The sequence below is a fragment of the Enhydra lutris genome, unplaced genomic scaffold, assembly GCF_002288905.1.
Source record: "Enhydra lutris kenyoni isolate GAN:26980312 unplaced genomic scaffold, ASM228890v2 scaffoldscaffold109, whole genome shotgun sequence".
Classification (NCBI taxonomy): domain Eukaryota; kingdom Metazoa; phylum Chordata; class Mammalia; order Carnivora; family Mustelidae; genus Enhydra; species Enhydra lutris.
In genome coordinates this window covers 588,196-657,818 of record NW_019154193.1, presented here as the reverse complement: position 1 = coordinate 657,818, position 69,623 = coordinate 588,196, and the positions used below count along the sequence as shown (strand labels likewise).

Below are 69,623 nucleotides of genomic sequence, written 5' to 3'. Positions count from 1 at the left end.
TCTCGGAGCTGCTCATGCAGGTGTGGACCTAACTGGCAGCTGTGAACACATGCATTTCCAGGCCATCTGGCTTTTCTACCTGCCCCTCCTCCTCCCCGGGAAGGAAAACGCACCACCCGGTCGCACAGCCACAGTCGCTCCTTGGAGGCGCCTTGTAAATGCCCAGCGGCCTTTTGCAGGCCACATTCGGAATCAGTTTGGATGGTCTGACTCAGCGGGTCCAGCCAAAGCCTTGGACACAGCCTCCTGAGGCGGTGGCAGTCACCTGAGGGATCCCTGCCCCTGCCCCCTACCTGTCTCACTCCTGCTCGCCCTAGGGTCCCCTGAGTAAGGTAAGACTGCCTTCGAGAAGCATTCCCTTGACCCCGATTAAATCACGTCCCCCTGAAATAACCTCTCAGTGCAGCCTTCACTTTTCCTCCAGGATCACTGCCAGATGGACAGCAAATCCGGCCAGGGGTGTCATTTTAGGGTTCCTATCTATAACCACCCCCCAGAGACTACAAGGTGTCCCAGGCACACTGGAGGGACAGGGAGGGTCCGGGGGTGGGTAAGGGGCCAGCAGGTATGGCAGGGAAAGGTGGGAGGTAGAAGGTAAGGCAGGTCTCTCTAGGCTGGGGTGGGAGCCAGGAGAGGCTGGGGCAGCCCGCTGGACATATGGGAAGGGAAAGATCTAGTTTCCCGAGCTACCTTTAATAAAGCCCTTTCTTCCTGAAGGGATTGAGTGAATTTGTTTAGACAAGATCAGGTATATTCCAGTGTCCAGATCTTTTCAATGAGTCTGAGCTTGAAATCCTTTAAGCCTGGGTTTTGGGCCCATTCCCATAGCAAACCCACACAGTCCCTCAGGGTCTCAGAGCCAAATTTGAAGCCGTGCCCTTCAAGACTGTTTTGAGTTCTTTTATTTTGAAGGCTTCCGTGTTTCATTTGAAGTCTTGAAAATGCTTAGAATTCCATATTTCCCTCAGAACCCTCACCCACAATAGTGGTATATAAAAATGGTGCCTTTCCCCATAAAGATCTTCGAGTGAGTTTAACACGCCGGGCAGGTTCATCATCTCATCATGGAGATAGGCCCCATGGTGCTGAGAACCCTGACCCCTCAGAGGACAGGAGCCCAGCCGGAGAAGCACCAGGCCAAAAGGGTGAATCACAGATTGCCCAACAGCTGGCATTGGGGAACAGAAAATCAGGTGGTGCATTCGTAACTGACCTCAGAGCCCCTCTCAACACATTTCTGGAAAGGTTCTCCCTGGAGCGGTTCGAGCACGGCAATAGGGGAAACCAACACTGGGCTCCAAGAATGTATGCTGGCCTTCTACTCCCAGACTGAGTCAGCCAGGAATCCACAAGAATGTCATCGTCCATGGCCACAGGCCCGGAGGATTCTCCTCCTGCTTCCTGCAGTCTGCAAGACAATGGAAACTTGTTTCCCGGCAGAGAGCAGGCAAGGAGAGCCAGGGGATTTGGCAAACCTGGATCAGACCTGGCATCGATCATCTTCTAGGTTCCGTTCACAAGTTAAATCAACACACGGCTCATCCTCCCCTTTTAGGCCCTGAGCGTGTCCTGCAACGGCAGAGAGGCAACGAGGTTTCTGCTGCTAGAAACCCCTTGTGAGTGGTTTTGACACATGGTACCCCTCATCATCACCACGTCCTTTGAAATGGAAAGTCCTCCTGCCACAAAACCCAAAGCTGGAAGATCCATTTCCTAGAGTTGTGTCAATGCTAGTAGTTTCAAGTGACCTTGTTACTTGAAACTACTTTACCCCCCCACCACCTGCCAAAACAGGTGTTTGGTACAGAGAATACCAAAGCACAAATAAAAAATCTCTTGGCATCATAGTAAACATGTTTTACTGAAATTAACATCCTTTCAGTATTTTGTTGGGGTGCTGATGTATTGATGTATCAGTTAGGATTAAATCAAGCTGCAGGGATATAGATCTGAAAAATATTATGTTGGACAAGATTAAAGAAAAAAAAAAGCTTACTTATTTCTCACACACACAAAAGACGTCCAGAGGTAGAAAGTCCAAAGATGTTAGAGTCATAAAATGATCAGAGACCCAGGTGCCTTTCCACTCTGACATCCCGGAGTGGATGGCATTTGTCCTCATGATTTAATACTGCTGTCAGAGTTCCAGCCATCACAGCTGTGTTCCAGGTGGCAGGATTAAGGAAGACTTGCCCTGTCCCTTTGAAGTCTTTCCAGAAAACCTATGAAACACTTAAGTTTATTTCATCAGGCCGAATTTAGTCCCATGGCTATCCCTAGTTGCAAGGAGACTGGGAAATGTAGTCTTTTAGGCAAAGAGCGGTTAAGACTGGCCACAAATTGGGGCTATGTTACAAAAAGGAAGGGAAGAATCAACATTGTGTGGGCCCCTAGAAGCCTCCGTGACAATGTATATTCTTCTGCATCTTAAAGCTTAAGTCCCTGGGGCGCCTGGTGGCTCAGTGGGTTAAAGCCTCTGCCTTTGGCTCAGGTCATGATCCCAGGGTCCTGGGATTGAGCCCCGCATTGGGCTCTCTGCTCAGTGGGGAGCCTGCTTCTCCCTCTCTCTCTGCCTGCTTGTGATCTCTGTCTGTCAAATAAATAAATAAAATCTTAAAAAAAAAAAAGCTTAAGTCCCTGAATAGGTTCAAAAACTTAGTTTTACTTGGTTCAAAAATAAAAAAATATGAAAAGATGGAACAATGAAAACTCCTCCAACTACTCAGTCTCTCCTCCTCTCTCCGTGCAAATGCGCACGGATAACCATGTTATCAGTTATTTTGTGTTCCTTTCTGGAATGCCATGTGTGTAAAGGCAAATGGAAATAGTATTGTATCTCCCCACCCACGCCCCACCCCTGCTTTTAACCCGAAAAGTGCATGCTGTGTGCATTGTTCTGTATCTCACTTTTTCTTTTCCCTTCCCATAGTGTCTGGAGACATTTCCCTGTAAATACGTGGAGAGTATTTCTCACTCTCTTTCTGCTGTCTGGTCCTCCATTGTACTGGGGCAGCATAAATCATTTACCTAGTCCCCACTCGGCCCTATGATCTATCCTCCAAACAGAGGCACTTTTGAAAGTGAAAATGGGGGTCTCTGTGATTCGTTATATAGAACCAAAGGTGTACACTCTCCCAGACAAACTGGGACATAGGGACCCCCCATAGGTGATGAAAAACATCGGGGTTGTCTCCAGTCTCTTGCAACTGATTACAACAATGCTGTGATTATTCATATATACGTGTACAGATAGGTTCATCTGCGTTAAGTTTCAAACGTGTAATTTGTAGGGTCAAAGGGTACACGCATTTGTGCTTTGGATAGAAACTGCCAAATTGCCTCTGTAGGAACTGGGCTGGCTTCTCCCATCAGGAACAGAGGAGGTGTCTCCTTAACCCAGGCTGGCGCACAGAGCAGGTTATGTAAGAGATCTCGGGATTTTTGCCCATCTGATAGAGGAGAAGTGATATCAGAATTTCATTTTAATTTGCATTTTATTATGAACGAGCCTGGCTGTGCTTTGAAATCCTGTTCGCGTTTCTTTCAATTCGCTTATCCTTTGCCCCCAAGTCTCACTGAGTGTTTAGAAATCTTATCTTGGAGCTTTTTGTATGTTAAAGAACAATGTTTGCGATTTGAGATGCAAATAGTTTCCCCCAGCTGGCCAGTTGTCTTTGGTGCTTTATTTTTGCCAGGCAGAGTTTTAAAATTTTTTATCTTTTCTTTTGTGCCTTTCGGTTTTAAGTCAAAGCTTGAAAGTTCTTCCCTGGCACAAGGTTATAAAGGAGTGCTCCCACTGGGGCCCCTGGGTGGCTCGCTGGGTTAAGCCTCTGCCTTCAGCTCAGGTCATGATCTCAGGGTCTTGGATCGAGCCCCACATTGGGCTCTCTGCTTGGCAGGGAGTCTGCTCCCCCACCCCGCCGCCTGCCTCTCTGCCTACTTGTGCTCTGTCAAATAAATAAATAAAATCTTTAAAAAAAAAAAAAGCAATCTTATCAATAGCCTAACTCCTAGAAACCCATAGACTCAGGTTCCTGGAATCCTAACATCACCCTCACCTCTAAGGGTTGTGGGGAACAAAGGCAGAAGGGAATGTAGATAAAATTACATATCCTTATAACCTGCAGCCCGCTGACCAATACTTGAGATAGGCAGAGTATAATATTCCTCCAGGAACTCCAAACCGCCTTTTTTTTCTTTAAGATTTATTTTTTATTTTTATTTTTTTTCAAAAGAGAGAGAGAGAAGGGGGTAGGAACAGGGGTGGAGGCAGAGGGAGACAGAGGATCTCAAGCAGACTCCCTATTGAACCCTGAGCCTGACAAGGGGCTCGATCTCTGGACACTGAGATCATGACCTTAGTGGAAATCAAGAGTCGGACGTTTTACTGACTGAGCCACGCAGCCCCAGCCCCAACTGTCTTCTTGTCAATACCTTGTGAGAGAAAAAACACCTTAGCTTGGGGGCACCTGGGTGGCTCAGTGGGTTAAAGCCTCTGCCTTCAGCTCAGGTCATGGTCCCGGGGTCCTGGGATCGAGCCCCGTGTCGGGCTCTCTGCTTGGCGGGGAGCCTGCTTCCTCCTCTCTCTCTGCCTGCCTCTCTGCCTGCTTGTGATCTCTCTGTCAAATAAATAAATAAAATCTTTAAAAAAAAAAAAAAAAGCAAGTTTGAGAAACCAGTCCCACGTAACAAAGTCCAAATATAAGGGTGGGTCAGGCCAGGTGGAGGTATTCAATCAGTGGGGGCGCCTACTGTCTCCTAGCTACCAAGGAGTATGGGTCCCCGCCCTTTGGGAGCCTTTTGGCACCAATCCTAACCAAAGTGTGATAGGCTGGTTCAAATGTCTACTAGGGTAAATTGTAATTCAGTTGGTCGCCTAGCATCACCGTGGAGTTTCCTGTATGTGTTACAATCTTATTGGCCACCTGTGTGTGGCCAGGCCCAACCACACGGCCTGTGCTCTATAAAAGTTAGTCTGGAAAGCAGGGAGGGGTCATCGCCCTCTCTGTAAGAGGTGCACCCCTGGCCAGCCAGTCTGATTCCTGATGCTTGGTGCGAAATAAAGCTTTGCTTGACCTTCGCTTTGTTATCAGTCTCGCTCCTTTAATCACGGACCCATTATTGGGGTACCCAATTTTGGGGGGACCCAACAGTCCTTACCTCCTCCCAGCTCCAAAGTACATAATCAGTCACACCGCACACCCCCAGTGCGCTCTTTCTGCCCACAGGTCCTTGTCCCCGTGCTTTAATAAAACCACCGTCTTTTGCACTAAAGACGTCTTTCTTGGCCTTCGGCTCCAACATCAACACTTCAAACCACGTCACTTGTAATCTCCTTTGCAAAAGTATAAAAACCAGGTAGATTTGCATGTAAAGCGTGGGAGGCAGGAGAACTCACTACCTTATCATTTAAGATAGCTGGGTGTGTTTGGCTCTGAATAAGCAGTAGCCCGGTGTTTGTTTTCTTTACTTCAGTGCTTTTCAGCCTCACATTTTTGAGCAACCCTGGATTCATCTGCAAATGTTCCCCAGGGCTCCTCTGTGCCAGGCAGAATGCCAGGTGCTGCAAATACAAGAGTGAGTAAGGCAGACTCAGCTGGGGTCCTTTTGGAGTCACCTTTTGGTAGGGGAGGCAGATGAGAAACAGAAGAATGTACAAGATAACATGTATTGATAAGCACCAGGAAGAAAAGCCGTGCAGAGGGAAAGAAATCTAGCACCCCACTGGGGGCATGTGCTCTCCTAGGAAGGTTCTCGGCAAAAAGGTTCTTTGAGTAGGTGACAACATTTGAACAAATACCGGAAAGAGAGGCGAGGGAGCCATATGAAAATGGTGGGAAGAGTTTTGATGGGCTAGGGGGAACAGCAGATGCAAAGGTCCCATGGCAGGAATGTGCTAGCTGTGTTGGCTGGGGTGGGGGTGGCAGGGCAGAGCTGTGTGTGTGTGTGTGTGTGTGTGTGTGTGTGTGTGTGTTGGGGACATAGCAGGAAGGCCAGTGTGAGCAGCAAAATGTGTAAGATGGCTGGCTGGAAGAGATAGGTAAGAACCTCCCAGGCCTTATCAGAAGTAATTGGAGGGGGGCGCCTGGGTGGCTCAGTGGGTTAAAGCCTCTGCCTTCAGCTCAGGTCATGATCCCAGACCTGACCTCTGCCTGCCTGTCTGCCTACTTGTGATCTCTATCAAATAAATAAATAAAATCTTAAAAAAAAAAAAAAAGTAATTGGAGAGCTCTGAACAGAAGTGTAAAAAAATAAAAGGAAATAAAAGAATAAAATAAACCTGGCCGGGAGGTCCCTGCAGCTCAAGTGAGAGGCGAGGAAGCTTAAGCAGGATGATAGCGGAAGCAGAGAGACCCGGAATCGGGCAGGGCAGATGCACTGGAATCAGATGTGGCCACTGAGAGAAAGAGAGGAATCAAGGATGATCCACGGAGGTGGGAACTCAGCCCTTGACCACCCCTGGCACCGGATGCTGAACTGGAGACTTGGGAGAAATTGGGAGGCAGGTGGTTGGGAAAATAGGGTCAACAGGGAATATAGGGGTCCCGAGCCCAGGAGAAAAAAGAAAACTGTGGTTGCGTGGTTTCGGGGGTCCTCCGATGCACAACAGCCGGAGGAGCTGGAGGATTCGCTGGGTGAGCTGCTGCGGGTAGAGGACCGAGAGCCCCAAGGGTTGGGGGATTGGGGTGGGGGCGGGGCCTGGCATCTCCTAAGCTGGAGCCGCTAGGAAGTGACCACGTGACCGACGCTGCCCGGTGGGTTGGCAGGATGCGCCTGCGCACTGGCGCCGGCATGGCCGGGGCACTGGCTGTGACAGGCCCCACGCCGCTGGTGGCGGTTCCAGACTGAGGGTGAGCGGGAAGGACACCGGGGCCAGCGGATATCCTTCTTTGGAGCGGAAAAGAGAAAACGTGAGATGGGTAGAAGGGCACGGTGGGGTCAGGGAGGGTTGTGCCCTTTTTTTTTTTTCTTAATTTAGACAGAAGGAGACCACACATCTCGCTGCTCTTGGGGGACAAGTCCGGAGCAAGGGAGAATGTGGGGGTGCAGGGGGAACGGGGGCGGTGGCAGCGGCAGCTTCTTGGGCAGCGGGGCCCCAAGGGGCAAGGCTGTGCCTGGGCGCAGGGCAGGCGGGAAGATCCCGCAGGAGGCCCAGGCAGTGGGCGGGAGCCAAGCTGTGGGGACACACGTGGTTATTCCACAGCTGGTGCCGGGAGGGCAGGTGGAGGTAGGGGCTGGTTGGCAGAGGAAAGGTCTGGAAACCTGCACGCAGTGGTGGGAGCAGAGGTTCTGGAGCCCGGTGGTGTGACTGAGGTGAGCGCACCAGGATGGCGGTGGCCCCAGTGGCCCAAGTGGCTGGGAGACAAAGAGGGGCGCGAAGGAGGCAGAGCCCATCTGGGAAGTGGTCAGAGTGGTCCGGAGGTAAGCAAGTGACCGCAGTAAGAAGGGGTGGAGAGTGCTATGGTCAGAAGCTCACTTTTCCAAGGGAAATGCTTCCTTCTTGGGAAGGGGAGGGGAGGAATATCCCTGGGCAGTACAGAGGGGAACTTGGTCAGCTCGGGTCCTCTGGGATGCAGGAGAAGGGAGAGGAAATTCGCCCCCTTCCAGCGAGAGCTGCAGGGCAGCAAGTGGGGGTGGGGAGCTGGTGCCTCAGAGAAGAGGTCAATTTTCTGGCATTTTTTGGTGATACCATGAATTCCCAGGGGCCTGGGGAAAATTTGACGGTCAGAGAGTGGTGGACGTTCGGTTCAGTTGACAGAATGTTTTGAGCCATGTGGAGATCACAACAGTGTGGACCATGAGATGGGAATGTACCCCAAATCTGGAGAGTCAGGAGCACTTTCCAGATAGGAGTCTGGAGTGGAACCCCCAGGCAAGCCCAGGAGCCCTGGGTGGATCCCAAGAGGAGCCTGGGCTGTAACATCCATCACCAAAGAAGATACTGAACCATCTGCCCACACCCTTCCAGCAGCATTACTCACTGCAGCTGGAAGACAGGCAGTCCAGCCACGCCACGGAATATTACTCAGCCCCGAAAAAGGAAGGCACTCCCGACACACGTTCCAACAGGGATAAACCTGGATGACATTATGCAAAGTGAAATAAGCCAGTCAACAGAGGACAAGGACTGTTTGATTCCACAGATAAGAGACACCTGGAGTCATCCGATTCCTCGAGACAGAAAATCAAAGGGTGGTTGCCAGGGCTGGGGGGAGGGGATGGGGAATTAGGGTTGGGACATTATCAATTGGGGAAGATGAAGAAGTCCTGCAGATGGAGGATGGTGATGGTTGCGCAACATGCCGAATGGATTTAATGACCCTGGGCTCTGCACTCAGAAATGATTCACATGGGGGCCACCAGTTTAAGTGTCTACCTTCGGCTCAGGTCATGATTCTGGGGTCCTGGGATGGAGCCCCATATCGGGCTCCCTGTTTGCCGGGAAACCTGCTTCTCCCTCTCCCACTCCCCCTGCTTGTTTTCCCTCTCTCTCCAATGAATGAATAAAAAATATTTAATAAAAAAAAAAGAAATGGTAAATTTTTTTTTTAAGTCAGTTTGGGGAACCCAAGTCCACTTCATAGCACTGTGGCCACACATGAGATCAGAATCTGTCTCCTGCCCCCAGGTCTCCATGAGGGGCTCTGGCCAGGGAAGAGGCATAAGGGCAGGAGATGAGCACCCCCAGGGAAACCCTGGGTGGGGGGCTGCTGGTGGGTGCCTCTCAGAAAGGACCTTTGCTTACTCAGTGCCACACTTGGATCTCACCTGGAGGCATCTCAATTCCCAAGGGTGGTGATTTGCATCGGGTGGAGCAGAGCCCCATGGGCAGTGAGCTTAGCTTGGGGCTCAGCAACAAGCCCACATTCTCACAAACAGCAGGCCCCAGCACTCTGGTTATTTTCCTGACCTCAGTCTCAAGAGCCAAATCTCAAAACTATCATTAAAATGTCCAGATTTTTTCATTCAGGGAAAATAGTGTCTGCCAAACTCCATAATATTCACCTGGAGTGTTCAGCTACAGGCCGGCCAGACAGCGCCTGCTGGGAACCTGACAGAGGAGTCTGAGCTCCCAGAGAATAGGGTCGAGAACAAGCTGATTAACAATAATGGAGGACACGCCCTGCCAGATATCAAAACATGCCATAAAGATGCCAAACTTTTGTTTTTAAACATTTTATTTATTTGAGAGAGAGCACACTAGGTGGGGGAGAGGTAGAGGGTGAAGCAGATTCCCCACTGAGCGTGGAGCCGGATATGGGACTGGATCCAGGGACCCGGGGATCATGACCTGAGCCCAAGGCAGACACTTAAACCACAGAGCCACCCAGGCGCCCCAAGATGCAGTACTTTTAAAGAGTGTAATACCACTGAGGGAGGAGGGGGGAAAATAGATTTCATAAATCAGAGCAGTCCAGAACCTACTTAAGGACATCCCTTAAGTACTTGAAGTACCTAAGTACTTAGGACGGGGGACATGGGATCTGAGCCAAAAGGTCTTTCCACCCATAGGGAGAAGACAGAAGAGGACCCCGCACCTCAGTGGGGGTGGGCACCTTGCAGCTGGGGTAGGGGAGGGAAAAAAAAGAAAATTAGATTCTTAGCAAATTAGATTCTTACTAGGACCAAAAACCCAGAACCCATAAATGGAGAAACAGACTGACCCCCTTTAACCACACAAAATGAAAAACTTCTGAGTGTCTGGGTGGCTCAATCGGTTAAGCATCTGCCTTCAGCTCAGGTCATGATTCCAGAGTCCTGGGATCAAGCCCCACATCAGGCTCCCTGCTCAGCGGGGACCCTGCTTCTCCCTCTTCCTCTGCCTGCTGCTACTCCTACGTGTGCACACTCTCTCTCTGTCAAATAAATAAAATGTTTTTTTTTAATAAGACAAAAGGTGTCATTACCAAAATTTAAAAAGAGACTGGGAAGAAAAATTCACAGTGCATAGCAGGCAATACATAATATTCACTACATAATAATTGATGTACAAAGAACCCCTAAAAATGGATAAGACAAACTGTCCAGTTGAAAAAACCAGATCTGCAGGCAGTTCATAGAAGAAAGTGCAGAATATTAGTAAAAATCGGGGCACCTGGGTGGCTCAGTGGGTAAAGCCTCTGCCTTCGGCTCGGGTCATGGTCTCAGGGTCCTGGGATCGAGCCCCACATCAGGCTCCCTGCTCGGTGGGGAGCCTGCTTCCCCTCCTCCTCGGCCTGCCTCTCTGCCTACTTGTGATCTCTCTCTCTCTGTCAAATAAATAAATAAAATCTTAAAAAATATATATTAGTAAAAATCACAAGGAAACGACGTCACTAGAAGGCGAAAAATTGTAAAACAAAGCAGTGATGATATATCCATTTACTTATCAGACTGGAAGAAATAAAAAATATTGATAATGTTTGATTTGGGCAAAATTACACAGATGGATACTCATACACTGTTGGCAAAGGCTAAATGAGTAGTGTCTGAAGAGTGATGCAGCAGTGTTAATATGTTAAGTGCTAAACATAAAAATGTTAATTACATGAACCTTTGTTTTTTTTAAGATTTTATTTATTTATTTGACAGACAGAGATCACAAGTAGGCAGAGTTGGGGTGGGGGGAGGCAGGCTCCCTGGCGAGCAGAGATCCTGATGCGGGGCTTGATCCCAGGACCCTGGGACCGTGACCTGAGCCGAAGGCAGAGGCTTTAACCCACTGAGCCACCCAGGCACCCCTACATGAACGTTTTTAAAAAAGATTTTATTTAACTATTTGAGAGAGAGAGAAAGAGAGGGAGGGAGAGAGAATCTGAAGCAGACTGCACTGAGCACAGAGCCCAGTGCTGGCCTAGATCTTGGGACCCTGAAATCACCACATGAGCCGATGCCGAGAGTCTGATGCTTAACCAGCTGAGCCACCCAGATGCCCCTCTATGACCCTCTTAATACAGTGTTCCCAGTTGTGGAAATTTACCCCACTGCTGCTCAGGAAGAGCTATAGATAAGGGTAATGGCAAAAATTACGTGAATAAACTAGGAATTTCCATGAACAGAAGAGTGATTAAAAAAAATAAATTGTGTGGGGCACCTGGGTGGCTCCGTTGGTTAAGCATCTTGACTTCAGCTCAGGTCACAATCCCAGGGTCTTGGGATCGAGTCCTGCATGGGTGGGGAGCCTGCTTCTCTCTCTCCCTCTGCCCCTCTCCCTGCTCATGCTCACTCTCTCTCCCTTCAGTCAATCAATATGGAACAATAGGTACTACAAGGACAAGGATACATTGTTCTCAGAGGAATGTCCATAAGATACGGTGTTGAAAACAGGCTTCTTAAAGTGTGGGTCTACTTTTGCTCTTCAGAAATCTGTGTGTATGTAAGTGCATATGCTCCATTTCACTAATCCCAGGTCCCATGTCTTTTTCACGTTGTAACAGGATATGTCATCACTGGTATCTCTGATTGTGTCATACATGGCACATGTATGTGTGTTTGTATATGCACACAAAAACATCTGGAACAATACTCAAGACCCAGCCGGGGGAAGGTAGAATTCGGGAGGTTGGGAGAGGCACTTTTACCATCTGAAACACTTCTGTAAGTTTACCTCTGTGCTGAGAGCTTGTGTCATTTTTGCAATCTATGAAACCAAAACATTAACAGACCCAGCAGACGTGGCTGGGGCCAGCACCACTAGATTTTATCCTGAGCCTACAGTTTTACCTTCCCACCCTGCACAACCTTTATGCTTAAGGGGTGGCAAGTCTGCTTCCATTATCTTCTCCTCTTCCCCCAAACCTGAGCTGTCACCTCAGATGCCAGAAGAGCGGAGGGGGAGCCGAGGAGAGGCTGGAGCAGGTGCTGACTCCCCTACTGTGTTCTCTCGTGCTTCCTGCGATTTTCTGTGCTGGGCTCTGATTACCAGGAGGTGGGAGGGGCAAGAAACCTTAGAGGTCATTGGATGTAATCTTGTCATCTCGTGACTGAGGAAAGGAAGGCGCAGAGAGATGAAGCGGTGATCGCCGTCCTCCCACAGAGCTGGCTGGCCCCAGTCTAAGCTCTGGGGTCCCAGCCTGCCTTCTCTTCCAGGAAGTTCTGTCTGAACGGCTGAGCCAAGAACTAAGATTTCCTTGACCCAAAACATCTCTGTAGCTCTGAATTCCATAGGATGCTTTGCTGTAGTTTCCAGAAAAACATGGGCCAACGGTGGCTAATTCCTTAGGGACAGTTCTAGTTATAAGAACAGTTCTAAGAACAAGAAAGCCAGAGAGAGTTGCTCTTGGGGTCAGCGGGGACGTTTAAAGAGGTGTTTGGGGACCCACGCTGTTTCATCCATCTTTCTCCCATCACCTTCATTGTGTTGGTTTTCACCTCGTATCTGTTACCTCATGTTTGCAACGTGGCTGCCAAAGCTCAAGAAACACATTGGTCTCCAAAGCAGGAAGGGAAGGAAGCGGTGCAAAGGGCACGGCCTACTCGTCTTGCATCCTATTGGCTAGAGTTAGTCATGTGACCACTCCTTAGTCCAATTGCTGGCAGAGGGGAAAGGGATCGTCTGATTGGCTTAGACCGGTCACACTTCTCCTCTGAGGCGTGGCCGTTTCTGCCAGACCGCGGATCTGCTGGCGACCCAGAAAGGGGGATTATTGCGGCGGGGTTAGGGAGCAGCGCCGCAGCCAGCTCTTAATTCTTGGTAGCGACGGTACTGAGCGCTTGGCTTGAGGTAATGCCCACCCTTCTCCTGGGAGCATGAAGTAACTAACGGTTATAAATGGAGAATGAATAGCTCAAATATGCAGCGAAGAAACGATTAATGGATTCTAAAATTTTCTGAGCACTTTCAGCCTCCTCCCACCATGTGCTTCGCAAACCACACTGGTGAAAAATGACATTTTCCACCTGAGGTCTTTGAAGTGAGCTACAGACACAAGTGCCTCATTTCAGATAAAGGAATTGCAGAAATCCCCAGAGACGGGATACAGGCTTGCAGCTTAAGCATTCGGTGGAAAATAGAACAAGCTTCCCAGAAGAGAGATTGAAGAGGCAGGAGGCTCACAGGTGACAGGAGGGAGACGCGGTCAGCCTGCCTGGGGCCAGGATGGTGACTGTCAGCCTTATTCCTGGTCCTCCATCCCCTGAAGGAAAGGTGATTAGGCTGGAAGGGTACCCAGTGCGCTGGTGCTGCACCCAGAGGAGAATGAGCAGAATTCTGCACAATTTGGGGGCCACGCAGGCAGGAAAGAAAAGAGGAGGGAAGTAGGGTGTCCAGATTCAATTTCCGTGTTATCTCACCAGACATCTTATCCCTGGAGCCCAGTGCTTCAACCGCCCAGCTTTCCTAAGGGCCTGAGCCGGAAGTCACCCCGGGGGCAGCTCTTCGTCTTGTTCCAGAAGTCCTCCCCAGCATCCTTTCTGTGTAACCGGAGATCTGATCTCCTTAAAGTCCCCTGATACCAGAAAGAAACCACAGGTCTAAGAAAACCTTCAGTGGCCTTTTCCTTACTGAGGATCTGCAGGGAGATCTGTCTCTGCGTGGAGCAGATGTGGGCATTGCCAGGAGGGCAGCCAGAATGCACAGGGACCTGGTTTAAGAGACAGCTCTGCCACTCACCGGCTATGTGTGGTGGCACTGGGCAAGGCACCGGGTCACTCAGCCTCAGCCACTCACCTGTATGCGTAGCAGCAAGTTACAAGCTATGGGTCTTGTTTTCGTGTATCTTCTTTGGAGAAGTGTCCGTTCAAATTCTTTGCCTGTTTTAAAAAATTGGGTTATTTGTCATTTTGTTGTTGAGTCGGAGAAGTCCTAGACTCTTGCAAATCAGATACATGATTTGCAAATATTTCTCCCAATTTGAGGACTGTCTTTTCACTGTCTTCATGATGCCCTTTGATGTACAAAAGTTTTAAATTTTGATAAAGTCCTGTTTATTTTTTATTTGGTTGCTTGGGCTTTTGGTGTCATATCTAAGAAATTGTTGCCTAATCCAAGGTCACTAGATATATTTCTGTGTTTTCTTCTAAATATTTTTATAGGTTTTGCTCTTATGTTTAGCCTTTGGATCCATTCCTTTATGTGGGGTATGAAGTAAGGGTGCAACTTCATTCTTTTGCATGTGGCTATCCAGTTGTCCCAGCACCATTTGTTAAAAAGGCCTTTCTTTCCCCCGTTTAAGTGCCATGGGACCTTTGCTGAATATCAACTGACCATAAATGTAAGGGCTTATTTCTGGACTCTCAGTTCTATTCCAGCAATCTATATGTCTGCCTTTGTGCCAGAACCACATGGTCTTGATTACTGTGGGTTTGCAGTAAGATTTGAAATCAGAAAATATCAGTTCTCCAACTTTGCCTTTTTTTTTTTTTTCCCAAAGATTGTTTTGGCTATTCCAGGTCCCTTGCATTTCCATATAAATTTTAGGATTAGCCTGTCAGTTTTTGCAAGGAAATCAGCAAGTATTTTGAAAGAGATTGTATCGAACATATAGATCAATTTGAGTAGTACTGCCATCTTAATCAGATTTTGTAAGTCTTCAGATCTATGAACATGGGATGTCTTTCCATTTACTTAGGCGTTCATCAGTTTCTTTCAGTAATGTTTTATAGTTTTCGTTGTAAAGTCTTACACTTCTTTAGTTAATTTTATTCCTATGAATTTTATTCTTTTTTATGCTACTGTAAATGGAATTGTGTTCTTTTTCTTAAGATTTATCTATTTATTTTTAGAGAGAGAGAGCAGGAGCAGGGGGTGGGCAACAGAGGGAGAGAATCTTTCAAGCAGCTCCCTGCTGAGTTGGGAGCCTGACTCAGGGCTTGATCCCACAACCCAGGAGATCATGACCTGAGCCAAAACCAAGAGTCAGACACACTTAACCGCCTGAACCACCCAGACACCCCAGTGGAATTGTGTTCCTTTTTTTTTTTTTTAAGATTTTATTTATTTTTTTATTTGACAGGCAGAGATCACAAGTAGGCAGAGAGGCAGGCAGAGAGAGAGGAGGAAGCAGGCTCCCTGCTGAGTAGAGAGCCCAATGCCGGGCTCAATCCCAGGACCCCGGGATCATGATCTGAGCTGAAGGCAGAGGCTTTAACCCACTGAGGCACCCAGGAGCCCCTGGAATTGTGTTCTTAGTTTCATTTTTGGGATTGTTCATTGCTATCAAATGAAAATACAGTTGGCTTTATATTTTTAATAAAATATCAACCTTGTGTACTACAATGTTGCTAAACTCATTTATACGTTCCAATAGTTGTTTTTGTTTTTTGTTTTTGTGGATCCCTTAGAGTTTCTATATTCAAGATAATGGCATTTGCGAATTGAGATATTTTTACTTCTTCCTTTTCAGTCTGGGTGCCTCTTATTTCTATTTATTTATTTTTTAAGTAAGTCACCCAAGTCACCCAAGATCAAGAGACATGATCTACTGACCGGGCCAGCCAGGTGCTCCCCCCTCCCTTATTACTCTTTTTTATTTTTCTTTTTGCTTCACTGTCCTGCCTAGAACCACCAAACCAATGCTGAATTGAAGTGGCAGGAATGAACATCCTGGTCTTGCTCCTGATCTTAGAGGGAAATCTTCCAATCTTTTACCATTAAATATGCTATTGGCTATGAGTTTTCCAGAGATGGCTTTTATTATTTTGTTTATTTATTTATTGAAAGAGAGGGCATGGGAGCATGAGTGGAGAGTGAGGGCATAGGAGAGGGAGAGAGAGAATCTCAAGCAGATACGCTGCTGAGTACAGAGCCAACACAGGGCTCAGTCTCACAACTCTGAGATAACGATCTAAGCCAATACCAAGAGTTGGCCACTCAACTGTCTGAGCCACTGGGCACCCCTAGATGGCTTTTGGTAGATGGAAGATGTTTTCTTCTATTTTTATTTTTTCATTCTGTTGATTGTTTCTTATCATGAAAGGTGTTAGATTTGCTTTTTCTGTATTTATCAATACGATCATGTGATTTTTATCCTTTATTTTATTAGTAAGGTGTATTACACAGATTGATTTAGTATGTTAAACCAACCTTGCATTCCTTGGATAAATCTACTTATTCATGATGTATAATCCTTGCTATGTTGCTGGATTCAGTTGTGACTTGAGAATTTTTGTATCTATATCCATAAGGCCAATTGGTTTGTAGTTTTCTTGTTATCCCTTTCTCTGGGGTAGTATCATCTCATAGAATGAGATGGGGTGAATTTTGTGAAACTCCTTTATAAAAGTTTGTCAGGGGACGCCTGGGTGGCTCAGTTGGTTAAGCAGCTGCCTTCGGCTCAGGTCATGATCCCAGCGTCCTGGGATCGAGTCCCACATCAGGCTCCTTGCTCGGCGGGGAGCCTGCTTCTCCCTCTGCCTCTGCCTGCCATTCTGTCTGCCTGTGCTCGCTCTCTCTCCCTCTCTCCTGACAAATAAATAAAATCTTAAAAAAAAAAAAAGTTTGTCAGGATTTGTATCATTCTTCTTTAAATGTTTCATAGCACTTGCTAATGAAGCCATCTGTGCCTGGACTTTTCTTTGCGGAAAGTTTTTTTCATTACCAATTCAGTCTATTTACTTGTTATAGATTTAGTCATATTTTTAATTTCTTCTTGAGTTGATTTTGGTGGTTTGCATTTTTTTAAGGATTTGTCTATTTCATGTAGGTTATCTTTTTTTTTTTAAAGATTTTATTTATTTATTTGACAGACAGAGATCACAAGTAGGCAGAGCGGCAGGCAGAGAGAGAGAGAGGAGGAAGCAGGCTCCCCGCTGAGCAGAGAGCCGAATGTGGGGCTCGATCTCAGGACCCTGGGATCATGACCTGAGCCGAAGGCAGAGGCTTTAACCCACTGAGCCACCCAGGCGCCCCTCATGTAGATTATCTTATTTGTTCATATATAATTGTTTACAGTATTACTGCATACTCCCCTTTATTTTTGTATAGTTGGTAGTAATGTCTTTTTTTTCATTCCTAACAGTAGTAAATTTATCTCTCCACACACCCCTCCATGGATTTCCCGTGCTCATGAGAGTTTTAGAGTAGTATGTGATCCAAGACTTTGCCCTGTGATAATCGACAGGGACATTAGCTCCCTTATGGTTTTCAGTGTCATTGTGTGAGCAAGCGATGCTTGCAGTAGTGGCAGCCTTTTTGTGACCATGAGGCAATAAACCAAAGATGAAACATGGCAAAGCCAAAAGGCAGAGATAGTCTGGGTCTTTGACAACATCTCTAGGTACTGCACCTACTCTGGGGCCTTTCCAGATGGCACCTGATTCTCTTCTGGCATCTTGGGCAAGATGGAGTAGGAGTGGGAGATAAGAGAATGGGTGTTGACCTCAGTTCACAGAGGGTCACTTGGTTCACAAAATGTGTCCTTCCACTTTGACCAATTAAAGACATATTTGGGTATCTAGGACTCTACTCCTAATTTATCCAAATGCTCCCATCACTGCAGTAGTTTCCAAGGAGTCTAGAAGCTACAAGTGGTCACCTGGCAGATGGTTCCTCCTGCCCCCTTTTTAGCCCAACCCCTGTGAGGTAGGTATTATTATGGCATCTTATACCTTAGAAACTGTGGCTTAGGTTAATTAACTTGCCCAAGGTCAACCTCAGAGTTGGAAATCAAACCTGGGTTCTCTGCTGCTGAGACAAGGGCTCTGTTCACCCTGGTTGCCTTAGAATTTAAACCTTGTGACTCCCTCAGACTCCACCTTTTCTCTTGTTTTCTCAACAATTGACTTTGCCATTACTGCAACCCTCAAGGACCAGTCCCCGAGTGAGTTCCAGACTGGGGTTAATGGAGTCAGGATAATTCAATACATTTCCTGTGAACTTGGTGAAGAGAAGGGGGGTGGAGTGAAAGGCGCTGTGCTGGGTGGGGGCTGGGTAGGGAGAGGACAGAGAAGAGGGAGGCTCCGAGGGAGGCTCCGCGCCCCTGGGTGTCTGGAGGTGGACACCAGTCACATGCAACACGGCAGGTTGCAACGCAGGTGGGGCTGGGACACAGCCGTGCATGGCGTGGGCACCCTTCCTGCTTGGGTGATTTGGGGAAAGTTTCCTGAAGGATGCTGGGCTCTAAAAAAGGGAACTGGGGATTCCAGGCACAGAAAATGCTGGAGCTGAGCCCAGGGCCTGGAAGCTGGAGGCAGCGTGGACGGGAAGCACTCATAGCGATTGGCTGGCGTCTGTCCTGCTGTCTCCTCTCCCTTTGCCAGCTCTCCAGCTACTGTGGCCAGATAACGCCCCGATCCATCATCCCTCTGCTCAGACCGCCCCCCCCAAGTGGGGGGCTGGTGCCCCATACCTCCAGGAGAACAACCCAGCACTCCTTCCTCGCTGCTGAAGCCTTCCCTGCTCGGGTCGTCTTCCTTTCTCTATTCTCCCGAGCGTGGCTGTCCCCGAGCCAGCCCCTCGTCCCCACCCCTGACTCCTTCACCCTCCCCCACCCCCACTTGGATAAATAAGTCCCTTGATCTCTCCAAGGTTCCGGTTCACCATCTATGCAGTAACAGTAGTTTGTGTCAAGTGCTCCGGGAACAGGGGTGGTGGAGAAGGTGGTATCAGATTTCCGACAGCCAGGGTATGGCATTTGCACGTTATGTTAATATTTTAACATAAAATCAAGGTTTTTGTGCTTTTGTTTTTTGTTTTTTGTTTTCATTATAGAAGTAATAAAACCCCTGGAAAACAGAGGGAAAAAAGAATCCCTTATAATAACCTCTCTCATCCAAGACATCTGTGACTACTTTGGGAAAATGCGTTGCCCAGTACTGAGATGGACAGCACTGGTTATGACTGTTGGAGGCTGAGGGCCTTTGCTCTTGTTCCTATAGCTGTGCTGAGATATAATTCACATACCATACAGTCCACCCACTTAAAGTGCACAGCTCGATGGTTTTTCAGTATATTCACAGAGCTGTGCCGCCATCACCACATTTAGAATATTTTCATCACCCCGAAAAGAATTCCTCCTCCCTTTATCAGTTACCTCCATGAAGTGACTAATGGAGGTGACTGGCTTATGATTATTTTGCAAGCATCTTTTCTGTTTCCTGACCATCTTTTTTAACTACCTTGTCTGGTGACTGCTGGCAAAGGGTCAGGGAATGGCAAGGCCAGGTATGTTCTAGAATGATGGTGTTGGTGGGACCCAGGGCAGAGGTGAGGGAGGGATGATGGGAACCACCTGTAAGGAGAAACCGGCTGGAGACAGGGCTTTGGGAAGAGGAGAAGGAAAGCTCTGGAAGCAGAATGGGTAACACGACCGATTTGGATGTGGGGAAGGATGGAGGAGGGTGTGGGCACCCTTCCTAGAGTGGGTGAAGGTGGGTGGTGAGGTCAATAACTGAGTCCCAGAAGAAGGAGAGGGCACAGGTTTGGGGGCAGAGACGAAGAGGAGTTTGATTTTGGACTTGCTGGATTTGGAGAGTTCAATATTCTGCAGTGGGGTGCTCAGGCCTGGCACTCAGGTGGCACTTGGGGCCGGGGTAGGCTTGGGAGGTAAGGGTGTAAGGACCATGGGTGACACCTTGGGAGGCTGAGTTCAGCCAGGGTGGACGTGAAGGGCAAAGAGAGGGCCTGGGGAACCCTGACATGGGGGTGGGGTGGATGAAGGACGCGGAGCATGCCACAAGGTAGAAGGTAGAGCTGTCGCGGCCTGTATAGAGGCCGAGAGCGCAGAGGAACAGGTGAAGCTAGGAGCCTGGCGGGTGCAGGGGAGGAGCGGCGCAGAGCTGCACTGGTCCAGAGCCATCCTTGCCGTCGGGGTTTCGCGACCTGAAGGGACGGGTCAGGTGGGAACGTCCGAGTTCAGGCTCCTCGTCCCCCCCCCCCCCCCCCCCCCGCTGTGGCATGTCGTCCACTTTGCAAGGCGAGCTCTGCCTGACCGGTGGGATGCCCAGGGTTCGGGACCAGGAGGCCCAAAAGCTTCAGGTCCTCAACGCGCCGAGCTGTTGGTGGAACGGCTGGGGCGTGGTTGGGGGGACTGGCGAGTGCCCGGGGCAGAGTCGGGTCCCAGTCTCCTGGGCGATCCGGGCTCGGCTGGCGCCGCGCGGGTTGGCAGACAGTGCAACTGCTGGGGACACACCCACGGAGTTGGAGCCCAAGGGAAAGTTGGGGAACTTGACTTTGCCGGACAGCGCCACCACACGACGCTTTGGGGACCACGGCCCTTGCCCCCGCGGGCGCTGCCGAGCCCCGTGTGGCCCCGCGCGGGCGCAGAGGGGTCCACCGCCTGGGAGAAGGGGCGGTGCTCCGCCGAGGGGGTCCGAGACGGGCGGGGGCGCCGGCCAATGGGCGTCGCCGCCTCCCCGCGGTCCCGCCCCCGGAATCCCGGGTCCGGGCGCGCTAGCCTGGCAGGTCAGACGCGAGTGGCGGCCGCGCCCGGCGGGGCCCACGCGGCTGCCCCGCGCCCAGCGAGGCCCGAGTAGGCGACACAGGGGCTGGGTCGGCCCGGCCATGCCGCTGGAGACAGAGGACGCGCTGTACGTGGCGCTGGAGCTGGCCATCGCCGCGCTGTCGGTGGCTGGCAACGTGCTGGTGTGCGCCGCGGTGGGCACGTCGAGCGCGCTGCAGACGCCCACCAACTACTTCCTGGTGTCGCTGGCCGCGGCCGACGTGGCCGTGGGGCTGTTCGCCATCCCCTTTGCCATCACCATCAGCCTGGGCTTCTGCACCGACTTCCACAGCTGCCTCTTCCTCGCCTGCTTCGTGCTCGTGCTCACGCAGAGTTCCATCTTCAGCCTCTTAGCCGTGGCCGTCGACAGGTACCTGGCCATCCGCGTCCCGCTCAGGTGAGGCGCGCGGCGTCCCCGACCCCGGGGCTCCGTCGAAGCCCCGCAGAGGAGCTCCAGCTCCAGGCCCAGGTTGCTGGGCGGCACGCGCGGGGCGCTCCGAGCTCCGGTTCCTAGCCTGGAGGACGCCGGGCATTCCCAGAGACACGTGCGCCCGGGCTTCCCAGACCCTCTTGGTGCCCGGGGCCGGCTCCCCCGGATGCTCCCCCGGATACGCACGTGGTTTTAAGGGGCTCTGCGTAGGGACGGCTCTAGGAGTTCTGCGGAGTGTGGTCTCTGGTCGCCGGCCCGCGGAGGAAACTTTGGGGAAAGCGCCATCCCCAGCGGGCAGGCGGGGGCCAGGGCGCAGGAGGTTCGGTGATGCTATCTCCTCCTCTGTGGCGAAAACGGTTTCCTCCCCCGCGCCGCCCGCGGCCGAGGCTCGCGTCCAGAGCAGCGGCGGAACGCGCTCCCTGAATGCTGGGGGTCGGGAGGCCGGGGAGGTCCCAGGACGCTGGGACTTCGCATTGTCACAATGGACACTACTCAGGACCCAACTTCAGAATGTACTTGCCACAAAACGAGGGACAGGCCGACCCGGGAGAAGGGTGGGGCGGGAGGAGGACCCAGCTAACGCTAGGGAACGTTAGAAACATCCATGCCTTCATGCTGAACGGTGACCCAAATCACCTCCGGATACTCTTTTTTTTTTTTTTTTTTTTTTTAAAGATTTTACTTATTTATTTGACAGCGATCACAAATAGGCAGAAAGGCAGGCAGAGAGAGAGGAAGGGAAGCAGGCTCCCCGCTGAGCAGAGAGCCTGATGCGGGCTGGATCCCAGGACTCTGGGATCATGACCTGAGCCGAAGGCAGAGGCTTTAACCCACTGAGCCACCCAGGCGCCCCTGGATACTCTTTTTTAAAGAGTCAGAGTGCTGCCGGGTTGGCCAGTGGGCACAGCCTCCGATCCCCATGCCTGTTGTGTGCCCTTGTTTACCCTCCACTGCCCTGTCCCAGCAGGCTGGGGAAGTGCCAGCAGGATTTCAGAAAACCTGAGGATTTATGGGTGGTCTCTTCTGCCCAGTGAGAAGATGTAGATGGGGGGGAGCAGTCAGCGAGGGGTAGGGGTGTTGGAGGGGAGGGTGAGAAGCCCCCCTGTTGTAGCTGATGATGGAATTCAGTCAAACACTTGAGAGCAGGAGTATCCGGGAACCTCAGGGCCGACTGATATTATTTACTGCCTATCCTGCCTGGGCCCTTTCGGCATTTCTGAGTTGGGTGAGCTTTGGGTTTCTTTGGTTTTGGAGCTGGGAAGAGAAACTGAGTCACGGGAGCAGGAGGGAAGGGAATGAATTTATTGGGTACCAACTGTGTGCCAAGTCTGAAAAGCGGTTTATATTATCCTTTTATTCTTTCATTCTTTAAAAAAAATTTTTTTTAAGATTTTATTTATTTTTGACAGAGAAAGAGTGAGAGAGGGAACACAAGCAGGGGGAGTGGGAGAGGGAAAAGCAGGCTCCCTGCCAAGCAGGGAGCCTGATGTGGGGCCCGATCCCAGGATCCTGGGATCATGACCTGAGCTGAAGGCAGATGCTTAATGACTGAGCCACCCAGGCGCCCTTATCCTTTCATTCTTGCTGTAATTCAGAGGGTAGGTACTGGTACCTGCGTCTTATAGATAAGAGGGGCGGTGGCTCTGGCAGATTAGTCTTGCTCAGGGTGATGCGTCTGGAATGAGTGTCAGAGCCAGGACTGGCGCTCAGAGTTGGCACCGTATTCCCGCTGTGCCATTAGGCTGTCTTACAGGGCTGTGTGTGGCATCCGTGTTTGGGATGCGGCTAGAAAGCACATTGCCGTTTCCGGAAGCAGGATCTGTCTGCAGTCAATTGGTGGTTGTAAGGGAAATGTGTTTGAGGGCATTGGCCGGGAGAAGGCTCCTAGAAGCCTTTTAAGCGGGCAGACATGTTGAACCTGGTAGTTGTGGGTTGTGTCCTGGGTCTCAGTGGGAACAGGAACCTCCTGCTCAGCTGGACTGGGGTCCCATCTGTGTTTCTGGGCCTTTCCACCTGCTGCTGCCCTTGGCATTGGACCAGGAGGCCTCATGCATCCCATTAGATGACAAAACCCTGAGATTTCCAAGGCTTGGGGCAGCATGGTACAGCCTCTTAGGGGTCCCCTTTCTGCCTCTTGGTCTTCATGTTGGTGACTTGATGGCCTTTGGGCCTGTTTGCATCCCGCAGGCAGTCAGCCACGGGCTCCCAGCCCGAGTTGCCCGTTTAACAGAAGCCCCTTGGCTTTGCTCCAGGCTGAGGCCCAGAGAGACCCCAGCTCACCAGGAGTTACTGGTAGAGTCCCTTGTGCCCCGCGAGCAGGAAGTTCCATAAAAGTTGAAATCTGTTAGTTCTTGTCCTGGTTTGTGTTGGGCAGGGACTTGCAAAAAAATGGGTGTGGGTGTGTTAAGGGGGAAGAAATGTGAACCACAGGCCCCTAACTTCTCCTTTGCATTTGCCAAGGGCAGGAGGGGAGATGCAGGTGTAGGATGGAAGGAATGGTCAGTTGGGAGGAGAGCTCATCCCATTGCTGGTCTCCTGGTAGGTCCACGAGAGTTCAGAGGTCTGGAAGAAGTGTGTGCCAGCAACCTCATCTCCCGCCCCGGGAAGTTTCTGGCATCTGACCTGTCCCTGGGACTAGCCCCACCCTGGTGGGGTGGAGAGTGTGCAGGTTCTCAGGGCTCCTGAGTCCTGCGGGGAGGATCCCTCAGCTGTTAGCACTTCCTGCTTCTGGAGAATAAGGCCCCTCTGAGCAGGCCCAAAGGGATTACAGGGCCCTACTGGGCCCTACTGAGTCAGAATCTCCGGGGTGCGGTGTAGGGGGGCAGATTCCAGTGGCAGGATCTTTAACTGGGGAACTGGCAAGTCCTTGGACTTGCCCTTGGTTCCACCCAGGTCATGGGTGTGGCAGGCTCCACCAGCATCCCTGCCCCAGGGCTCTGAGTGCGAGGCCTGATGGGTCAGCCCGCTGTAAGCACAGCCCAGGGCCACAGAGACCCCAGGTCCCACCTGCCACCCGGTTGCCAAGGTGTTTAGTGACATCGCGGAGATCACAGTGCAGAGGGAAAGGGCAGCCCCAAGGTGATGCTGGGCGCAAACATGACAACTTTGGCGGGACTTGAAAAGGAAGAGGTCTGTGCACACCAGGCACTGTTCCGGGCCTTCAGAGTGAAGGGTGTCCACATACAGAAGAAAGGCCACTTCCTCTAGTTCAAGTCCACGCAGTTCTGAGGCTGGCCCTGGTGGAGCCAACCTGGTGCAGTCATGGGGGGCAGCACACAGCCAAGCTGGTAGGGCAGGCTCCCCTGCCCGGATGTGGGGGGGCGGTGTGTGCCCTCAGCTGCTCCCCCCACCCCCACACTTCATCCTCTGTCCATTTCTGGCAGGAGCATTTCCTCCTCCCTAATCTAATCCTGTTCCCCTTGGGGCCACAACCCCCTCTGAGCTGTGGGGGTGTGTGGGGGGGTGACTGTGATTCACCTCTGTCTGGGGGCCTTCCTGACCCTGCTCCAGGGGTGTCAAGTCTCGAGTCTCAGCCAGTGGTTTTTCCCAGTGGAGCTGAAGGAGGGTGTTTTCCTGGGCATGCTCAGGGAAGGGGGCGTGGCGTGTCTGTCCGTTCTGACCCTGGACCCTGACCCTGGGGTCAGCCTCTGTTCCCTTTTGCCACCGAAGGCCTTTTCTCGGTGCCATCCATGGCCGGTCTGGGAGGTAGCTGTTGAAGATGTCTTAGCAAGACTGTGCCTTGGGTGACAATGTGGCTGGCACTGAGCTTCCCTTAGTTGACCAAGCTATAGGGTAGGAGCTGGCAGAGGATTCTGAGTGTTTTTGCAGAACCTTTTTTTTTTAAACGGACCTACAAATCCCATGGGAGACTCCTCTGCTGGTCTTCCCTTCTTTCGCTTCCAGACATTTCCCATGGCCGTGGGTTGAGTGGTGGCCCCCTGAAAGGTGTCCCAGAACCCGCGAATGTTACCTGATATGGGAAAGGTATGAATATTATTTTCCCTGGATCTTGAGAGGAAGACTTTGTCCCGGATTATCACTCTGGTGGCCCCTGAACGCCGTCACATCCTTAGAAGACCCACAGAGCTACAGAGAGGGAGGACGAGATTGTGAACGTGGAGGGGGGCCCGGAGGGACACAGCCATGGCCGAGGGATGCTGGGAGCAGCCAGCAGCAGCGGGAGAAGCCTGGGGTGGCTTGGAGCCTCTGGTGGGGAGGGAAACCATCTGTACGGGCGGATGCCCTGAAATCCACTCTCCGCTCCGCTGTAGCCATTCTCCAGAACGCTGCCAGACGGGGGGATTGGAGCCTTAAATTGGATCGCCTCGGCCCCCTGCACGACGCCCTGCCGTGGCGCCTTGGAGTAAGATGCCAGTGTGGCCTGCGGGGCCTCAGGGTGCTGCACAATCTGGCTTCTGCCCACCCCGCTTGTCCCCTCCCTGCCTCGCCCACCACAGCCCCACGGGGCCAGCTCTTTTCCCTGCCCAGTGTGAAGAGGCTTCTTGTGGCCACTGGCTGCATTTATCACAGACTCTCAAGCCCTAAAGTAGGTCTTTACCTGGTCACGGGTGATGGTCTTTTCCTGCCCCGAGCATGAGCTCTTTGACTCCTGGGAGGGGCTTGTTCTTAAATTCTAGGCCACAGTACTGGGCCCGGTGCCCAGCATGGGGGAGGCACCGGTATTTTGGGTGCACATGTGAGTGACCGTGAAGAGTGTGTTGGGGGAGGGTCCCAGGTGGCAGATGCCGGTAATGGGCAGAGCTGTCTGGTGAAATGATGTCAGAAAAAGGATGGTCCGATAAGTTTTAGTGGAGAAAAGGGGGGAAGCCACCCTCTGAAGGGCTCTCATGGGCCTGAGGGAGAACGGGGAGGAGAGGCGCTCAGAAAGCCAGTAGGTGCCGTGGGCGGGGGCCCCTCCCGGGACAGCAGCACATATAGTCCTGTGACCAGCCTCTTATCTACAGAAGGGAACATGGCTCTCAGGACTGGCGGGAAAGTCACCCAGGACTAGGGCAGAAGGACTTGGGTGCTCCTCTGCCATTGTGAACCCTCCACTGCCCGTGTGTACCCCTCATCAGCCCTGAGCTGTGACTTTAAACCAGCAGCAGGTGCAACATTTGTCCCGAGTCTGAGCCCATGTCCCCAGTTTGGCTATTGTGGACATTTGCTGCTATAAGCATTCAGGTGCACGTGTCCCTTCAGATCACTACGTTTGTATCTTTGGGGAAATACCCAGTAGTGCGATTGCTGGGTCGTAGGGTAGCCCTATTTTCAACTTTTTGAGGAACCTCCGTGCTGTTTTCCAGAGTGTTTTCACCAGCTTGCATTCCCACCAACAGTGTAGGAGGGTTCCCCTTTCTCCGCATCCTCGCCAGCATCTATCATTTCCTGACTTATTAGTTTTAGCCATTCTGACTGGTGTGAGGTGGTATCTCACTGTGGTTTTGATTTGTATTTCCCTGATGCCGAGTGATGTGGAGCACTTTTTCACGTTTCTATTGGCCATATGGATGTCTTCTTTGCAGAAATATCTGTTCATGTTCTCTGCCCATTTCTTGATTGGATTATTTGTTCTTTGGGTGTTGAGTTTGGTTAAGTTCTTTATAGATTTTGGATACTAGTCTTTTATCTGATCTGTCCTTTGCAAATATCTTCTCCCATTCTGCTGGTTGTTACTTGGTTTTTATTGACTGTTTCCTTTGCTGTGCTAAAGCTTTTTATCTTTTTTTTTTTTAAAGATTTTTTTATTTATTCATTTGACAGATAGAGATCACAAGTAGGTAGAGAGACAGGCAGAGAGAGAGGAGGAAGCAGGCTCCCCACTGAGCAGAGAGCCCGATGTGGGGCTCGATCCCAGGACCCTGGGATCATGACCTGAGCCGAAGGCAGAGGCTTTAACCCACTGAGCCACCCAGGCGCCCTAAAGCTTTTTATCTTGATGAAATCCCAATAGTTCATTTTTGCCCTTGCTTCCCTTGCCATTGGAGACATGTCTAGCAAGAAGTTGCTGTGGTCGAGGTCACAGAGGGTGCTCCTGAGTTCTGCTCCAGGATTTGGATGGATTCCTGTCTCCCATTTAGGTCTTTCATCCACTTTGAGTCTATTTTTGTGTGTGGTGTAAGGAAATGGTCCAGTTTCATTCTTCTGCCTGTGGCTGTCCAGTTTTCCCAACACCATTTGTTGAAGAGACTTTTTTCCATTGGACCTTCTTTCCTGCTTTGTTGAAGATCAGTTGACCTTAGAGTTGAGGGTCCATTTCTCGGCTCTGTATTCTGTTCCATTGATCTATGTGTCTGTTTTTGTGCCAGCACCATACTGTCTTGATGCTTACGGCTTCGTCACAGAGCTTGAAGTCCCGAGTTGCGATGCCCTCCCCTTTGGTTTTCTTTTTCAACATAGCTATGGCTATTTGGGGTCTTTTCTGGTTCCATACAGATTGTAGGATTATTGGTTCCAGCTCTGTGAAAAAAGGTGATTGTATTTTGATAGGGATTGCACTGAATGTGTAGATTGCTCTAGGTAGTGTAGACATTTTCACAATATTTGTTCTTCCAATCCATGAGCATGGAACGTTTTTCCATTTCTTTGTGTCTTCCTCAATAAACCAACCAAAGAAGGAGAGGATCTGTGCTCAGAAAACTATCCAAAACGCTTGATCATTTCCTTATTTCCTCTTTCTCTGTTCTTTCCTTCTGGGGGTTGTAACCTAAGGCTCCTTACCATTCTCATGGACTTCCCCTCCTTGACTGATCTTTGTGTCTTAAAAATTCTCTTGCGTACGAGTTTTCAACACTAGAGCTTTTTAGTCTCCTCTGCCAGAATTCCTTGACTTTCCCTCCCTAGTTTCCCTATTTTTTTTTAATTTTAGCATTCATATTTTTACTTTTGATTTGAGATTGACAATTTTTGAGTTGGCTTTGAAAAACCTTTTTTCAAAAGGTTTTGGAGTCACGTAGTTCAGACTCCTTCACGTGGCACAAAGTATATGTCATCAGAACCTCCTCCCACCCCCCTCCTCTGTTGTGAGGTCTCATGCTGCAGCTTGGGGAGAGGGTGGAGGCCGAAGGGGGTCCACGCTGCAGGCATGGAGATGGGAGGACAATGGCAGGAAGTGAGTGCGACAGCCCCCAAAGCTGGTCCACAGGCAATTTTCCCCTGATTTCCGTTCCTCTCGTACATCCCATTCTGGTACCTGCATGCTGCGGGGTTGGAGCCTCTCTTCCTGGCCCTCTCTGCTTCTGATGTAGGGCCCTGCCCATCCTGATGATCCTGCCTGCCTTCTGCTTTCCAGAAGCTCCTTAAAATCTCTGGTTTGTGGATATCACCCTCCATTTCTATTTTTAGGATTGTTACGAATTATTTTCCTTCTGTGTTTCTCTGTCTTGTAAATGGGATTTTCTGAGAAGTGAAAATTAAGTGGAACCTGGAACCTGAAGGCCTCTCCTTCGGCTCCGGTTGTGATCCTGGGGGTCCTGGGATCGAGCCCCGCGTTGGGCTCTCTGCTCTGTGGGGAGCCTGTTTCCTCCTCTCTCTCTCTCTGCCTGCTTGTGATCTCTGTCTGTAAAAAAAAAAAAAGAACAGACCCTCTGGCGGACAGCACGGGGGATGGCTGGGGGGCGACAGGATTGTGCAGGGTTGCCCTCTGTCCTGTAGGCGCCAAGGAAGAAGGCATGACCAGGGCAGAGGCCGTGGAGACGGAGGCAGAGTCTAGAGATATGTGAGATGTGTAAACTCTGAACTTCTGCACTGGGGAAGGTTGCCAAGAGGTCTGGCAGAGTAATCATAGGTGAAGCCACATCGCCAAGAGACCAGGACAAGAAAGAATCCTAAGAACCAGATATGGGCCCTGGGACCCTAGTCCGCGAATAAGGACCAGAGGTGGGGTGGGTGGGGGCCGGGCGGGCTGGGACTCGGGGTCAGCCTGCGGGATTGCGGTGGAGCTGTTGACCGCGCACACTGAGATGCTTGGGGCGAGAAGATGGGATCTTGGGGAACAGGTTCTGGAGGTCTTGCTGTCTTGGTTGGATGTTGGGCATGAGGAGAAGGGTGGAGTCCGGGGTGACCTCGAGGTTCCTGGGCAGCTGGGTGGCCCCATTCCCCGACACGCAGGGGCTTCGGGAAAGCGCACAGGTTATGGTCGAGCGGTACAGGAGGTGGCTGAGCATGGATCCTGGGGAGTCTGGGCCAGGCGGCCCTTCTGCCTGGCTCTGGACCCGGCTCCTCCGGCTTTGTGTGGGGTCCCGCCGGTGCGGTCCCCCAGCCTCTGGCAGGGCAGCTGCCTCTGCAGGCTCTCTCCCTCGCTAAACAAATTCATGCTCCTCGCCCCGCTGAACCTCACCTTCTTTGGTTTAGTGACTGTTTTGCTCCAGTCCTAGTCCTGCCACCCACAGACTTCCCGGAGCAGCTTTCTGCCGATGACATCTCGATTTCCAATGCTCATTTCAATACCGCTGTCAAATCTGCTCTTTTCTTCTAATTAAAAAATTGGGGGGAGGGACACCTGGGTGGCTCAGTCAGTTGAGCGTCTGCCTTCGGCTCAGGTCATGATCCCGGAGTCCTGGGATCAAGCCCCGCATCGGGCTCCCTGCTCAGTGAAGAGTCTGCTTCTCCCTCTGTCCCTCCCCCCTGCTCATGCCCTCTCTCTCTCTCTTTCTCTCAGATAAATAAAATCTTTAGAAAAACTAAAGGAAAAGGTTTCCTATAAAATTTAAGTCAATAATTTTTTTAAAGATTTATTTATTTTTATTTTATTTTTTTTTTAAAGATTTTATTTATTTATTTGTCAGAGAGAGAGAGAGGGAGAGAGAGCAAGCACAGGCAGACAGAATGGCAGGCAGAGGCAGAGGGAGAAGCAGGCTCCCTGCTGAGCAAGGAGCCCGATGTGGGACTTGATCCCAGGACGCTAGGATCATGACCTGAGCCGAAGGCAGCTGCTTAACCAACTGAGCCACCCAGGCGTCCCAAAGATTTATTTATTTGACAGAGATCACAAGTTGGCAGAGGGGCAGGCAGAGAGAGAGGGGGAAGCAGGCTCCCCGCCGAGCAGAGAGCCCGATGCGGGGCTTGATCCCAGGACCCTGGGATCATGACCTGAGCCGAAGGCAGAGGCTTAACCCACTGAGCCACCCAGGCACCCTAAGTCAATAAATTTTTACTTAAGGAATTTTATATGTGACTCTTCCACTGCCAATCACCTAAATTCCTCGAAAGTCAGAATCATGATCTTCAAAATAGCCCTTTTAGAAAGAACTTTTGGGGCACCCGAGTGGCTCAGTCGGTTACGTGTCCGACTCTTGATTTTGGCTCGGGCCATGATCTTGGGGTCATGGGATTGAGCCCCATGTTGGGCTCTGCCCCAAGCGTGGAGCCTTCTTGAGGTTCTTTCTCCTTCCCTCTGTGCCTCCCCCTGCTTGTGCATGCTCTCTAGCTCGAATGAATGAATGAATGAATGAATGTTTTGTTTGGTCCACGGTTATCACTGTCAGTCCACAATTCTTTCACTTGGGCTGCTTTGATCTCCACTTGAATGTGGACGTACTTCAGAAATTCCCCACCTGTAACCTTTGGGACCCACTTTCTTGACTTCAGGGTCACGTTTAGGTAGAGTAGATGGCTCTGCCTGGTTCTCTATGTCAAGACACCCCCTAGACTGTCACATCCTAGAACTGCACAGATTGTAGGGATCCACCAGTGCCTGGGGTTTAAACAGTGTGACTGTTAGGTCTTTCATGGTTTTAGACGATCGAAGTCCTGTAGTTCTTTCCCACATATCTAACACATAGTTCTGCGAATAGCGGAGACCACACGTATTCTGTATGAGGCCTTCCCAGCGATGTAGGTCTGCAGAGAAGGCCCCATCAGGATAGACCTCAGCTGCTTTCTTTCTTTCTTTATTTGTTATTTAACATAAAGAACTTTAAAGCTTTATTGAAAGATGTTACGGAACAGGTCCTGTCAGTTGCATTTTGCAACACCCCCCCAACCTTGGGTTTCTTAAATCCTTCCCCAGTCACTTTGGTGCTCTCAAGTCTACCATCTACTTTCCCGTCTGGTCTCTCTGCTTCCAGGCTGGCCCTCCTGGCCCTGCTAGCGGTCTTTCTAAAATGACAACCTGACTGCCCCTCCTTCCTTTACCTAATACTCCCAGTGCCTCACTATAAGTTCCAGTGCTCTCACTGGGTGAATACTGTCTACCTGATGTTATGTCCATTTGGATCTGTCACGTGAGAAGGTGGGCCATCTCCATGTGTCCCACTGTTGGCGTGTCAGCTCTGATCACTTGGTTACAGCTGTGTCTGCCAGTCCTCATCACTGTAAGTGTATGTTTTCCCAGCGAGGACTCTTGCCGGAGTCCACTATTACCATGTAAAATGGCAGTTTTCTTTCTCTTCATGCCATCTGTATCAACTGGCATCCTTCATTTAAAAAAAAAAAAAGAGTTTTACCTTCTCCCTGCTCCTCCTTAAAAATTATTTTTTAAAATATCAGAATGAGTGCCTTCTTAGCGCAGTAGGCAGCGCGTCAGTCTCATAAAATATCAGAATGGACATTTTAATGGGATTTTATTTTCACTCAATGTGTTCTAATCCTTTTGTGGTTTTCATTTTGATGCCCAAAATGAGCCAGTGGGAGCCCACTCAAGTTCACTTCTAGAAGTGTTCCCCTCAATTTTTTTGAGCACTTCCGTACTTTCTGTCACAGAAAGGTTTTTCAAGCCCACATTGTATTTTCTGGCTTTGGAATTAGGCATTTCCCCATGGAGCCCTGTTTCCTTTCAGTGGAGAATGGTATTTAGAAACCAAGATTTGGGTCGGTGTGCTCACTGCCACCAGAGCGTCCTTTCTTCCAGGCCCTCACAGTGGAAGAAGTAGGAGATATTCCCTTTTTTGAATAATGAGTTGGAAGAACTCTTGCTTACAGGAGAATGCCATCTAATTAATGAGTAGGAATGCTTGCGTTAAGCAAATCATTTGGCAACTATCATAGTAATAACTCGTTCAGGCAAGAATCGATAGCTGCTCAAACTCATTGGTGAAAGTCTGATGAGGAGCGAGATACGTAGTCTCGAAGTATCTGTTCCAAGATAGCTGCTAATTACAAAGGGACACATGGTTACAGTGGAGAAATCTGGCAGACGCCACTGTAACGAGGTGATCCAAGCTAACATCGCCAGTAATGGGATACACCGATGTTACGTGCTTCCTGACGTCCATATAGAGGCTGATGCTTTTGACAATTAATGTGCTATCTGTAGCAGTGTGTTTCAACCCTAGCCATAGGACGATACTTTATGGGGGTCCTTTTTTGATTCTTTGGTTTGGTTTCAGATGGGGACCCCTTCTCTTGGGGGGCTCTTATTTCATTTGAAAATCAGAGTCTGGAGCCCAGCAACCACGGGCTGTCCCTGAGTCGTCTCGGATACCTGAAAACCAAAATGTCCCCAAAAAAACAGCCTCCAAGGTGACCTCTGGGAGACCCGGTCCTGGTCCCCATCTTTAATCTCAGTGGGTTTGAATCTCTGTCAGACCGCGGTAGACTGTCTTCTGGCCATAGGAAGCTGGTGGGGAGTGCTGACAGCTCTCTTTTTGGCCACCTGCATTCTTCCTCCATTGTTCTTGGGTTACTGCGAAGGACAGCTGGGATTCTTTCCAGCCACCCGTACATTCAGCAGTGGGCATCTCCACCCCTGGGTTCAGACATGTCCGAACCTGTTAGAATAGATGACAGAGCTGCTCCCCACCCTGCCCCCTGCCCCAAGAGCCAGAGTTGCTGAGGGTCCTGGCCTCCTCAGGAGGTAGGCTCTGGGGACCACAGCTGTCACCTGGCAGGTGGCCAGGCACTGTCCTTACATCGGGCTGCCCCCCACACTAGAGCTAGGACTGTCGCAGATGGTGGGGACAAGGCAGATAACCCTTCATACATTTACTGCAAATGGGCACCGAGGGACCTTCCTGCTCATAGACCCGAAGTTCATGTACACAGAACCAAATGGTGTCTACCCTTTTCGTGTAAGAATGGTTTTTACGTGTTTCTCAGGTGTTTGATAGAATTCGTAGGTGAAGTCAGCTGGGTCTTTAGTGGTCTTCGTGGGAAGCTTTAATGGCTATGGATTCTACTTCTTTAATACAGACAGCGCCATTCCAATTCTCTGGTTTTCTGTCCATGACTACTTTTCACAACCCTTTTCGTTTGGTTCCGTGAGCAGGGAGATGGCCCTCTCTGCAGGTGGCCTCTCAGGAACAGGGGGCTGAAGCCGAAGCAGGGCTCGTTCCCGTGCCCCCTGCCCTGAACTTGGAGGAGAGAACAGAGTCCCAGTCTCTCCTCCAAGTTCAGGCTCCTGCTGAGCACTCGTGTGCCCGGCCCACGGGGGGGGCGGGGGGGACAGTGGATTCGGCTGTGAACGAGGCAGAGGCTTGCCGTTAAGGAGCGTGTGCTTCGGTGGAGGGAGACGCACGTTACGGTGATGTGGGAGTTTTGGGGAAGGGGCGCCGTGGGGATCGCGGGGTCCCCAGGGAGCACAGCGCTGTCCGGCAGGACAGATGAGTCTGCTTCCTTGTGAACCTCCATGATGGGAGCTCGTGCACGTGTCATGGGTGAAGAGTGGGGGATGCTGGTCCCCGTGCGGACTGCTTGGGTTCATCTGTGGTTCGGCCCTGGTGAAAGGGCTTGGGGTCGTGGGATACCCTTATAATTTTCAGCAGGAAAGGAAAGTTGTGTCGTAGGAGCTCAAAGGGGAACGAGGAGGAAGGAAAACACCAGCAATGCCTGCGTCTGGGCCCGCTTCCTCCGAAAGCCGCCCTCGGGCTGGGGCCAGGCTGGGGCCCCCCTGCGCACGGCGCCCTGCTTTGTAGCGGCTCCAGCCAGCTCTCACCCGCCTCATTCTGGCACTTCGTGGCCTCGCTCTAATGCAGGTTTTGCCAGAACCGCCACTAGATTTGTTGGATGCGTTTTTAATATTCATTGTGGCGGCCTCCAGCCCCACCAGGCTGCCTGCCCGGGCACTCTCAGATGTTAGTGTTCTGGTTACGTTTTGTAGGTTTTGAGGGGTCCATCCTAACCCGACTTTGATTCACGTCCTGTTACTATTCATGGGCACTTTTAGAGAATACGAAGTTTTCCTAATAATGTATATACGTATACATGCTTGAAGGCAGAAATGTCTATATTATAGAGGAATACAGTTTGCGATCTGGACAGAATATAAAGAAAACAGTCCCTAAACAAACAGTAAACAATTTAAGAACCGACGACAACTCCATGCGCATCTCCCTAGAGCTCTGGGTCCATAAGGTGCTCTGAACACCTTCTCCCTGTGCTCAGAGCCCGGCAGTGTGGGGGATGGGTTCTGTGGTCACTTCTGTCCCCATTTCTCAGATGCCAGAGCGCAGACTCCGTACAGCCCGCAGCCAGTGCCCAGGGCAGTCGCTCAAGGGCATCGGCTGATCTTCACCCCCCGGAGCCGGGAATCCTGATTTCCAAGGCCGAGAAGGCAGTGGCCTGGTCTGAGCAGAGGGCGGCCCAGCACAGAGGGAGGAGACCCTGCCCCAGAAATAGGCCAGCCCTTGTTCTGCGGAACTTGGCGAATCTGCCTTGCATTATGTAACCTTAGTGGCCACACTGTTCCCTTTGTTGAGTCCCTCCGTGTGACCGATTTTCTGTCAATCTCCTTAGCTAATGAGCCCCTTCGAGGGAGAATGGGTGGGTCACAGCCCAGCCTCCCTTCCAGCAGAGCAGCATAGCTGCTTTCCAGAGCGTGGCCTTTCCCAGAACACCCCTTTTGTGCGGGAGAGAATCGCTCCTGCTTGTTCGGAATAATAAAGCTGCTCACGCTTCCTTCAGTTGTCGCTGCATTTTACTGACACCTCCCACTTTTGGGGCCGATGTCCATCTTCCTTGGCCTTACTCTTGTGCTCGGTGTCCCCCACAGCCGGGCAGAGACTGGCATAGGGGCAGATGGAGGCAAAAACGTGATCCCTGCCTTTCGGGAATGTTTTGGGGACACACACACGCGTACACACGCACATGTTGAGGATGTTGTGGGACACCCTGGTGCAGAGGGAGGAAAGCATGGAATCCGCAGGCTGGAGGAGGGGCCAGGGAACAGGCAGGCATTCTGGAAAATGACGGGGCCGCAACAGCTGAAGTAGGAGGGGAGAGAACAGGAGGGGAGATTACTAGAGCCTTCATGAGATGCCAGGGAGCCCGGGGGTCATCCCTGGGAACATCCTGCTCAGGGCAGGGACACCTGTCAGCTCTCTCCAGCATCCACGACTGTCTCCCCCCGGGGCCTGCACCCAGGCATGGGTCTCGTGGACACCATGCGCCATGATGGCTCTGGAGCACCTGTGCTAAACGTGCTTTTGTCTTTGGAGCCTTCTCGTGGGTCTGGCTCTTCCTCCAGCAGAGCAAAGGAAGTCTCCGTGCTGCCATGCCCGGAGCCATGTGGCAGCTCCGGCAAGGGCAGACGTGTCCAGGGAAGAAAGAGAAGCCGTTGACCCGTGGCTGGCTGCCCCTGAGGTGGGCCTGTGGCTGAGTGACTGGCAGAGGCGGGAGCCGGGACTGGTGAGACAAGCCATCTGGTCTCGAACTGGAAAATGACTACTTTTGGCAAAACCGGAGTCAGGTTAGATAGAGTTTGTGTCCTGACAGCAGTTCAGGGCAGCAGGCCGGTAACAAGCTTTCTGAGCCTCGGTTGGCACGTCAGTAAACTGGAGAGAGTCCAGCTGTGACCTGAGAGCCACGGTCTGAGCATGACGGGTAGGCTGCCTGGAGGAGGTGTCAGCAGCACAGGCTCAGTGTCACGGCTTAGGGAGCAGGTCTGCAGGTGCGGGACTCCAGAACATTGCTCATGGGGTTCAAAGGCCGCCTGAGAGGGAAAGGATCTACCAGTTGGGGGAAATGAGGGAGGAAACCTTGTTTTAGATGAAGAAAGTTTTAAAGTTTTAAGTACTCGGGGCACCCTGATGGCCCAGTCCATTGGGCATCTGCCTGCAGCTCAGGTCATGATCCCAGGGTCCTGGGATCGAGCCCCACATTGGGCTCCCTGCTCAGCGGGGAGCCTGCGTCTCCCTCTCCTTCTGCTGGTCCCCCTGCTTGTGCTCTGCCAAATAAAAAAAAAGTAAAATCTTCAGAAAAAAAATTTCAAGTATTCTTCGCATATTAAAGATGAAAACGGAGATGTGGCTTTACTTTCCACTGTAGCCGAGTGTTTTAGGGCCTCAGAATAATCCACACATTCTCAACTGTGCAGTGTTCTGTACATTCTCTGACTGACTGGACCCAAAGTCCCGCCTCGCCTTTCCAAGCTCTCCATTCCCCCGGCCACCACCAGATCCCTGGGTCTTCTCAGACCTCTTCTCCGGACGTTCCCTCGGCCACCTGGCCTTGACCAAGGCGGCCCCCCCAAGGACATGGTTTCCCTTATTTCTGCTTACACCTGGGACCTTGGGTGGGGACTCGGGCTTGAGTGCTTTCTCTTGGGTCTCTCCACTGTCCTTTCCAGAATAGTATCCTGTTCCCTCCTGCGAAGGACACGAACCTTTGATGTTCCCCTTGTCCAGACACACTGCCCCACACCTCTGCTGCCCAGCCCGGGAGTCTGCACCCTGGTCTACCTTCCTGTAAGACTTGCTCACTCCCCCTCGGCCTCGCACTTGCACGGGTCAGCCGGCACCTCGTCCTCAACGGAGGCTGTTACCCTGTCAAAACCACAGAGGCTGTCATCCCACCACATATTTCTAGCAAGCTCCTTTGTACTCGGTGAGACACCTCCCACGCCCCAGCGCCCCGCCCCCGCAGGGGACAGCTTTTCTTCCGTGGCTGAGTGACTGCAGCTCTTAAAGGTCTTGTAGCTGCCCAGCCCTACCCCTCCCGCCCTGGCCCTGTTCTTCTTCTCTCTGCCACAGCGGCATGTCCCTCCACACGTGCCCTGGGCCACATCCTCCAACCTCCCCAGATTCTCAGCCACTTTAATAGTTTTGCCTTTTTCCTACATCTTCTCTTTTTTTCTCTTGGGATCGTTGTCATCAGGATACTGACATCCACGATTGTCTTGCTCTTAATCCCCTTGATACTGTTTCAGTATAACGAATTCGTGCATGGGATGGGACAAATCCTAGGAATCATCCTCAGTTCTCCTCTTCCTATATCCAGTCCGTTTTTCAGGACCAGCTGGTTCTCCCTCCAAAGGGCAGATCTGTCAGCACCGTCTTCGCTGTCACCCTGGTCCATGTCACCATTTTCTCTCGTATGAGCCACCAAGAGAGTTTCCTAACTGATCTGTGTTTCTTCTTGGTTCCCTGAAATTCAGTCTCCATACCGTGAGCTTTACAGAACCTAAGTCAGCCCCATTCCATTGCTTAAAATAAAACTTCCAACAGTTTCCCACTGCACTTGGAGTATCAGAATCTAGATTCCTTCCCATGGCCTATGAGCTGGCCCCTGCCTCATCTTAGGGGCCTTCCTTTCCCTTCTTTAGGAAAGGAAAATCCCTTCCTGTCTGCAAGCCTTACCATGCTGCTCAGACTAGAATGCTCTCGTCCCCACTCTTCAAATTTTTTACTCCTTTTGTGCCTTGCTCTGCCCAAGAGGCCTTCCCCAACATCTGTCCCGAGTCTTCCTGTTTTCCCTCTGATCTGCTCCCTATTCATTTTGGTTTGGCCAAACTCCCCCTGATTTGTAATGACACGTTTGTGTGTCTACTTGTTGACTTTCTCCTTCGCTCGCTTTACAACCCAGGAGGGCTGTGATTATGTTTCCCGTGACTAGCGGAGCGCCCGGGCTGTAGGAAGGGCTCTGAGTGAGATAGTGAGCCAGGAGGGCAGAGAAGATGTGTTTGGGGGCTCACAAAGGGGCGACCGCCTGCTCCCCAGATGGAATCATCTGCTTTATCTAAGTCCATGGAGCATAAAAGTGGTTTTTCACATGTGCAGGATCCAGCAGTTCTGAGTTCAGATGTAGGTGGATTCCCGCTGTTGTTCTGGACTCTGGTTGGAAGCCCACCCCTGTCATCCCTCCATGTCCAGTGTGTAATGTTGCTTTAAAAAAAAAAAAGTCACGTAAAATAAGCCTCAGCATAGTGTGGTGCAGGGAGCACTGGCCTGGGAGTCCCGACCTAGCTTGGGTCTCTGGGTCTTACATTGCTTTGGTTACTCAAAGGCTTTGTATCTCTGTGTCCTCATTTGTAAAATAAGGGAGTTTTGATTAGAGGAGAGAAAAGTCCCTTCCAAGTTGTATGCTTTTGGCTCCGGGATAAACAGTGGCTTAAGCAACCAAGACATTTAATGATCTCTTAAACTTGAATGTGGAGCCATGATGGTTCTACGGTTGGTGCAGGGTTCAGAAAGGTGGTCAAAGACCCGGGCCCTTTCCTTCCTTCTGCTTGGCCGTTGCTTTGTCTCCAGGCTAGCCCCTCATGGTCACAAGATGGTTGCCGCAGCTGTAGGCATCAGGGCCTCTGACAGGAGCGTCAAAAGCAGAAGGGGATGGGTTGGGAGAAGAGCCCTCCTCATGGGTTCTCTCTCATTTTATCAAGAAGGAAAATCTTTTCCTGGAAGTACCCTAGCATGCTTCCTTTCGTCTCATTGGCCGGAACCATCTCCTGTATCCACATCAGAGAACTTGCTTATGCCAAATACGGTTCGCCCTGGCCCCGCACTGGCTGGTGTTCAAGTGCACACAATTAAATGCAGCTGAATCCTGTGAACGACAGAACAGAAAGGGCAGGCTGTTTAGGAAGCGGCCTCCTAGATCTGGATTCCTCTGATTCTAAGTGCCTGGGTTTGAGGGAGGCTGCCTGGGCCTCCTGCGGGCACTGACGCATTCTCCGACGGAGTGATGGGCGGCAGGAACATTTTTTTTTTTTTTTAAAGGAATGGCTGTGCGTTCCTGAATGAGGGGGGGAAACAGAAAGGATTTAGAAATAGATGGATTTAGCGGCCCAGGGGAATTTAGCGAGGAGTAGAGCCCAGCGGGCCGTTCGTAGTCAAGGCCCCACAACCGCGCTGCCCATTGTGGAGAGCGGCCGTCACAGGGGGAGAAAGGATCAGGGGCGGCTGTCATGAGGCAAGATCTCTGTGAGCTTCTGCAGCAAACTGGGCCCGTTCTCCTGCCAGTCCAGGCCCGTGGCCTTAGGTATTGCTAGTAAGTGCTCTTCTTTTAAAGCCATTGGGTAACAAGTCAGATAACAAATAAGGAATGCATTCATAATGGCCAGATCATTAAGAACCTACCAGATACACGCCAGGTCCTGGGGTACCAGTGCCAAAGGGACAAGGTGCCGGTCCTTGAGGTTGACCTTCTAGCGGAGGGGAAACCACCGGCATAGATAAATAAGCTCTGTGCCAGGTGTGTGTCTGGGGCCAGAGAGAGGGAGTGGCCACCTCTGCCCGGGAGGTGATCCAGAAAGGAGGTGACCCTTCAAACGGGAACAGGTGTTTATCCTGTGTGGAGAGCGGCGGGAGCCCTCGGGGAGCCCCGGCAGGCCCTGGCTGGGTGGGGCTGGGGCCGCGGGGTACTGTGGACCTGGGCCAAGTCTGGGCTTTCTACCTCAGGCGCGGGAAACTGGACACTGGAGAGGCAGGTCTTCAGGTAACATGTATCAAATTATTTCCCCGTTTTCTTCCCAGAGGTGTTAAGGAAAGATTTTCTCTCATTTACTCAGTACATGACATTGAATACATATTATGGACCAATTATTAACAGCAAGCCTGATAGCTTTGCTATAAACCGTATATGGACTAGTTTATGGCAAAATGTCTAAATTACGTGTTGATTTCTCGCAATTTTAAACAAGATTCCAAGTTTTAAAACTACCAGAATTATTTAATATTTGCTACAGTATTTTCCCGTTTTTTGTTTTTGTTTTTGTTTGTTTTGTAAAGATTTTATTTATTTCACACAGACAGAGATCATAAGCAGGCATGAGAGGCAGGCAGACAGAGAGAGAGGAGGAAGCAGGCTTCCTGCAAGCAGAGAGCCCGATGCGGGGCTCGATCCCAGGGCCCTGAGATCGTGACCCGAGCCGAAGGCAGAGTCTTAACCCACTGAGCCACCCAGGCGCCCCAGTATTTTCCCGTTTTTATCGGTTTCACTGCTAGCAGAGAGGGGGATGTTGCCAGATGTCTTCTTCTCCGGCAGTTTCCAGAGCTGACTGTTGGCACAGTCGGAGACAGACCTCTCTGTGTGTGCGGGAGGCCGGGATTCTTGCCTGGGGTGGCCCAGTAGTGCGCTGGGCCCCTGGGGGCTCTGATGCTCACCTCCTCAGGCTTTTTAAAAAAAATTTTATTTATTTATTTTAAAGATTTTATTTATTTGACAAAGAGAGAGAGATCACAAGTAGGCAGAGAGGCAGGCAGAAAGAGAGGGGGAAGCAGGCTCCCCGCCGAGCAGAGAGCCCGACGCGGGGCTCGATCCCAGGACCCCGGGATCATGACCTGAGCCGAAGCAGAGGCTCAACCCACTGAGCCACCCAGGTGCCCCTCCTCAGGCTTTTGTTCAAGTCTCACCAGATCGGTGAAACCTCCTTTGACTGACTTCTTGAAAACTCCAGTTTCTGCCAGTCCTGGTCTTCCATACTCTGCTTTTTCTTTTTTCATTCTACACCTCTCCTGCTAGTGTGCTGTATAATTTACCAGCAGATTTGTGGTTTGGGATCTCTGGTCTCCCCCTACTAGAATGTAAGTGCTTTCTAAGCAGGGATCTTCGCTGTTCTTCGCTGGTGTGGCTCAGCACCTAGAACAGTGCCTTACAGAAGACCTAGACCCACAGCTTGGGATGTGGGTCATTAGAAAGCGCCCCCGAAGACTCTCCACTTGTTCTCACTGACCAGGATCCGTCACTCAGCAGAGCTGAGCTAGGAAATCAAGGATGAAACTCTGAGCTTGTTAGAGCGAAGTTGTTTATACCTATTTGGAGGTCTTCATGTTGGGGGTAAAAGGCTGCTGCCCTCTGAGGGCGGCCCTAAAGGTTGCTGGGATGAGGACCACGGAACAAAGCAGAGGTGGGGTCTTGGGCTCTGGCGACAGTTCTGTGCGCTGACGATAACGGGTGCCATTCTTTTGAGCAGATATAAGAGTCTGGTCACTGGGACTCGAGCGAGAAGAGTCATCACTGTCCTCTGGGTCCTCGCCTTTGGCATCGGACTGACCCCGTTCCTGGGGTGGAACAGTAAGAACACTGCCGCCAACTGCACGGAGCCCTGGGATGGAGCCGCAAACGCAAGCTGTTGCCTCGTGCGGTGCCTGTTTGAGAACGTGGTCCCCATGAGCTACATGGTGTACTTCAACTTCTTCGGGTGTGTCCTGCCCCCGCTGCTCATCATGCTGGTGATCTACATCAGGATCTTCCTGGAGGCCTGCAGGCAGCTGCAGCGCACGGAGCTGATGGACCACTCCAGGACCGTCATCCAGCGGGAGATCCACGCCGCCAAGTCCCTGGCCATGATCGTTGGGATCTTTGCTCTCTGCTGGCTGCCAGTACATGCCATCAACTGTGTCACCTTCTTTCAGCCAGCCAAGTCTAAGGCTAAGCCCAAGTGGGTAATGAACACGGCCATTCTCCTGTCACATGCCAACTCGGTGGTCAATCCCGTCGTCTATGCCTATCGGAACCGGGACTTCCGCTACACTTTTCACAAAATCATCTCCAGGTACGTTCTCTGCCAGACGGATGTCCTCAAGAGCGGGAATGGGCAGGCAGGGGCACAGCCAGCCCTTGATGTGGGCCTATGACCTAGGGCCCGGCCTCTTCAGGAAGCACACATTCTCAACAAACAAAGGGACGGGACCTGACTGGCTCATTCCTGTTTTTAAAGACAGCGACACCGTGTTCGTGCACGGGCCACCTCTCTTTTGAGTGACCACATGCCTAGCTAATATGCACGTTATTAGTCGGCTGCAGAGGTTCACAAATGTACTTCTGGTTCGTTCCGGCTGCTGTGTGGACGATGCCAGTGGCCTGGATTGTAAAAGACTGTTTCGTTTTTAGGAGTCTGCGTCTTTTCATGGTAGCACATGAAACTATTTTACTGTAAAACACTGTGAACTATTATAATACAAATTTTTTTTAATGCAGAGGCAGTGAAAGAATAAGAGTTGAACATACTAAAAATAGATACTTGTTCCTAGGAAGGTGACCAGGAAAATTAAAAGTATAATTCTTCAGTTAACAGACTTCTATATTTATTTGGGGAAATGCTACTATTGTAAATTCGTAAGTGGACTGTCAGTCTTTGGGAACATTGTTCTCCATGTACTGCAAACCACCCTAGAGGAAGAACTGGGGTCATGCGATCCCTCCCCTCCCAAACGGCACCTGCCCCTTCTGCCCTTAGGTAGTCACGCGTATCCCCACCAGGCTGCAGGCTGGCCACGTCCCTGGAGCCCAAGTGTGAAAATGTGAATAAGTAAAAATCCTACATCCATGTACCTCTATTACGTGAGATAAAAATAAAACTTCACAACAAGTTTAGCGTGCTGCACCCCACATCCTTTCCTTTATTGTGAAGACTGCTTAAAAGGAGAAGTTCATACCCAGATCAAGTTTCCCAAGGAGTCGAGTCTTGACAGGTTTTATCTGCGGCAACAAAGGGCTCTACCCCACCCCCACCCCCACGGTGCCACCGGCACCCTTTCCCCGCCGTGTGCTCGCCTGGCGCCGCACGTCTCCGGGGCCGGGCGTTCCCCAGGCTGTAAGATGTTTCTTCTGTTTGTTCACGGCTGCATTTCCTTCTGCAGTAATCCCGGGAGGATGAGGACACTGCAGATTTATGAGCCCCCGCGGAGCCAGAGTGTTCGAGGCCCTCCAGGCTCCTGCTCCGGCTGGGAACAGCTTTACTAAGTTCTCCTGGCTGCGCGCGGTCTTATTTTCACGGTTATGGCCACGGCTCCTTCACTCTCTCCGGGTCCAACCGAGTCCCATCTCTCTCCCTCCTAAAACACGTCTCTTGGTAGCTCTCGGGCGTTTTTCTTCTTCAGACTGGAAACCCCTAGTAGTTTCTGGGCTTCCTTCCGGGCGGGACGTGTAGCCCCTTCCTTCCTCCGGCCTGGCGCAGGGCTCTGCGGTGCAGGCAGAGCAAACCTTGCCGACGGCACCGCTGTCTAACGCTACAGCCGGTGCGCACTGCGGCCCCGGCTCCGCGGACCGGCTGCAGCTCCTGGAAACGAGAGCCATGGAGGCTTCTGGTGCGCCTGTGCTTCTCCACGTCTCTCCTCTGCTTTGCTGCAGACAAACTTCTGGGTCCCGGGAAAGGGAGGAACGCCCATCTAAACTCCACCTGACCAGAGTCATCTACTATTCTAGCCTCTTAAAAATTACTAGTACTTCAGGGACTTAAGAACCTAACGGGGCGCCAGGGATGCTCAGCCGGTGAAGCATCTGCCTTCAGCTCAGGTTATGATCCCGGCGTCCTGGGATTGAGTCCCGAGTTGGGTTGCCTGATCATCGGGGTGCTGGCTTCTCCCTCTGCCTGCCACCCCTCCAGCTTGTGCCATCTCTCTCTTTCAAATAAATTAAAAAAAAAAAAAAATCTAACTGCAGACAGGACATGGTATTCAGCTTTGTTTGGTCAGAGGCTTGCTTTGGCTAAGAAACTGACCCACGAGGCTCCCAGACTTTTCAGGAGAAATTGTAGAGCTTCAAAGCACACGCACATCTGGCTTGCAGCTCAGTCTCTTACCCGTGAGGGAACAGAGGCAGTGGCAAGAAGTCTCCAGAAGATCTATTTCACCTCTCTTCCGTGTGAAGCTTGGTAGGTTAAATGTGTTTCTGGGTGGGACTCCTGTTTTGAAAGATAACCATGTCTACAAGATAACAGCGTCTATACCTTCTGTGCTGCTTGTTTCTTCTTCACGAATAATAGGTCAGTCAGTTGCTTGTCAGAGACCTTTAGCTGTCGACAGGTTCCCATCACCTGACTAAGATAAATCGCCAGGAGGTGCTTGCACTGGAACACAAGACACAAACCTGTTAGACACGGGCAGGGCTGACACTGACCAGGACCGCTCGCCGCACTTACTAGGGAGGGAGTAGGGCCCACACGTTACAGACTCACTGCCTAAAAAGTGCAGCTGAGGAGGACACGATGTGTTCCTACTAGAAATCCGAGGGGATAAAGGAAGTTTTACTTTGCCTGTTGTTTTGGGACTGGCACAGGGTTTATAACCCATAGTGAGAAGCAAGACGGGCCCCTCATTTTCATCTTCCGCTCTGCTGCCTTCTTCCAGCCTTCAGACCGCTCTTGACGGCGATGCCGAACATTCCCTGACCTGCCGTGTCGCTCGGTGCTTCTCGCAGATGAGCTCATTGAAATCTGTCCGCCAGCCCACGAGGACAGGCCTCAGCCCCATTCTACCCACGCACCCAGTCTGTGGTCTGCTCCCTTCACTGCGCACTGCCCTGCGGGGGACCTGCTGGTGGGTGGTGGAACCCTCCCCTGTAGCAGCCTGGACACACCTCTGGGGACATGCGGGACCTTCTGTCACAGAACACGCTCAGCTTCAGATACTGAAGGGGCCCGAAGTCTGATCCTGTCCCTTCACGGGCGGAGCACAGCTATGACACACCAGCTGTGAAGCTGGTCTTTGAATGACGAGATGCGCAACCAGCCGCCCCCGTTCCCAGGATGTTTACCAGCTTAACAGTGAGAGAGAGAGGGGAAGCGTGGAGCAGGTACTGTAATTTTCCCTGGCAGGTCTTACAAAATAGCTACCTGCTCTCGGGTGGGTAGTGCTTTCTCCTCGGAAATAAGGAGTTGCGGGAGCATACCTTGCTCCTGCTTGATGTTCTGGGCGCCTGTGAAGTGCGCAAAAGTCTCCACGTGCTCTCCTGCCTCGTGTGCGAGGCCGGCGTGGCTCACTGCCAGGCCGTCCGACGAGCAGTGGGAAGGAACACCTCATAGCTGCAGCAGGGGACACACAGACACGCCAACGACCAGTTCAGCTCCTGTTTTTATTGGGCTAATTCCCCAGAGCCAGCTTTCGAGATTACCTTGTTGCCCTCCCCAAAGCTTCATCTGTGACCTTTTAAATAAAAGACTTGGTAATGGATATAGATCTAAAAATGACCCTGCATTTTGGGGGGGCGGGTAATCCCAAAAGAGATGACTGTGCAAGCAAGGACAGTCAGCCATCTGTTGAGATACGTGGTAAAAATTCCTGTTTTGGGGGCGCCTGGGTGGCTCAGTGGGTTGAGTGTCTGCCTTCAGCTCAGGTCATGATCTCGGGGTCCCGGGATCGAGCCCTGCACCGGGCTCCCGGCTCAGTGTGGAGCCTGCTTCCCCCTCTGCCCTTCAACCCAGCTTGTGTGTGCGCGCGCGCACGCTCTCTCTCTCTTCAGTAAGTAAATAAAATCTTAAAAAAAATTCCTCTTTTGTACAACTCTTAAGCCACCCGGTAAGGGCCAAGAACTTGCTAATCTGCCCAGAGAGGGAAGAGCCTTCCCCTCCTCACCAGCAGGCTGTCACTCTTCCGCAGCACTGAGAAGGCAAAGGCAGGACACGAGCAGTAATGACAAGAAGCCAGACATGTGTATGTTTGACCAGAACTTCCAAGTACCTAGAAGGAAAAGGACAGATGAAATCAGACTCGGGAGAGGTGTGCTGGGAAATGGCTCCCTTCCCTTAAGTTTATCCATCTGAGGACTCCGGGTTGCCCTGCAAATCGCGCTGGGAACTGCAGCAACGTCTGACCCAAAAGGGGAGACCCCACTTCCCTGTGTGCAGACTCGGGGCTCTGCTGTATGAAGATACAGCAAAACTGGAGTTTCAGACCAGCGAAACCTCCTGTACAAACGGCCTTAGTCCTCTCCCTAGCGGTTTAGAGAGCCAGCTCCATGGGCTGCCTGCAGAGAGGTGGAGGGACCGGTCCCCTCCCAACACTTTGCTGTTTCTTAACGTTTAGTATCTCACAGTAGGTGTGAGCGTTTCTAAAGCTTCCGCCACACACCCAAACCAAGTGTGAAAACCGGTGAGCAGTGCGGCAGGAAGACGGGTGTTCAGAAGAAGGAAAGGGCTCTTAAAAAACATTTGAGAGCAGGGAGAACAAACAAAGAATCTTGCAAAAGGGATGACTCAGCGGCCAGGGTGGAGGTCTCCGAACAAGGCAAGCCTGGAACTGCCTATTCACCCGGCAGGATGGAAGGAGGATGCAGATACTTGAGGGGCTGGTGAGAGGCCTAGTCCAGGAACAGACTACCTTGTTGGTAGTCGGGGGACAGAAGCAGACAGGCGTACAGGGAAATTATGATGTGTCTGTGGCATGAATGGACAAACCTTCTGGAGAAATCGCTCGTGGACATCTCTCCACCTCCAAGCAGCCCAAACCAAAAAGGTCCGGGACCTGAAGTGTAAAATCAGTATCCAAGGAAGTAAAAACATCCTGAGGAGTATTTTACCATGACCTGCCACTTAGGAATTTAACCCACGGCTTTCAGATTAGTTTTAGGCTCTGAGATGGGCAGATTAAATGAAAAGGCCAGGGAAAAAAAAAAAAAGAGTCAGCACTCCTGAAAATCTCCCCTCTTCCTCCCCAGCAAAGAATAAAGCCACTGGGAAGGCCGCAACAGAAGACCAGAGCTCCAGCGTGGTGTTTGTCAAAGTGATGACAGTCTGAAACCAGACTGTCTTCCACTTCATCCTGGGAAAAACCCAACATCCAGCAGTGATGTGAACAATTCTTGGGTCTCCGAACCATTACCAATAGATAAAACGTTAGATTCCTTCCTTTCCTCTACCTCTTCTCTCTAGGTGTAAATTTAAGCAGGCATTAGCCTCTGGAATTCTATAATGACTTGAATCATTGTCCGGCTTCTTCTTGCGGGTCTCCAGTCCTTCAGAACACTCTGGACTGTGCCGAACCGGTGCCAGGCGACTTAGGGAGGGAGAGAGAGTCTACAGACGCTCCCGTGCCTGATCCTGTCAGGGGCTGGCTAACACTAAAAGTACAATGTTCAACTGCCTGAGGCAGTGAACACTGTCCAGAGATAGTAAATTGTGAATTTGCTTCTTCCTTATCTAGTCATCAGATGACTAACGAACCCAGTAATCAGCCAAAAATCTGAGTTAGAAATGATTACAACTGGAAATTGACCTCAGGGATCATCTAACTCAGTGGCTTCAGACTTGAATGGAAAAATGCCCTCCCCTCCCAGAACTGCCCCCGCTTCTGCCCCCACTTGTCCACTCACAGTCTGCAAGGTTTATCCCCAGAAGGAGAGAGCTTTTAAAAAAGAAACATCTGGGTAACAGGAAACGGAGGCCGTGAGTAGACTCGTAGGAGCCTCCCTTGGGGGAAGTCGGCTGTGGTTCCGGCGGCTTCTAAGGAGCACGACCCACCTGGACGGTCGTCCGCTTGCAAGCACAGTCCGTTTTACGGCTGCTGCCGGCCTCTCAGGAGCCGTCCCAGTACTCAGCTGTATGATCTGTTGTGCCCTGTGCTCGGTGCCTCTGAGAGATCATACACTGCTGCCCTATTAAATACTGGCTGGCTGTGTGATCCGCTTTAGCCGGGAAGATGGGTGTAGCCACGCGGAAACGACAGACTGGCACCGACCACATCCTCCTCCTCTCTGCTGTGAGACCCACAATCTCCAGAGAAGGGCTGCTGCGCCGACGCGGATCGCTGAGTGAAGACATTCTGAGTAGATGACAGCCAACTCGGAACCGACAGGAAGCATGACTGAGACATACAGCTTTGTTTCTGGAAGCCTTTGACATTTGAGAGTCATGGTTGCCCCCTCCTAACTTAGGCTCTCCTGACCGATGCATCCCCCTCTCTAGGTGACCCCAGAAAGTCTATAGACAAGCAACTCAGGTGACAACAGCACAGTGACGACTTTGGAATAATTACTGCTGTATCTGGAAGACAGTAACAGTCCCGTAGCGTGACCTACGGGAAGATGACCAGTGGGGGGGGGCGTCAGACAGTGTCTGATTCAACTTTTATCATCTCAGAGAACTTCTTACTTAAGCCAAATTCGGACTATCTTAGTGTACAATGAGACCATTAAGGTTAATTTGAGAGTGTATATAAGAGTTCTACAGCCTCATTTAATTCAAAGTCCAAGCTGAAAGTCACAGTACTAGGAAGTTTGCGTTTTTATGACGAATAAAGCAATGTAATAGAATACAGGATGGGAATGATGAAAGTTAAATAAGTGGCAATCTTGGGGGCAACAAAAAGTCAACAAGAATTGAATTATTTCAAATAAAACCTTTTAAGATTTTAACTAATGACTAGATCTTAGAACTGGAGGGCACTTAGAAGAAGTTTGCACGGGTCAAGTGTTATGCTAATACTGGGATGAAGACAAAAAAAATCTGAAACTAAAAGATGTGGGAAAAACTCAAGGGCCCTTCTTGTTCCTGGTATTTTAGCTCCCTAGAAACGCCAAATAAAAACACTAAGAAGTAAAATGGAGGGGCGCCTGGGTGGCTCAGTGGGTTAAAGCCTCTGCCTTCGGCTCAGGTCATGGTCCTAGTGTCCTGGGATCGAGCCCCACATCGGGCTCTGTGCTCTGCAGGGAGCCTGCTTCCACCTCTCTCTATCTGTCTGCTTCTCTGCCTACTTGTGATCTCTGTCTGTCAAATAAATAAGTAAAAAATCTAAAAAAAAAAAAAAAAGTAAAATGGAAACACCTCGTCAGGTACAACATCATTTAATAGCTTTGATTATTAATCTGTTGAGTTCGCCCTGACAAAATTCTAACAGGTGGCTTCTTTTACGTAAATGCAGTGTTAACTCCGGCACTCAACATTAACTAACCCATTTTCCTTAATGAAGAAACGGATGAAGATTTTGCCAGATGGGTTAAGTTATGCTATAATGTGGAACAGCCAGCTAATTCACTAAGCAAAGGTACCTATTTGCCCAAGGAGGCTTTCCTCCCTCTCTAGGAATTAATGGACATGGTCTCAGCTCTGAGAAGTTCATCATAAATAAACCAGAATCCAAATGCTGAAAAACTTCCTACTTCCTTGTTTTCAGCAAGACCTGGATGACATACTAGAGCTGATGGCTTCTTTACTCCTTCCAAGCCAGATACACACATACACAATTTTTTAAATATTTTATTTTCAAGTAATCTCTATACCCAATGTGGGCCTTGAACCTACAACCCCGAGATCAAGAGTCATGCCCTCTACCCACTGAGCCAGCCAGGTGCCCCCGGACTCAAAATTTTGGGAGAACACTGCCTGTATTTTTATTTCATTCACAAGATTCCCCTCCCTCAATCCCATGACACTTACCCTTGTCTCATATAACTAGGCTGGGGTGCGGGGGAGTGAGAATGGGTTGGGGTGCGGCCCACTGTTATAGATAGGCAGCGTGGGACAGCAGTTACAAACCCCAGCGGCTAGACGTGAGTTTACTTTTTTGCATCTCAGTTTCCTGCAAGATAAATACCTACTTGGGCTTGGAGGGTTGTGGGGGGGGGGATTATCAACAACACAAGGAAATCTGAGTCTCTCAGAGTCTGATAAGAGGCTATCACTTTACAGATCTACGCATATTAAATTCTAGAGGACAAAACTAAAGTCCAGGTAGACAATCTGCCTTGAGCAGCAGTTTTTGTTTTTTTCTTTTTTTTTCTTAAAGAGAGAGATCACAAGTAGGCAGAGAGGCAGGCAGAGAGAGAGGGGGAAGCAGGCTCCCTGCTGTGCAGAGAGCCTGATGTGGGGCTCGATCCCAGGACCCTGAGATCACGACCTGAGCTGAAGGTAGAGGCTTAACCCACTGAGCCACCCAGGCACCCCGAGCAGCAGTTTTGAAAGAACACTTCTGGTAGATGAATCTGAGCATGCAGAAGGACCTCAAAATGCATTCTGGCTTTTGCTTGTAGGCAAGAGAGAAGGAACAAGGTGGAAGTGTCAACACAGTTTTTGGGAGTAAAGTGCCTGTTATCACACACAAGGAAGCAAAAATCAACTCCATGCCATTAGACTTGAGAAAACAGCTTCTCCGTGTCATTGCCGGTTCCATACATTGCTACCAGGTAGGGTTAAGAGGTCTTAGTTAGCTTCTCTTCATTACTAATACACTGATTTTCTGAAGTTGGGTCATTTGCTTTTCAATAGCCAGGACAAACTGGGATTCCTGAAAACATTTGGTAGTCAGGAGTGTTTCCTTGTTGAGCTGATCCCCACCTCTAGATTTCTACCTGGTAAACATGCCTCCCACTGGGTGATGAGATTAAGGTGACAGACTGTCGGTCCACGAGGTCCAAAGCCTGGACTGCCGATGAGCCGAAGATGAACTTCAGCCTGGGAAACAAAGAGGTTTTCACGTTAGACGCCCACTCTCAGTCACCATAGGAACTTAACCCAAGGAATCACCTTTGGCATTATTTATTTATTTATTTATTTATTTAAAAAAGATTATTTATTTATTTATTTGACAGACAGAGATCACAGGTAGGCAGAGGCAGGCAGAGAGAGAGAGAGGGAAGCAGGCTCCCCGCTGAGCAGAGAGCCCGATGTGGGGCTTGATCCCAGGACCCTGGGATCATGACCTGAGCAGAAGGCAGAGGCTTTAACCCACTGAGCCACCCAGGCGCCCCACCTTTGGCATTTTTTAAAAAAAAAATTCATTTTAATTTGGGAAAAAAAGAATACAGCAAAAACCCATGTAATGTTAAACCCCCTAGAATGTTAACATGTTTACGGAAAAAGCCCTGTTTACACATTATACTGCTTCCTGTTCTTCCCAATTAACTTTCACCCGAGGTGACTGCATGCACTGGTTTCCTTCCTGCTAATGTTTTTCTATTGTATTTGACAAAGTACTGAATATGTATACACAGCACATGCGCATACACGTACCTGCGTGTGATCCTGTTTCGTAAGTTTTAGAACACAAAAAGATATATTGTAGGCTTTTTTTGGCAACTTGGTTTTTCCTATTCAGTATGCTTTTGAAAATGATGCATGTTGACATACGTATTTTTTTATTTAATTTCTGAGTAACATTCCACTGTGTGTACATGTATTTTATTTTTTAAGTACGCTGATAGGCATTCCGTTTCTGTTCTACATTATAAATAATACTCAGTTATCCCTGTACATGTCCCTAATGCACTTAGGTGGGAATTCTTCCTGCTTACATTAGACTTGCTGAGCCCTAGGATGTGTGCATTTTTCATCTTCTTTTAAAAAATATTTTATTTATTTATTTGACAGACAGAGATCACAAGTAGGCAGAGAGACAGAGAGAGAGGGGGAAGCAGGCTCCCCGCTGAGCAGAGAGCCTGATGCAGGGCTCCATCCCAGGACCCAGGGATCATGACCTGAGCCGAAGGCAGAGGCTTTAACCCACTGAGCCAGCCAGGCGCCTCCATTTTTCAGCTTTCATAGGTGTTGCTAGTAGCTTTCCACAGTGGGAACTGCAGTCCCACCAGCACTTCATGAGTTCGAGTTTCCCCACATCCTAACCAATACGAGTATTATCAGACTTTCATGTTGAGCATCTGATGGGTAGTCATTTGTACTTTTTGTATTGGTAATAAAGGCTATCCACCTTTAAATGACAGATCAGAAAAAATCCCCCCAAAATGTGGGAAAATTCTTATGATAGGTGAGAAAGATTGGGTACAAAATTAGGTATTCAGAAACTCTCATTCATGTTTAAAAAAAATTTTTTTTTAAGATTATTTATGTGACAGACAGCAAGAGAGGGAACACAAGTACGGGGAGTGGGAGAGGGAGAAGCAGGCCTCCCGCTGAGCAGGGAGCCCCCCCCTCGGGGCTCGATCCCAGGACCCTGAGATTATGACGTGAGCTGAAGGCAGACGCTTAACAACTAAGCCACCCAGGCGCCCCATGTTAAAAATTTTTTTTAAGAAAATCCATGATCCCGGGGCGCCTGGGTGGCTCAGTTGGTTAGGCGGCTGCCTTCAGCTCAGGTCGTGATCCCAGCCTCCTGGGATTGAGTCCCACATTGGGCTCCCTGCTCAGCAGGGAACCTGCTTCTCCCTCTGCCTCTGCCTGCCTCTCTGTCTGCCTGTGCTCACTCTCTCTGACAAATAAATAAATAAAATCTTAAAAAAAAAAGTTTAAAAAAAATCCATGATCTCAAAATAAAACATTAAAAAAAAAAAGGCAAACACAAACTGTAACAGTGATCATCACTGGGTGGTATGATTGTTGATGCTTTTCATGTTTTCTTTATCTTCCAAGAACTTTTTTTTTTTGGTATTTTATTTATTTGAGAGAGAAAGCATGAGTGAGAGGCAAAGGGAGAAGCAGGCTCCCTGCTGAGGAGGGAGCCTAATGCAGGATTCAATCCCAGGATCCTGAGATCCTGACCCAAGCCGAAGGCCGATGTTTAACTGACTAAGCCACCAGGTGCCCCAAACAAGAACATTTTTTTTTTTTTTTTTATGAGCAGGAGTTATTTTTATAAACTGGAAAATAAAATGGATGAGTTGAACTAAAACAGAAGTTAATGTTTTATTTTTTTTATTTTTATTTTTTTAAATATTTTATTTATTTATTTGATAGAGAGAGATCACAAGTAGGCAGAGAGGCAGGCAGAGAGAGGGGGAAGAAGCAGGCTCCCTGCTGAGCAGAGAGCCCCATGTGGGGCTCGATCCCAGGACCCTGAGATCATGACCTGAGCCGAAGGCAGAGGCTTTAACCCACTGAGCCACCCAGGCGCCCCAGAAGTTAATGTTTTAAACAACTCATGTGATCTGACACAAAACATGAAGATAGAGCTACTATCTTCAAGATTAAAATGTTCAAATTCTTCATTTTCCAACAATCTAGTCTCTTGATACAACAAACTAGTAGAATGGGAAGAATTTTAAATTTTTTCATTAAAACATGAAGATTATCTATGGGCAAAGAAAAATAAAATTTGGTCATAACTTTATCAATTAATCACGGTTAACTTTAAAAATGAATCTAGTAAGAATTTTTATACCTGTCTTTGTAACTTTATAATTTATGGTGAACACCCTCCTGAGTATTTTTTTATTCACTCTTAATGGTTACAAAGAGTTCCACTATAGAGATAAATTATCTTGCTTCTCCCCAAACTCTGTGTTTAGATAATTAGAGTTTCTTAAATCTAATGTGAATCACTAGACTGTTTCCAGGTGGGTCTGTTTTCGTTTTTGCTACCATAAGCAATACTGGATGAATATACTCACTGTAAAATCCTGATGAACATGCATGAGCACTTCTTTGGGATACACTCTTATAAATGGAATTTGTAAACCAAAGAACATGTGCATGTTTTAAAGCTCCATGGCCTGCGGCCAGATTAGTTTCCAGTTGACACTTCTACCAAGAGGGTATCAATTACCCTTTTCTCCATGTTCTTGGCAACATGTGGGACATTCTTTTTTTTTTTTTTTTAAAGATTTTATTTATTTGAGAGAAAGAGAGAGAGTGAGAGTGCATCCGCATGAGGGAGGGGCAGAGGGAGAAGCAGGCTCCCTGCTCAGCAGAGAGCCCGATGTGGGACTCCATCCCAGGAGTCTGGGATCATGTCCTGAGCTGAAGGCAGACGCTTAACCCACTGAGCCACCCAGGTGCCCCCATCTGGGACATTCTTACCGACATCTTTTTTGTGGTAGCCAGTTTTAAAGATGGGAAGTTGTGTCATTATTTTAATTTGTATATTTATGATCACTAGGAAGATTTACCCTTTTCCCCAAAGTTTTTGCTAATTTACATTTTTATTATTTGCCCATTTTCTTTGTTTTAAAAGTAATTTATTTTCTAATAATAATCGCTATAAAAATTTAGTAGAGAAATGTTAAAACCTTTTGTAAACCTAAATTCTCTTTTCTTTCCTCTAAAATCATCACTGGCATAGGTTGGTGTATATCTTTCTAAACTATTAAACATTAAGTGTACAAATGCATACACAATTAAATGTTACTCATTCCTAGGTAGCTTTCACTTTTTTGTTGTAGCTATATTTTTGAACTTTGTGTATGAGGGAAAATAATTTTTAATCTCTGTAATAAAAAACCTTTATTCTCTTGGATTTTAAACATTTCTATCATCTACAAATAATGGTAACTCTTTCCTTACAGATAGGCATGCTTCTAATTTCTTTTTCATGTGTCAGTATAACAACTACAACTACTAAAACAATGTTTTTTTGTTGTTGTTTTTTAAAGATTTATTTATTTATGAGAGAGAGTGCTCGCACGTGAGCAGGACGAGGGGCAGATGGAGAGGGAGACAAGCAGACTCCCCAAGTGGGGAGCCCAATGTGGGCTCAATCCCAGGACCCCAGGATCATGACGCAATCTGAAATCAAGAGTCAGATGCTGAGCCAGGCACCCCTACTTCAACAATGTTAAAAAAAGTGGGGGGGGGGCAAATAGGACAACACAAGAATACCTTGTATTATCAAGAATGGTATTGGCTTTGGACAGATTTTTAACAATGTCAAGAAAACACTGTTCTTAGTAAGAGTACTTTTAAAAATAAAGAGTTGGTGGGGCGCCTGGGTGGCTCAGTGGGTTGAGCCTCTGCCTTCGGCTAGGGTTGGGATCTTGGGGTCCTGGGATCGAGCCCCGCATTGGGCTCTCTGCTCAGCGGGGATCCTGCTTCCCCTTCTCTCTGCCTGCCTCTCGGTCTACTTGTGATCTTTGTCAAATAAATAAATAAAGTCTTTAAAAAAAATTTCTTAAAAATAAAGAGTTGGTGTTGAAAGGATCTGGCTTTTAAAACACATTAATGGTGGGTGCCTGGGTGGCTCAGTTGGTTGGGTATCTGCCTTCGGCTCAGGTCATGATCCCAGGGTCTTGGGACATCCCTCATTGGGCTCCTTGCTCAGCAAGGAGCCTGCTTGTCCCTCTGCCTGACTCTCCCCCCACTTGTGCACGATCTGTCGTGCACAAGATAAATAAAATCTTAAGAACAAAACAAAACACATTAATGGTTGGGGCATCTGGGTGGTTCAGTTGGTTAAGCATTCGACTCCTGATTTTGGCTCAGGTCATGATCTCAGAGTGGTGGGATCCAGCCCTTTGTCAGACTCTGGACCCAGTAAGGAGTCTGCTTGGGATTCTCTTTCTCTTTCTCTCTCTCTCTGCCCCCCCCCCAGCTTTCTAAATAAGTAAATAAATAAATAAGAATCTTAAAAAAAATTAAATAGAACACGTTAATGGTTAAAAAAAAAACCCCAATTATAACAGGATATATACTTACGATAATAGATGCTCGTCAGGAACTGTAAAACATGAATGGGAAGAAAGTTAATCATGTTAAACCAGTGGCCATAGACACAAAAATCATTAAAAGTCTATAACCAAAAAGATTTTTGTGTAAGATGGTGAATTAAGTCTATGCATCTAACTTTACTCCTTCCAAATACCCCACTAAACAATAATAAAAGTATTTTTCTCTAAAAGCATAAGCTCCTCAGGATGAAAGGGCAGGCAGAAACAGCTAAGATATACTGGAAAATAATTTACAAGACCCGAGGAAACTGAATCCTAAGCTAGCAATGGAGAGAGCCAAACAACAATAAGCTCATTTATGCTCCAAAGTCCACTACCTTCTTTCCCCTAAAACCCTCAGAAATTGGTGACACCAGATAGCTTTGGAGGTGGAAATGAAGCTGGGGGCAGGGGAAGCGTGGCTAAAATAACACAAACTTTTAAAGTAAGTTTAAGGAGATAGAAGGTAGTGATATAATGCTTTCAGATGTCTGAAGAAATATTATTTCCAACATATAATTCAATACCTAGTCAAGCTATCATTTAAGGGTGAGGTTGGAAAAAATGTTTTAGACATGTAAAGCTTCAAAAAGTATACCTCATGTACTCTTCTTCAGGAAGGTACTAGAACTACTAAGAACATCTCAGTCATCTGAACATATGTGATAGAGATTTATTTTTTTTTTAAAGATTTTATCTATTTATTTGACAGAGAGAGAGATCACAAGTAGTCAGAGAGAGAGGGGGTAAGCAGGCTCCCTGCCAAGCAGAGAGCCCAATGCAGGGCTCGAACCCAGGACCCTGAGATCACGACCTGAGCCAAAGACAGAGGCTTAACCCACTGAGCCACCCAGGTGCCCCTGCAGTAGAGATTTAGAATACGGGTAAAGAATTTGAAATTGAATTAGGGATACATACATAGACAACTAAAAAAACCCGGAGGAGTGGGGTGGAAGGGGAGGAATAGGGTGGCTGGATGATGGACATTGAGGAGGGTATGTGCTATCGTGAGTGCTGTGAATTGCATTAAGACTGATGATTCAGGGCCGCCTGGGTGGCTCAGTGGGTTAAAGCCTCTGCCTTTGGCTTAGGTCATGATCTCAGGGTCCTGGGATGGAGTACCCCATCGGGTCTCTGCTCGGCAGGGAGCCTGCTTTCCCCTCTCTCTCTGCCTGCCTCTCTGCCTACTTGTGATCTCTGTCTGTCAAATAAATAAATAAATAATCTTAAAAAAAAAAAAAGACTGATGATTCACAGTCCTGTACCCCTGAAGCAAATAATACATTATGCGCATATTTTTAAAAAAGAAAACTAAAACACATACACACACAACCAGAACAGTTGTTAATTCTTGGGAAAACAAAAAGTTATGCAGGAAAGGAAAAGTAAACATAGCTTCCCACGTGGCCCAGCTGTGATTTGCTATCACATCATCATACAAACGTAAACTCAGAATCTCAATCTAAAAATATTATCACCAAAGGATAGGGATCAGGAATAGTGTATCACTATGTACAACAAATATTTTAAAATAACAGGACACGGTTCTGCTGGAAATAAACACGAATCAATGGCAGTGGTCCCTATGCCTGAGCCATGAGCTAAGAGAGTCGCAGTGTATGGATTAACCCATCCAGACAGAGCCTACTTTTGGCAACCACTGTTTCAGCTAATAAGACTGTTTTCTTCCCCCATCCTTTTTGGGGATCTGAACATATTTGAATACGTGGCTGGCCTAATCTTTTAAACATATATATACTATGCTTGTGTCAGTATGGATTACTTTTCTCAATCCTTTAAACACGGGACCTCTTGAGGTCCTTTTAAAACAGTCCTTTTAAAACAAAAGCTATCCAAGTGAAAAAGCGGCAGTTTTGAGGTCTGCACTGCTATTAAGTGGCCGTTTTTTACAGTGATTGAGTATTTCTTTTTTTTTTTTTTAAGATTTTATTTATTTATTTGACAGAGAGAGATCACAAGTAGGCAGAGAGGCAGGCAGAGAGAGAGGAAGGGAAGCAGGCTCCCCGCTGAGCAGCGAGCCCGACGCGGGACTCGATCCCAGGACCCTGGGATCACGACCCGAGCCGAAGGCAGCGGCTCAACCCACTGAGCCACCCAGGCGCCCCTGATTGAGTATTTCTAACTGGTCGATGCGTTTTGATTAGAATTATAATCTAAAATCACCTGGGTGATTTTCGTAAGCAACAGTCACAGAGCATCCTCTGCTGGTCAGAGAAAAAAAAAAAAACAGGTACTCTCACAATATCCCTATTTACTCCAATCTTTGCGTATGCGTTTGCGTTTCGTGCTTCTGAAATATTTATCTGGCGTACACAGTGCACGCGAAGATTAATGTTAAAGTTAAGATTTTGAGGGGGGAGAAAAAGACCGCAGGCAAGCTTAAAAATTCAAAACTTCGCCTCCCTTCCCGTCTCTTGAGCCCTCCTGGTCCGAGGCCCCTTCTCACGGGTCTCGCGGCAGCGCCCAGCCCTTCTCTCCCTGGGGCCCCGCCCGCCTGCTGGGACCACTGCCTGCTCCCTACACAAATCTGGCTTTCCTTTTCCTTTTCCTCCTTTTTTTTTTTTTTTTTTTTTTTTACGAACTGGGGTTTGGGAATAGAGCCATAGGAGAAAAAAGCCCGGAGAGGCCGGGACGAAGAGAGCGGGGTCAGCGCGCCCAACCCGGCGCCCCGCAGGCCCAGCGAACTCCGCCCCTCGCCTCCCCACGGGCTTGGCCAGGTCCACCGCCCACAGCGCAGCTACGCACGCCCTCAGGCCCGTACTTCGCGCGTTTTCCTGCACCGCTGCGGCCATTTCGCTCAGGAGCTCCTCGACGACAGCGGGCAACGTGGCTCCTGGCAAGGCGACGGCCATGGCGTCCCAGGTACTTAGCCTCCCGGGAAAGCCCAGCAGGTGCGAGGCTCCGACGGCTCTGGGGAGAATTCCCGCCGTCGGAGGCGGGGCCGGGCTCAGGGACGTCGGCGCGCGTCACGCGCATGCGGGCAGCCACGACGCCGCCTCCTCCCATCTCGCGGCCAGACCAATCCGGCGGGCGCTCGGCGTTGGGGGCGGGCCGTCCTGGGACCCGGCCGGGCCTGCAGTGCGCCGAGGACGCCGCGCGAGCATGTACCGGCTCCTGAGCCCGAGCCTGGGCCTAGGCCTCCTGCGGGCCGCGGGGCGGCGGTGCCGGACCTGCTCGGCGCGCCTGCTCCCGGGGCCCGCTGGGGGCCGGGCGCCTGAGGTGGCGGTGCCGGCATTCCGAGTCGCGCCGCGCGGCGGAGGCCCGGGCCTGCTGCCGCTGCTGGCAGGTGAGGGGCGCGGGCCGGGCGGGGCCGGCCGGGCGGGGACCGGGGCGCAGGCCGGGTCCGGTGACCTCAGAGCCCCTTCTCGCAGCGCTCGCCTGGTTCTCGAGGCCCGCTGCGGCAGATGAGCAGGAGGAGCGGCAGGGAGCGGGCGGGGCCGCCGCCGAGGGTGCGGCGGACGAGACCGAGGCCGAGATCATCCAGCTGCTGAAGAGAGCCAAGGTGAGGCGGCCTTTGCGAGCGGGGCCCGTTCGTTGGCCCTGCGGGTACGCAGCGCTCGCTCCAGCTTCCCGAACGCTGGATGGGGGGCTCCGGGGGTAGAATTGCCCGGAATTCGATGGGTCATGGTTGGGGGGGGGGGCGGTGTTGGCATCCATCCAGGCTTGTCAGACTCCAGAGCCTGCAGGCAGACCGCTGCAGTCCCCAGTGCAGATGGAGGGGGCACCACGGGCTTCGCTTTTTTATCCAAGCAAAATGAGCGGAAATGTAGTTGCTTTTGTCAGGGAGCCAGCCGGACCGAAGGGAGAATCGGGCACGTATGTGGCGTCCAGAAAATGCACCTGAGTGTTGCTTGTGCACGGTTTGGTTCTGTTCTTTCTCTAAAGCCTTCCTCTTCTCCACGTTCTTTTCTATTTTGTCGTCCTCAGGTTATCTCCTGTCTGCCATCGGGCTCGCTGCCGCCTCGGTGCTAACGACATCAAATTTATATTCCCCGGCTGCAGTGTGCTACTGACATGCCCTCTCCAGTTCGAGGCCTCACCTGCCTCTCACACCTGACTGTTGATCTCAAAAGCCTCCCCAGCACGTTCCTTCACCATCTTCTCCTTGCCACTGTCTACCAGTTTTTGCCTCTGGGAACCTCCTACTCAGTCTTAAAACTTGCGGGTACCTCTCAGTACCCTTCCAGCCCAGCAACAGTTACTCTTGCCACCAAAATCAGAGTATTTCTGGAATCCATCTGCCCTTTTCTTTGTGTCCTCTGCTGTCATCCTGGCCACATTGTCACAGCCTGCCGTCTGGTAGTTTTGCCTGCCCTGTTGCCCCACTCTCCATGCAGCAGTGAGAAACGTAAACTGGGGGCCGCCTGGTGGCTCTGTCCGTTAAGTCTCGAACTCCTGGTTTCAGCTCAGGTCATGATCTTAGGATTGTGAGCTCGAACCCCACTTCCAGCTCCCTACTCCATGGGGAGTCTGCTTGAGAACCCCCTCCCCCGCCCGGCCACGTGCACACTCTCTAAAAATAAATAAATCTTTAAAAAATTATTAAGTCAAAAAACCAAAAATGTAAATTGGATCATACCACTTCTTCGCCTAAACACTTTTGAGTGACTTCCCGCTGTATTTATGATAAAATCCAAACTTATTACCGTGGCCTGCACGACCCTGCCTGACGTACCCCACCCCTGCCTTGTCCACCCATTTAGCAATAATTCTCTGGCTCGCCGGGTCTGCCCTTCACATGTGTTTCCTTTCATCTCTTGAATGGTTCTGGAAAATCCTTCTCTTCAGCCTGCTGGGCCTTTGTTCATCCCCTGCTCTCTGGGTCATTTTCCCCCATGATTCCTGGTTGACTCTCATCCTTCCTGCCTCAGTATAACTGTCACTTCCTCGGAGGGCTTCTCTGTCTCGCCTTTAGAGTGGGGCCCCTTATTGTTATTCCCACTGCTTTCCTTCATAGTTTATATCATTAGTTATAATTAACTTTATTTGTCCTGTAGGATTACCTTCAGTCTGTAGGAGGGGAAAAAAGATGCCAGACAAGCAACTTCCTTAGAAAACAGGGTGCAGTAAATTATTCACGTTCCTGTTGTCTGCATTTGGCCAGAACTTTGTCGTGTGGCTGCAAATACATAGCTGCAAAGGAAGAGGACCTCCCTGTCACCGTTGTAGACCTAAAGCCTGGTGCACAGCTGGAATTCAGTACATATTTGACGAATGAGCGGATAGCTGTCTTGTGTGTATTGGGATGTATGGCCGTACCCACTTCTGTGTGGTAGCACATACATCTGCTTTCTTTACATTTCGTTTTCTATCCCTTTCTTTGTTTTCTCTTTTCAGTTGAGCATCATGAAAGATGAGCCAGAAGAGGCTGAGCTGATTTTACATGACGCTCTTCGTCTTGCCTATCAGAGTGATAACAAGAAGGCCATCACTTACACTTACGATTTGGTAACTCTTCTAACCAGTCTGAGCCACTGATGGTGAAGGGTGGATGTAAGAGAAGGGTTGTTCGCTCTCCTGATATACCCTCCTGACCTTCAGGGTGTTGTGAAGCTCTTTGGGTTTTGTTTTTACTACGTTTTCTTTTGGTTTCGATTTTTATTATATGACCCTTAGGTACTAACATTTTATTACCTTTCACTTACATGAAGTTTAAATCTCAGGCCAAAAATAAATGTCATTAGTATTTGTTTTTTCCAGTGATGAATGGATCCAAAGTTGGTTTTTCATTCGCAGAGATTGTGCAACTATTTACACTCACACAATTGCTGTCCTTCGATTTTCGCAAATTAGTTAAATACCTTTTTCTTGGAACTTTTTTTTTTTCTTATTCAGAGGGTAAAAGCAAAAGGGAGTCATAGCTTAGAAGTTTTGAAATAAGAATGCAGTGCTCTAAACTGAAAAACAATTTGTAATTTGCTTTCAGATGGCCAACTTAGCATTTATACGGGGTCAGCTTGAAAATGTAAGTAAATCACTTTGTGGTATTTTGAGTTTGTGAAGGACTAGCTTCAAGGGAACTCTTTATTAAGAAGGATACAAGCTCAGCCGCTGTAAAAAGGAGACCCCAAAATAGAGTGACTCCAACAAGAGGGTGTATTTCTTTTAATGCATTATTCCAGAGGTAGCGGTGCACTGAAGAACGGTAGGTACCTCTGTTCCATGAAGTGGTCCACAAGCTTGACTTCCTTGTAAGCTGTGTTCTTGTCCACATGGGTGAGCTGGCTCACCCCTAGCCTCCAGGAAGGGGCAGGCAGGCAGCTTCCTTATAAAATAGGATTTAAAAATTGTTCATGTTCCTTCTACTTGCACCCCATGGCCAAGACTTCATCATATGACCGTACCAATTGCAAAGGAGGCTCACCTGTAAAAAAAACCTGAACAGATGTTGTAACTAAAAGGATGGGAGAGTGAATAATTAGGGGATAGCTTGCAGCTTCTGCCACAGTAGCTTTAGATGAAAAGTTAATATCTTTCTTCCTTTTTTTTTTTTAAAGATTTTATTTATTTGACAGAGATCACAAGTAGGCAGAGAGGCAGGCAGAGAGAGAGGAAGGGAAGCAGGCTCCCCGCTGAGTAGAGAGCCCGATGCGGAGCTCGATCCCAGAACCCTGGGATCGCGACCCGAGCCAAAGGCAGAGGCCTTAACCCACTGAGCCACCCAGGCACCCCTAGATGAAAAGTTAATTTCTGAAGTTGGTTTCTACTTCTCACAGGGTAGTTTTTACGGTTCCCAGAGGAGGTGGGGTCCTGGTGTTTTGTCTGTTTTCTCATCACAAGGATATTTTTCTCTGCATATGAGTGTGTATGTTGTTCTACAAGGGAATGTTGCATCAGACTAGTACTTAGAATCCAGGGTCCCAAGTAAAAGAAAAATCTTTTCCTTATGCTTCTAGGCGGAAAAACTTTTTAAAGCAACAATGAGTTACCTGCTTGGAGGGGGCATGCAACAGGTAAGGATGTTGCCTAGGATTGGGCCCTAGCGGAAGAGGTTTTCAAAATAGTTTTGCTTCCTGAAAACTCCACTCAGCCCCCAACATGTGCTTTGGTGAAAAAAGGTGGATTTTTTTCCCCCTCTTGGCCCTGTATAAACTACCAGTCTTTCATTCATGCAAAACGCGGTTGCTGAGAAGTTCAGTTGCCTAATTCTTCCAGAAGGATAAAGACTAAAGCTTTTAGGCTAAAGTCAGTATAGATGTTGATCAGAAATTATCCATGTGGAAATTGAGCTTCTGTGAATTTTCTTCATTTCCTTTTTCCTAACAGGAAGACAATGCAATAATTGAAATCTCTCTAAAGCTGGCCAGTATCTATGCTGCTCAGAATAGGTAAGTAGAGTCAGAATCTAGGTGTGGCAGCAGCCAGGGAGTTGGGCTATGGGCAGAGAACTTTCTAGGATATTGTATCATTTTCATTTAGTTTCCAGTTATCTGGGTCTCAAAAAAACTGGGTATCACACTCAAAGTGTTCCCCCCACCCCATCCTTGAAGTCTTTAGTCTTCTAGTTTTTGCCCTGCTGTTTCCAGTAGCCTGCTGAGTGGGGCAGACAGCCCTCACTCCTTTGGCCACACCGTGACAAAGCTAATCAACTTTTCTGTTCCTGCTTGAACTGGGAAGGAAGGTTATAGTTAGAACTAGTTTAGCTCTTCCTAGAAGAGGAGGGAGCAGTGTAAAAGCCATTGGGGTAATGTACTTTGAAGGAACCATTTTTTGAATATAAGTATCAACAAACCAGGAGGGTAGATACATAGTTGGGTGATGAGGGACTTGATGTGGGAGTGTCTCAGTGGCTAGTCCAGCGGGCAGTGTTTTTAAAGCATGTAAAGGCGATCAGGTGACAAGTTTTAAGAAGGGGAAATACCTCGGAGTAGGGGAGTGAGCTCTGGATATGTAAGACGGAAAATTGGTCTTAATTTAAAAGTATTAGATGAATCTAAATTCTTGTAAAGAAGAATCTTCTGCTACATGGGAAAGGCTTTAGGAAAGAATTTGGATGTGTTCTCATGGTCCCAGGAACACCAATGAGTGAGGCCTGGTGCCTTTCATTCTCTTAAGGTGGGGTTCAAAGAAGAAATAACCTAGAGTGTAAGCAAAGAACTTCTAGAGAGTTATGTATCTTGGAGGGCATTTATGGGAGGACCTGAGAATAGCTTTTAGGTTTTCAGTGCTGTGGTAGTTGTGCACCAGAGGTTTGGAATGATATCAGACCTGATGCTATAACAGGAGTGCTCGTTGAGGTCAGGGTTCCTGGCTCTGGTCCCTGCTGCCCTGGTCACCAGCTCCTTCTCTGTCAGCGGAACCTGCTTGTTGCCTGCATGTGCATGGACACTAGATGGGCTAGGACTTCGGAGGGTCTTTGATTTCAAGTCTCTTGTGGAGCTTTGAGGTTGGCCCGTGCTGGGGAGCATCGCAGCTTGGATCAATCTCTCTTGGAGGAGTCCTAGAACTGGAGGTCGATGGGGTATGAATTGGAATAAAAAGAAGGCCGAAGCTAATCCCAGTGGAGAGTAAGACGAATTCATGGTCTCGGACAAGTGGAAGTAGTGGCCCCTGATAATTGGTCTGTTGGTTACTCTGTACTCTTGTCGAAAGTATTTTTTCATTTAGAGAGTGGAATATATGTAACTAGACTTGGGGCTTAGGAAGGCTGATAATAGTAAGGGAATTATTTCTAGACATTTTGCTCTGACTAGAAACATCTAGTGGGCAGCCTCCCCCAGCTCCTAGTCCTGGCTGGATAGGGTCCCTCCTGCCAAAGTTTGGTCTGAAGAAGCTTCTGTTCTGGGAACAGAGTACAGCAGTGGGGTCATCGGTTCTCCCTGGCAAAGCACTAGAGGAGGAGGGGTGAGCTTTGGAGTGCCCGTCTGCTAAGAAACCAGAGCCATCACCGAAGACGAGAACCGGGGCTGAACTTCTGGATGCAGAAGGAATTTCTGTTGTGTCCGTGCATCTCTTTCTAGAAACCGATGGTTGACGCCTGTTCTCTCCGGAGTCCATCTGCCTAATGTTTAGGTGTCCTCTCCATTTGGTTGAGGGTCCCGGGCTGGATTCAGGCTCAGTGCCTTCTAGTGCCATAGTCAGGAATTCCATGTATATAAAAGAAGCTTCTAGTAAAGACCTAACAGGTTGGGAAGCTAATACACAAAGCTAATAAACCTGTTCAGAACTTGCACGAGATCAGTAGTTAGCATCCTTAGGGCAGGTGGCCTGAGCCTCTGTTCATATTAGCATTACTTTGAGTGAGTGTAAGGCCTTCCCAAATGGAGAGACAAACTCATGGTGGAAGCTACTGGTTCTGTCATTTATTAAGATGACAGCAGTGTTCTCAGCGTTTTGGGTCTTAAGCTAGATTAAATGGGTGACTAAAAACTTCTACAAAATGGCAGACTCAGACTCCTTGGAAACTTCAAGCAGCATTCCCCCTCCCCATCTCACATTTCCTGTATTGCTAATGCTCACACCCAAGCCCGGAAAATGCGAATGAAAGAGGAGTTTGTGAAAAGGTGAACAGCCGACTGCTGATCTTTGCTTTACAGACAGGAATTTGCTCTTGCTGGCTATGAATTCTGCATTTCAACTCTAGAGGAAAAAATTGAAAGAGAAAAGGAATTAGCGGAAGACGTTTTGTCAGGTAGGGAAACCTGACTGTTTTCTGGACGTTGCTTTTTGCCTCGGAGCTTTAACGCTGTAATAGAGGGACGCGAACGTGCATCGGGGGAGGGCAAGTTACCCATTTGGGGAATTAAGTGGCTTTTTTTAAGATCTCAGCAGAAGGTTTGAAATGAGATGTTTTATTTAATTAACTGGACCACTGATTGCTTTTTTAACCCTTTGGTGACATGTTCATAATTTACTTGTTGACTTGTATATAATCTCTGGAAAATTGGGGAGCAGAAATGGAAGGTCTTTTTCTTTTCTCTTGGTTCAGCTACCAGTCACAATGCTACTTAATTACATTTTGGTCCCGGAAAGGTGAAGAGAAACTCTGGGTTTTTTGGTTTATTTGTTTGTTTGTTTGTTTTTTTGGATGCCTGAGTGGCTCAGTCAGTTAAGCATCTGCTTTTGGCTCAGGTCCTGATCCCAGAGTCCTGGGGTCGAGTCCCACATCTGGCTTCTTGCTTAGCGGGGAGCCTACTTCTCCCTCTGCCTGCCGGCCCCCCTGCTTGTGCGTTTGTGCTCTCTTGCTCTCTGTCTCTCTCTCTCTCTCTCTCTGACAAATAAAATCTTTGAAAAAAATCATTAAAAAAAAAAGATTTTATTTATTTATTTGAGAGACGGTGAGAGAGCGAGGTAGAGTACAAGCAGGGAGGAGAAAGAGAAGCAGACTCCTGCTGAGCAGGGAACCTGATGCGGGGCTCGATCCCGGGACCCTGGGATCATGACCCAAGCCAAAAGCAGACGTTTAACCAACTGAGCCACTGGGGCGCCCCGAGAAACTCAGGTTTTTGTAGTTCATCCTCATGATGAAGGGAAGAGCCTACAGAATGATGTTAGGAACAGAATGGGATGGGCAGGATGCTATCAGGTTGGTGTTTTTTTTTTTTAATATGATTTTATTTGTTAATTTGACAAAGATCACAAGTAGGCAGAGAGGCAGGCAGAGAGAGAGGAAGGGAAGCAGGCTTCCCGCTGAGCAGAGAGCCCGATGTGGGGCTTGATCACAGGACCCTGGGATTGTGACCTGAGCTGAAGGCAGAGGCTTAACCCACTGAGCCACCCAGGCACCCCTCTATCACATTTCTTAATATCGTGTGAAATATTGGCAATTGTCAGATTCAAAGTTCTTTTGGTAATGCTTACTTCCCATGTACTCTGTGCCGAGAACTATTGAGATGCTAGAGAAACAGTGGTCAGCCCTTGTCCCAAAAGCAGTACATATGACTTCAAAGAGTTATCTGTACTCTCTTGTCTTCAGTTCTCTCTCTCTTCCTTTTCTTTTTTTAGGATTTTTTTTTTTTTTTTTTTTTTTTAATTTTAGAGAGCGCCAGGGTTGGGGGTAGAGGGAGAGGGAGAGAGAGTCTCAAGTAGACCCCGTGCTGAGCCCGGAGCCTGATGCTGGGCTCAATCTCCTGACCCTGAGATCACGACCTGAGCTGAAACCAAGGTTCACATGCTTAACCAGCTGTGCTGCCCAGGCTCCCCTTTTCCAATCCTCTCTTGAGCATAAACGGGGCTTTCTCTTCCATCACTCTGCTGAGGCTGCCTTTATCAAGGTCACGAGTTCTCAGTCCTTATCTTACCTGCTCTGCTTACTAGCAGCTCTGACTCAGGTATTGGAAACACTTTATTCACTTGGCTTCTGGGACCTCTCATCAGACACTCACCTTCCCCTTTGCTACCTCTAAAGTTAGCAGACCTTGAGGCTCACACCCTAGGAGATAAATTTAGTCCTATACCTTTATTTATTTTTAATTTTCTTTTAAGGATTTTATTTATTTATCAGAGAGCGAGCACAAGCATGGGGAACAGCAGGCAGAGGCAGAGGGAGAAGCAGGCTCCCTGCTGAGCAATGAGCCCCGGACCCTGGGATCATGACCTAAGCTGAAGGCAGCTGCTTAATTGACTGAGCCACCCAGGAGTCTAGTCCCATACCTTTAAGTATCAGTTACACGTCACCATCCCCAACTTACCCATGGACTACAGACATGAACTGGGTAAAATTGTCTCTTCGACATCTTGACCCGAATGGCTAGTGGTCATTTCATGGTTAATATGTCTGAAATGGGTCTCTTGATTTTTTTTTTTTTTTTTTAAGATTTTATTTATTTTGGAGAAGGAGAGTGAGAGTGTGGGGGCAGGGGCGAGAGAGAGAGAATCTCAAGCAGACTCCAAGCTGAGTGTGGAGCCCAGTGCGGGACTCAGTCTCACCACCCTGACTGAGATTGTGACCTGAGCTGAAACCAAGAGTCGGACGCTGAACTGAGCCACCCGGCCCTCTGGGTCTTTTGATATCTGCCACTCACAAACTTGCTTCTCTGCCAGTTAGCCCCGGCAGTAAATGACACCACCATTCACTCAGTTACTCTAGCCAAGGACCTGCAAATCACCTATGATTCCTTCCTCATTCCTGATGGTGAGTCATCAAGTTCTGTTGGGTCATCCATCAAGGTGTATACATGTCGGACCGCATCTCGTCCTCTCACCCTATGACTCTCTCTGGTCCAGGCCATGGTTGTTTCTTGCCTGAACACCTGTAAAGTCTCCCCAGAGGTTTTCCTGCCTCCTTGCATTCCCTCACACAGTCCATTATCCATGTAGCACGCAGTGATCTTTTAAACCTCAGTGCCTTTGAATCACCTTCGGGACTCCCTGTGGTCTTGTAAGGCCCTACATGGTCTGATCCCTGCCTCCTCCTACATAATCTGCTCTCCCGCTTGCTCATTCCACTTTGCACTGGTCTTTTCCCTATTCTGTACAAGCTTGTACATCTCAGGACCTTTTCAATTGCTCCCTCTCCCTAGCCTGCTCTCTCATATCTTTGCATGGCCACCTCTCCTCATTCAGGTCGGGGCCCCCTCCTCGGGAGGCCTACTCTGACTAAAACAATGCTCTCTTCCCACCTATCCTTAATTTTTCTTCCTCACACTTGGAAGGAGTGTATGTGTGTCTGTTGTGTGCTCATGTTTGTGTGGCCACTAAAAGTGCATTTTTGTTATAGGTGTTTTTGTTTTTGTCTTCTCTGGCAAATTTCATCTGTTTTATTCACTGCTGTGTCTTTAGTACTAGAACAGTGCCTGACACAAAATGGAGGCTCAGTAATTATTGACTGTAAGAACAGAAGACCAGACAGGCACCAAGGAGAGTTTCAGTGTGGTATGGAATTGCTTCGGGGAAACTCAATGAAAGATGTGAAAACAAGTCTAGCTATCAAATAAGTTACTTTTGAACTACTCACACCCTTGCTGTCTTTCATTTGCAGCATTGACTCTAGACCGTTTCTTTTTTTTTTTTTTTTTAAGATTTTATTTATTTATTGGACAGACAGAGATCACAAGTAGGCGGGGTGGGGGGGAAGCAGGCTCCCTGCCGAGCAGAGAGCCCGATGCGGGGCTCGATCCCAGGACCCTGAGACCATGACCTGAGCCGAAGGCAGAGGCTTAAGCCACTGAGCCACCCAGGTGCCCCTCTAGACCGTTCCTTAAAAGGGACTGCAGAAGTAATACCAGTGCAGTTAAGGAAATGTAGAAAAGCATTGGGAAGAAAATAATAAAAATGATCCATAATAGGCCTAAGAAAGAACTACTGTTGATTTTTTTATTGTGTGACTTTGCAGGCTTGTTTTCCCCTATGCTGTTTACATTCTAAGAAATAAATTAGGGGGCACATGGGTGGCTCAGTGGGTTAAGCCGCTGCCTTCGGCTCGGGTCATGATCTCAGGGTCCTGGGATCCAGTCCCGCATCGGGCTCTCTGCTCAGCGGGGAGCCTGCTTCCCTCTCTCTCTCTCTGCCTGCCTCTCTGTCTACTTGTGATCTCTGTCAAATAAATAAATAAAAATCTTTAAAAAAAAAAAAAGAAATAAATTAGAGATTATACTGTATATGCTTTTATTTTAAATTAGTAATATATTGTGAAAACATTTTTTTCCAGGCAGAGGAACTCTTTTTGGAGAACGCAAACTAACTTCAATTATAAACATTGTTGTTACATTTTACTAGTTAGATGATATAGAAAATGTGTTATGTTATCCTTAATCTTATTTTTTCTAAAGAAATATATTCCCACTCAGTTTTTTTAATTAATTAATTTTTTTTAAGATTTTATTTATTTATTTGACAGATGGAGATCACAAGTAGGCTGAGAGGCAGGTGGAGAGAGAGAGAGAGGAGGAAGCAGGCTCCCTGCTGAGCAGAGAGCCCGATGAGGGGCTCGATCCTAGGACCCTGGGACCATGCCCTGAGCCGAAGGCAGAGGCTTTAACCCACTGAGCCACCCAGGCACCCCACATTCATATGCTTTTAATTGACATGACTAACTCTATCCCAAAAGTGTTTAGTTCAGCTCGCATAAAAACTTGGTCTAGGGTACTCATTTTGTTCCTCATGTTGTAAATATATATGTAATTACTGAGGAAATGCCCACAAAAAATTAAATGAAAACAACAGATTACTAAACAGTATAATTAAGAGAAGCCTAATTTTCTCTTCTTTCTTTTTTTTTTTTTAATATTTTACCCATTTATTTGACAGAGAGACAGAGAGGGAACACAAGCAGGGGAGGAGGTAGGAGAGGGAGAAGCAGGCTCCCCACTGAGCAGGGGGCCCGATGTGGGGCTCGATCCCAGGATTCTGGGATCATGACCCAAGCCGAAGGCAGATGCCTAATGACTGAGCTACCCAGGCACCCCAAGGAGCCTAATTTTCTAGAATATGTAGATTAAATATAGGTATAGAGCAGGGATGCATGATAGCAAAATGTAAACAGGTTGGTAGATGGACAGGGGATTTATGTCTTATTTGTGTTTTTCCGCATATTCTGTATTTCTTCGAACAAATTATTTTTTAAGCTACTTTCATACATTACCTGTATAAGAAGTCAAGGAGCATTAGAAGAATTAATTTAAAAATATGATTTCCTTGCCACCTGTCTTCCTGGCATCATTTTCACCTCTTAACCAATTACTTCTGGTATTTTCCTTCAT

General features: G+C 49.1%; 3 protein-coding genes across 3 annotated transcripts; 2 read left to right on the top strand and 1 right to left on the bottom strand.

The window, feature by feature from the left end:
* Positions 1-20,363: 20,363 nt before the first annotated feature.
* On the top strand, positions 20,364-42,250 carry LOC111139483 (adenosine A2b receptor). The gene is made up of 2 exons (XM_022491752.1): positions 20,364-20,754; positions 40,853-42,250. The coding sequence occupies exons 1-2, from the start codon at positions 20,420-20,422 to the stop codon at positions 41,514-41,516; spliced, it is 999 nt and encodes a 332-aa protein (XP_022347460.1). The 5' UTR covers positions 20,364-20,419; the 3' UTR covers positions 41,517-42,250.
* Positions 38,356-57,876, bottom strand: LOC111139484 (zinc finger SWIM-type containing 7). Its single transcript, XM_022491753.1, has 6 exons — positions 57,746-57,876; positions 54,953-54,974; positions 49,942-50,044; positions 45,234-45,338; positions 43,610-43,729; positions 38,356-38,484 (listed from the first exon to the last, which is right to left on the bottom strand). The coding sequence occupies exons 1-6, from the start codon at positions 57,834-57,836 to the stop codon at positions 38,398-38,400; spliced, it is 528 nt and encodes a 175-aa protein (XP_022347461.1). The 5' UTR covers positions 57,837-57,876; the 3' UTR covers positions 38,356-38,397.
* A 210-nt stretch (positions 57,877-58,086) lies between these two features.
* Positions 58,087-64,700, top strand: LOC111139479 (tetratricopeptide repeat protein 19, mitochondrial-like). The gene is made up of 7 exons (XM_022491746.1): positions 58,087-58,270; positions 58,356-58,486; positions 60,322-60,432; positions 60,911-60,949; positions 61,881-61,937; positions 62,251-62,312; positions 64,521-64,700. Exons 1-7 carry the CDS (start codon positions 58,087-58,089, stop codon positions 64,627-64,629), a joined length of 693 nt encoding a protein of 230 aa, XP_022347454.1. The 3' UTR covers positions 64,630-64,700.
* The last annotated feature ends 4,923 nt before the right edge of the window (positions 64,701-69,623 follow it).

Bases quoted from the DNA above. Each gene is read 5' to 3' on its own strand.
- LOC111139484 (XM_022491753.1), bottom strand. From the start codon at position 57,836: ATGGCCGTCGCCTTGCCAGGAGCCACGTTGCCCGCTGTCGTCGAGGAG. The intron at 54,975-57,745 runs GTACGGGCCTGA...CATGTTTTACAG, and splicing joins GGTGCAGGAAAACGCGCGAA to TTCCTGACGAGCATCTATTA. The intron at 38,485-43,609 runs GTATAGACGCTG...TGTCGTTCACAG, and splicing joins AGAAACAAGCAGCACAGAAG to GATTCAGCTGCATTTAATTG.
- LOC111139479 (XM_022491746.1), top strand. From the start codon at position 58,087: ATGTACCGGCTCCTGAGCCCGAGCCTGGGCCTAGGCCTCCTGCGGGCC. The intron at 60,433-60,910 runs GTAACTCTTCTA...ATTTGCTTTCAG, and splicing joins TCACTTACACTTACGATTTG to ATGGCCAACTTAGCATTTAT. The intron at 60,950-61,880 runs GTAAGTAAATCA...TTATGCTTCTAG, and splicing joins TACGGGGTCAGCTTGAAAAT to GCGGAAAAACTTTTTAAAGC.
- LOC111139483 (XM_022491752.1), top strand. From the start codon at position 20,420: ATGCCGCTGGAGACAGAGGACGCGCTGTACGTGGCGCTGGAGCTGGCC. The intron at 20,755-40,852 runs GTGAGGCGCGCG...TCTTTTGAGCAG, and splicing joins GCCATCCGCGTCCCGCTCAG to ATATAAGAGTCTGGTCACTG.